The 72,089-nt window shown below is 35.6% G+C and overlaps 4 protein-coding genes and 1 long non-coding RNA gene across 8 annotated transcripts in view; 4 read left to right on the plus strand and 1 right to left on the minus strand.

Moving 5' to 3' along the window:
• Positions 1–27,613: 27,613 nt before the first annotated feature.
• LOC110921460 (superoxide dismutase [Fe] 3, chloroplastic) lies at positions 27,614–33,660 on the plus strand. 2 transcript variants are annotated; one of them, XM_022165785.2, is made up of 10 exons: positions 27,614–27,790; positions 27,931–28,055; positions 29,640–29,729; positions 29,826–29,915; positions 30,045–30,236; positions 31,791–31,962; positions 32,204–32,277; positions 32,370–32,396; positions 33,255–33,278; positions 33,406–33,660. In XM_022165785.2, the coding sequence occupies exons 2-10, from the start codon at positions 27,972–27,974 to the stop codon at positions 33,529–33,531; spliced, it is 879 nt and encodes a 292-aa protein (XP_022021477.1). In that variant the 5' UTR covers positions 27,614–27,790; positions 27,931–27,971; the 3' UTR covers positions 33,532–33,660. The 2 variants fall into 2 exon arrangements, with proteins under 2 accessions (XP_022021477.1, XP_035842653.1); XM_035986760.1 differs by having other exon boundaries at positions 30,045–30,224.
• A 1,182-nt stretch (positions 33,661–34,842) lies between these two features.
• Positions 34,843–39,031, plus strand: LOC110921504 (replication factor C subunit 3). Of its 2 annotated transcripts, XM_022165841.2 has the most exons (10): positions 34,843–35,137; positions 35,925–36,141; positions 36,340–36,419; positions 36,497–36,656; positions 36,733–36,814; positions 37,570–37,699; positions 37,803–37,866; positions 37,951–38,019; positions 38,677–38,808; positions 38,863–39,004. In XM_022165841.2, exons 1-9 carry the CDS (start codon positions 34,957–34,959, stop codon positions 38,774–38,776), a joined length of 1,083 nt encoding a protein of 360 aa, XP_022021533.1. In that variant the 5' UTR covers positions 34,843–34,956; the 3' UTR covers positions 38,777–38,808; positions 38,863–39,004. The 2 variants fall into 2 exon arrangements, with proteins under 2 accessions (XP_022021533.1, XP_022021532.1); XM_022165840.2 differs by having other exon boundaries at positions 38,677–39,031.
• Positions 39,032–42,334: 3,303 nt separating this feature from the next.
• LOC110920800 (transcription factor SRM1) lies at positions 42,335–45,018 on the plus strand. Of its 2 annotated transcripts, none has more exons than XM_022164997.2 (4): positions 42,335–42,727; positions 43,057–43,543; positions 43,629–44,082; positions 44,719–45,018. In XM_022164997.2, exons 2-3 carry the CDS (start codon positions 43,179–43,181, stop codon positions 44,071–44,073), a joined length of 810 nt encoding a protein of 269 aa, XP_022020689.1. In that variant the 5' UTR covers positions 42,335–42,727; positions 43,057–43,178; the 3' UTR covers positions 44,074–44,082; positions 44,719–45,018. The 2 variants fall into 2 exon arrangements, with proteins under 2 accessions (XP_022020689.1, XP_022020690.1); XM_022164998.2 differs by having other exon boundaries at positions 43,629–43,870.
• A 3,022-nt stretch (positions 45,019–48,040) lies between these two features.
• Positions 48,041–50,423, minus strand: LOC110926167. The gene is made up of 3 exons (XR_002585018.2): positions 50,297–50,423; positions 49,539–49,626; positions 48,041–48,080 (listed from the first exon to the last, which is right to left on the minus strand). It is a non-coding gene; the product is annotated as an uncharacterized LOC110926167 (long non-coding RNA).
• Positions 50,424–69,863: 19,440 nt separating this feature from the next.
• Positions 69,864–72,089, plus strand: part of LOC110921098 (transmembrane protein 53) — a 4,995-nt gene continuing 2,769 nt past the window's right edge. The window contains exons 1-3 of the mRNA XM_022165368.2: positions 69,864–70,003; positions 71,370–71,486; positions 71,654–72,089. The exon at positions 71,654–72,089 is cut by the window's right edge and continues 313 nt beyond it. Coding sequence (XP_022021060.1) covers positions 71,681–72,089 — 409 coding nt within the window. The 5' untranslated portion in view covers positions 69,864–70,003; positions 71,370–71,486; positions 71,654–71,680. The remainder of the gene's footprint in view (positions 70,004–71,369; positions 71,487–71,653) is intronic.

Here is a 72,089-nt window from a genome sequence, read left to right on the forward strand (position 1 = left end):
TGGCATCATTTTACGAAATGGCCACGACCTTGACACGCGGGTGTAGGTGTACACCCGACAATATGTCCATATTTATTAAGTATAACCATTGGTTTTCCCGCCGCGGTTTTATACTATGTGGTGCGTCAATTAACATTAAACCCGACACGAACCGGGCGACTGAACGCATAACGAACATGTAATTCTTTTACAAGATTAAACTTGATTAATTATCCCCAAGTTATAAAGAGTTTGTGCCATATGCATTCAAATTAATTTTTAAAATGTTTTCAAAATGAGTCAGTTAAATTGTATTTACCAGTGTAAACTGACGTATTTTCCCCAAAAATATTAAGTGCAGGTTCTACACGTAATAGGCTGACTACTCCTTAAGCATCGTTAGAGTCTCGCAAGCTTGGGATGCCATTCATCTGTTGAACAATTTTCCTTTTTATATTGATCCGCCTGTGGATCTATTTCAACTACTATGTGATACTTGGATATTACAGTATGCTTGGTTGAAATAAATCTATTTTATTGCTTCCGCTGTGCATTATAATTTGTGTTGTTTGACTATAATGATATCAACTACGTCACGTTACTCCCCCACCGGTGACACGTGGAAATTAGGGGTGTGACATCCAGCTTATTCCGTATTAGCTATTAAACCTGCGTTTAGTCTTTTGAAAATACGTCATTTTCACTGGTAAATACAATTAACCGACACATTTTGAAAATCTTTTCAAAATCATTTTATGCCATTTGGTATATCATTTTATAAATAATTTGGGACAAAGTGATATCTCTTGTTACCAGTTTTACATGCTTGTCAATGCATATGGGGCCCAAAACTAAACTCCGATAAATGATTAACCGACACACAACATTTTCAATAAAAATATAATATAACATTAGCGTCTGACATGTGTATACCTACACCCCGCGCTTAGGTCGTGGCCACTTGCAATTAAGTGAGCCAAGGATATCCAGGACACGATCGCATTAACCCCCAATGTTTAAGTTATCATGCAAAACGGATTAAAAAGAGTATTTAAATTTTAAGCATTATTCGCCCATGATTTAATACCCGACCAAGCGGCTAATGTCGTATCCCAAGCCCGTATAGGAGAAATAGGCTAAGAGTATTTACCTGAGTTAATCTTTACAAATCAAAGATGTTTTAAGCACAGTCGTTAATCAAAACAACTAATACAAGCGCAATTTACTCGAGGCTCCTAGTCTGGAATGGATGGAATTATGATCCGCTAGAACGTTAACGGATCTTATTCAAGTCATAGGACCTGGACCGTTTAACTTAAATAAAAGATGCAATTCACTAGATTAAGCGGAGACCGGGTAGAATGTGGTTTAAGCCCTCACGAGTGTAATGGCTCGTATAATACGGGTCAAATAACCAAACATTCTGATTAGAACTGATTTGGAAATGTTTTGACCTGATTCGGTTAACTTATATAAACTATACTATACAAGTTAACCGTACGCGCATTGGCGGCATCGGGTGATCGGATGGGTCTATGGTAAGTCCCATATGCCGAAACATGTTTATTATGTTACCATATCAGTCTACAATTATATGTTCATTATGTTTCAAAATCAATTTATGCGCAAAAATGGCATTTTAGGTAATATTAGGCATATTGTAAGAACTTTGCATAAGACTCGACAAATGATATAATCAGAAGGTATAACCCTTAGGGGTTATTCCTTACAATAATGCGATCATACTACAACTTCAAATCAGTGGCTAAACTGTCACGGCCCCCGACCCGGTTTGACCCGTTTCAGGAGCCGCGGGACAGAAATCCCGTGGTATTTAATTTAGGCGACAGCGGAAGACTTTTTAAAACAGGATCTTTTAATAATTGAAACTGCCCGTTTCATAATTTAGGGATAAATTCCCGTAAATTACAATAATGTGATTTCTCAGGGAAATCTTTATTTTTCAAAACATGTTTCTTTTATTTATTTACATTGAGCCACTTTTCTAAGCTGAGAGTGCTCCATGGCACTTTTCCTTGCTCACAACAGATCACCTGAAACATGTTTGAAAAAGGTTTTGTCAGCGGGGAAATACTGAGTGAATCATTCAGTTTATTAAAACGACACACTTGTTATAATTTACAGTATTAAGGGGAATTACAATGTTTCTGATATCAAACCAACTACCCACAGTACTTGTCACTCGACTACCCATTGGCTATCTCGTTGTCCAAATGGTGTCTGTGACTGTGGTCAGATCACCCCTTGGCTAACTCGTTGTCCAAGTGTGACGGGAAATAAGTAATGTATACAAAACCCCACATACCGGCTGTAATTTGGTGATTACATAGACTTAATCCCTGTAATTATAACTTAAAATAGTTTGGAGTTTTGTAAAGCATATTTGGTAAAAAGAGAATGACTCACTTTGCAGATTTTACGAGCAGAGTTTAAGCCTTACGGATTTGCCTGTGATTAACCTAATTTAAATAAAATGCACACACAAACGGGTTAGTAACTAATTCAGCAGTTACGTCAACTCACGAGATTAAACCCTCACAACAATTAATAAGTGCAATACTTAATAATTCAATGGATTCACAACGAATGACAGAGCATAGTCCGAATTCGAACAACACTCAAACATTCAAGTCGAAATCACAATGTATAACAAAGTATCAGCTCAATTTGAGCAGCACTCAGACAATCGTTGGATAGTATAATCGATCGGATGTTGAATCGTAATAGCGATCGAGTTATTACCCTGATTGCGGCAGCACCTCGTGATTCGTGTGTGTGTTGGGGACTGTTTTGAGTATAACTCGACGTACACAGAAGGTATAAACGTCGTTCTAAAGGCAGAAGGCAAGTCCCAAGGTCGGCTATTTATACTAATTTTTGGGACTCCCTTACGGACCGTATGCCTGATCCCTTACGGTCCGTAAGCTAAGCAGTCTAATTATAGGCTGCCTAGGCTCGGGACTAGCTTGCATGAATCAACTATTTTGGCCAACCAGCTTTAAACGTATAATTTAGATAATTATTCAACTAGGGTTTGTCCCCCTTGAGTTTTAGGGGCCCTGATCCTGATTCCGATTGTTCTGAAAATTTTAGGGCTAATGCAGAATTACTTGGGTGTCTCAATTAGGATTTTCTTTTTGACTAATTATTGTCCTAATTGTTTATTTTAGTGACAGTTGTTACATCCTCCCCACCTTGAGAAAAATCTCGTCCTCGAGATTTACTGAAATAGATGAGGGTACTTTCGCTTCATCTCTGATTCCAGTTCCCAAGTGTACTCTGGTCCTCTCCTGGATTCCCATTTGACTTTCACTATCACTAGTCGTTTGTGTTTGAGAAACTTAATCTTCCGGTCTTCTATTTGTAAGGGTTTCTCTACGAATTTCAGCTTTTCATTTACCTCTATATCTTGAAGAGGTACTACCAGGGATTCGTCTGATAGACATTTCTTGAGATTGGATACATGAAACACATCATGTACTCCAGCTAATTCTTCTGGTAGTTGTAAATGATAAGCTACTGGTCCTATTCGTTGGATCACGGGGAATGGTCCAACATATCTTGGACTCAGTTTTCCTTTCTTACCAAATCGTACTACTCCTTTCCAAGGAGATACTTTTAATAGTACTTTGTCTCCGACTTGGAATTCTAACGGCTTGCGGCGATTGTCTGCATAGCTCTTCTGACGATCTCTAGCAGTCTTTAGTCTTTCCTTGATTTGTGATATCTTGTCAGTAGTTTCTTGCACAATCTATGGACCTGATAATTGACTTTCTCCTATTTCTGCCCAACATACGGGAGTTCTGCACTTGCGTCCATACAGTGCTTCAAATGGAGCAGCTTCGATGCTTGAATGATAACTATTGTTATAGGAGAATTCAATTAATGGTAAATGGCTATCCCAATTACCACCAAAATCAATTACACATGCTCGGAGCATGTCTTCTAGGGTTTGTATCGTCCTTTCACTTTGTCCGTCTGTTTGAGGATGATATGCAGTACTTAAATTGAGTCGAGTTCCCATTGCCTCCTGGAAACTTGTCCAGAAACGGGAAGTGAAACGACTATCTCTGTCCGATACAATGGAGAGTGGGACTCCATGTAAGGATACTACTTCATTTACATACAACTTGGCTAACCTTTCCATGCTAAAAGTTTCCTTCATTGGTAGAAAATGAGCTGATTTGGTTAATCGATCCACAATTACCCAAATAGCATCATTACCTTTTCTGGTTTTGGGTAACTTAGTAACAAAGTCCATTGTTATGAGTTCCCATTTCCATACAGGCATTTCTAACTGTTGTAGTAGTCCTGAAGGTTTTTGATGTTCTGCCTTAACTTGCGAACAGGTAAGACACTTGGTTACATATTCAGCTATGTCCTTTTTCATTCCTATCCACCAGAAATTATTTCTTAAATCTTGGTACATCTTATTGTTTCCTGGATGTACAGTATACCTAGATTTATGTGCTTCTTCTAGAATTTTATTTCTTGATTCTCCCTGCTTAGGTACCCAAATTCGTTTCTTGTGGAATCTCCAAATTCCATCCTTTCCTTGTTCTAGTTCCTTTAAGTAACCTTTCATTCCTTCGGCATCGTCCTTGATTGCCGTTCCTTGAACTTTCTTTAATTGTTCCATTAAATCTAATTGTAGATTTAACCGAAGAGCACGAACTCGTTTTTGCTTTTCATGATACTTACGACTTAAGGCATCTGCTACTATGTTCGCTTTTCCTTCGTGATATTGAATATCACAGTCGTAATCACTTAGGATTTCCATCCACCTTCTTTGCCTCATGTTTAACTCTTTTTGCCCAAATATATACCTTAAACTTTTATGATCTGTATAGATAGTAAATTTACTTCCGTACAGATAATGTCTCCAGATCTTAAGGGCAAAAATTATGGCTCCTAACTCTAGGTCATGAGTTGTATAATTTTCCTCGTGCTTTTTCAACTGTCTAGAGGCATACGCAATTACCTTTTTGCGTTGCATCAACACACATCCATATCCTAATTTTGAAGCATCACAGTATACTTCAAAATCTTCGGTTCCTTCGGGTAAAGCTAAGATTGGAGCGTTCGTCAATTTGTGCTTTAGAATCCTAAAAGCTTCCTCTTGTCTAGTTCCCCATTCGAACTTAACTGCCTTACAGGTTAGCTTAGTCAAAGGTACAGCTATCTTAGAGAAATCTTTAATAAATCGTCTATAATATCCAGCTAATCCTAGAAAACTTCTAACTTCCATAGCCGTTCGTGGAACCTTCCAATTGGTGACTGCTTCTATTTTAGCAGGATCTACGTGAATTCCTTCGTGATTCACCATATGACCTAAAAGTTGTACTTCCTGCAGCCAGAATTCACACTTCGAGAATTTGGCATAAAGCTTTTCCTTTCTTAACAAGGTTAAGAGTGCATGCAGGTGTTCACAATGTTCTTCCTGACTTTTTGTAACATTCCCAAAATTTTATTTATATAAATATATAAATACTTATGTTATTAAAAGAATGCGTCATGGGTAAATTGACCAAGGAAAATATGAGGTATTTTGGGCAAGCGTAGGAACCATTTAATAATTAAATTATAAAAATACATTATATTTGAACCTACTCTGTTTTTAATAAAACTTGGTTCAAAATGTAGATAAGATTATTCTCATTCTAATGGTATATTCATCATTTTATAAAATGTCATATTTTAAAAGTTATAAGGGTCAAATAAGTGAAGCAGCTGAAATAATAATAATAATAATAATAATAATAATAATAATAATAATAATAATAATAATAATAATAATATAAAACTCTACAATTGAACTATAGGATGAAAAAAAGTGGACGTGTGATTGTGATGATCATAAAAGTAAAAAAGAATAAATAAAATAGTAATGATAATCAACAATTCCTTAGCCTACAATGAACTACAATTGAATTGTGGTATACGTGGAAGTCCTGCAATGATGTAAATTACTTAGCCTACAAGTAGAAAGATAGTATAAATAGAGGTTGTGTTTCAACCTTCACTATTGTTCAGAATTTCCTTCATCTCTCGATCACCCCTCTTTGTCTCTTTTATATATATATTCTATTTTCTCAGGTATTATACCTATTATACTCCAAAGAACTACCCCGATTTAAGTGTTTTAACCCTTGATCACTGATACCCTGTCCGACTGACGTAGGGCCCCGTAACGTATGTTAAGGCTCTGCCTAAATTCGTTGGGGTTCTGTCTCGTGACGTAGGGATAAAGTGAAATTGGGTTACTATACTTAATATGAGTGCACTATATATTTTATTAAATAACCCAGGAGTGATACCCAAAATATAACAACCCTCCTAAAACACCCCTGACACCCCTACACTTCCTAAAATACATCCCATATGTGAAAACCGAGCTGAAATACAATATAGCATTAACAATAAGTGAAAAACAAGAAAATATAAGTTTAGGCGGGCCGCGTAAAGATCCTCGATTAGTTGACGCGGGCCGCGAGAGGTTCAAAAGGTGGCGCAGCCCGGTGCGGCCACGTGGCCCAACACCCGGCAAACCTAGTCAATGACTCAGCACAGCTACGCGGGCCGCGTAAGCTTTGTGCTTATACTACGCGGGCCGCGAGAGACCCCGATTCAGGCACTATATAAAGGAGGCATCGGCTGTCCATTTCAATTCGTTCACAATTCATTCTCACTCTCAAAATTCTAAATTAGAATTATTATACTCGGGTATTATACCCTAATTAGCGAAACTCTGCCTCGTTGTAAGTATCATAACCCCTGGATACGTATTAGATACTCTGCCCGATTGATCTAGGGTTCCGTAACGGCTGTCGTGGTTCTGCCCGACGTAGTCGTTGGAATGCCGTCTCGGGGAGAGTATTACTAATGTTAAAATGGGTTATTATACTAACGCGTGTGCATTGTTATTTAATTAGACTATAACCAGGGAATCACAAAGGAAAGCCCTATAATAGCAATGTGAGTGATTCTTCTTTTTATATACTCATTTTTGTGAGTTAATCCTCTTTTTATATGCTCATTTTTGTGAGTTGATCCACTTTTTGTTAACTGTTTTTACAAAACCTTAAATACCTTTTCATGCGAATGACAGTTATTGAGTATTTGTAAGAATACAATTATCGTGGGTATGTTGGGGTTTTGTATACAAAATTGGTTACAACCTGGTTAAGGAGTAACATTTCCACAAGTCGGGTGTCGACAGTACCAACGGGTGATAATTGATATAACTTGGAAACAAATGTAATTGCGGGATCGCCCTCAATACTGTTCACTGTGAAATTGTTTTTATATAAACTTGATTAAACTGGGATTCACTCACCAGTATTTCCTGCTGATAAAATGTTTTAAACACGTGTTTCAGGTAACTTAGTATGAAGCCAATAAAAGCCAGCTGGAGAGCACTGAAGGCTTGGAAAAGTGGCAATAAAGTTACCTAAAATAAAATAGATGTTTTTATTAAATAAAATAGGATTTACTCCTATGAAAATGTGTGTACTGCAAACTTGGGTTTTATCCCATGTGTTTAATATAATGAAAATATGGTGGTTTTACTCTGATAAAATATTTCCTAACTACGGTCCTGATGAAAAAAAATTCCGCTGCCAAATTGATAAACACCGATACCACCGAAACTGGCTCACGGCCGCCTGTTCCTGAGGGATCGGGGGTTGTGACAGAAGGTGGTATCAGAGCTGTGCCACTGGTTCAAGCCAAAGAAGTGTTCTGCTGACACTTAAGTTTTAAATTCTGTGTTAGGAAATTAATATAGCAATTTATGTGTTATTCTGTGTAGATAAATCTTAATATTTATATTATGGTTTTTATGTTTTGAGTTCAGAGTATGAGTAACCAATATAACTTGACGTACCCATAGGCTACCTCGGCAGATGCATTATACTACACTCTTATACAATTAGTAACTTAAGGTATCACCTTGAGTGAGATCTCTTTTTAAATAAATGAATGTATCGTAATGTATATACATATATATATGTGTGTGTATACTACTATGTGTATATCAACCTTACTAGGAAATATTAATACACGTTCATTTTGTAAAAATATTCATAGATCATGGGTATAAATTTTGGATATTAAATCTAAAATCATAATTTATGGTAAATTTACATAAGAAATTGAATAATATTATGTATCCACCTTAAATAAATAAAAGTATGTTATTTTAGTTGATTCATAGACTTCATGATCTATACCATGATCTATCCTTATGAATGGTGGTATAGATTATGGTAAATTCCTGAATTGACCTTAAATCCAAAAATCGTGTTAATATACAATATTAATTGTATGTAAAATAATATACACATTGTAGTATAGTATACTTCTAATAAACATACGTTATAGTACACCATTAAAAAAAATGGGTCTGATGGTTTGTACAATCGGTATAAAAGAGAGTTAATAGTTAATGTTTTTTTTTTTTAGTAAAAATAAGGGAACCTCATTTCAACCAAATCCCTCAGGGTACTCAGCAGATACTGAGAAGGGGATTTTTATTCGTAAGGCACAGTCTGAGAAACTATTTACCACTAAAAAGAGAAGTAGGATTACTAGAAAAAAAAAGTCAAGAGAAAATAAAGAAAATAAAGAAGTCACAACCAAAGGAAGTAATAAATAATAAGGAAACAAATGCACAAACTCAGGAAACAGGCAATAACCTACCATGGGAAGATAAACAATGGGTAAATCTCCATATGTTAGCCACTACAGAAGTAAATATTAATTTATAGTTGAACCGCAAAACCAGTACCAGCACCCATGCCACCTATGAGCCAGAAATTTTAAAAGAAATTTTGCCAATTAAATAAACAACCTAGTAAAAGAAAAAGATAGAATAAAACCATACATAAAAGTATGTTGAACATAATACTCCTATAACCTAGATAGACTAAAATAAGTTATGAATGCATAATTCCTAGTATATTTTGAACCCCAGTTGTAGTTGCAATAAATATACATATATATATATATATATATATAAGTCGCAATGTTCGCCGTTTTTAATCAATCTATTTTTATGATGGTACCCAAATATTTATACTAGAAATTTTTCTGTGATAATTAATACCACCTACTCAAATAACATTATAATATACATCAAACTAAGTTAGTTGTTAACAAAGCAATCATGTTCATGACTTTCTTTTGGAACCAATCATTTACTTTGGTTTAAAATACATATTGAAATATATGGTATAAAGTTTTAAAACTTTGTGGTTTTAATAATATTGTTTCAAATTAATTTTTAAAACCAAAGCTATTAAATTAACCGAAAGGATTTAAAAAAAAAATTAAGAGATTGCTTTAGTGGATCAAGCCAAAGCCAGTTTTGAAACCTAGGTGTATTAATTTTCCACTTTATTTTATTCCTTCTGGTTTGTAACCAGTTGACCATAAGACTTTATACTTTCATAATTTTATGTTGGGATTATTTGTAAAGGTTTCTATTAAAATACTTAGCGATAAAATAAATGGTTAAATGAATATGAGGGATATTCATGATTAAATAAAATCATTTAAATTTTTTGAGATTTGGGTTGGTTGGACTACGTAGAAATGCCTAACTAAACATTAAAAGCATTTCTACAAATCTTTAAGGTATGTCCAGAATAGGTCTTATACATGGAAATAATTGATATAAGATTAACCCGTCATATTAGTTGTATGATTGTGTATCCTAAATTATAAAGAAAAATATTCAAGTCAGCCGGTTGATATATAATAGTTAATTAGTAAATGAGTTGAGTTGATAAATTGGATGTTAAACTTACCTTAAGTGGTCTCGAAGTTCTCATACTTTAAAAAGATTATAATGAAAATAAAAGAGATGAGATTGAATTGTGATTGGTTAAATAATGGAGATGGAGATTCTCATAAAATAACTGTAGTAATAAAATACCAGTGATGTAACCGTGACACAAATAAATTTTATAAAGTCGGTTACATGAATCTATAAAAGATCTATTTAATTAAATACTTGAAAAGAAAAATATAGATCTCGAATATATACATACTTTGATAGGATGGGATGAAATACGCTACACAAGGTTTAAAAAAAAAGTTATGTGTTTTAAGTATATACTATATATTAATATTTAATATATATCCGTTACATCGCTATAACTAAAGTTTTCAATTATAGAAAGTAATTTATATATAGTATATATATATATATATATATATCTCTGGGTAACCCATAAATACTATGTCATGAGTCACATATGCACATAGTTTTCTAAATAATACTTTTCAATCTTAAAAGTATATTATAATGGATTCTTATAAAGGAAAAAGTAGGAATGTGATAATTGGAATAGATGGTTACTTGAGAAGAAATTATTAAGGTAATATAAATAGTGAGTCTTGTACAGTTTAACCCATTACTTAAGAATGAAATTGTTTTTATGAGTCCAGAAAATTTATATTTTGAGTAATTTATTTCCCTAAACTTTTACTTCCAAAATATTATATTTGACAGAAATTTATTTCAATATACTACTTTTATAAGAGGATAAAATAAAGTCATGGAAATAAGCTTAATGATTGGTACCATCAGATGTATAGCTATTATTTTATATATGTGTATATATTTCATAAATTTAATATTAACTAGAGATTTGAAATTTTATACATATATATGCATATACCCAGTAGAATTTCTTGATGGTATACTCAACATAATATCTTCTGTAAGATAAACATAAGAGAAAATATCATTGGTGATTCTTATGAAAATATGAAGTCATATAAGAATAAATCCTGAAACATATTATGTTTTAAAATACTATATGTCTCAATAAAATATTCCGTGCATCGGAATCTCATAATATATAAGCATGAATAGAGTTAGCTGGAAGCATACTTATTACGTTGAACCTAGCTATAATATCAATGGAGACAATGATATAATTGAAACTCCATTCTCCAACCAAAAAGAAAACTACAACCATAATAATATCTATGCTTAAATTGAAGAGTTACGATATTGATATTCACTGGTAACAACCAGGACAATATTTAGACTTGAATCTAAGAAAAATGCCTTAGTATAAAGCTTTGAGATAAGCTAATTACTTGCGTGAATAAAGTGTGATGGTTATTGGTATCCCGTGAGGATGATGACTAGAACAGTGCTTGTATGATAAATAAGCAATAACACTTGGCCACTGTTATTTCTTGTTTATTGATACTACTCGGTTCTAGAATATGATCCATCATGAGAATACTAATTTCCTTGTTCCTTGATACAAGTCATGATAAATGATGTACTTCTGAAATCATTATTTGAGAAAATTTTATTTATGGGAAATACAATGATAACTACCTCTCCGGCAAGTCTGGATATGATGTGGTATACACTCCAGCTTGTCCGGGTGAGATGAGGGTACCTCTCCGGCGAAACCGGGTGAGATGGGGTATATGTTATGACAATAAAATTCCCTAAATAGTACCATGAATTGATGTCTGACCTGTCTTTGGAAATATGAATCTGTTAAATACATTGACCTTATGAATGGTGTGTATATTACAGTATGTGAAATATGTGATTATATAGATATGTATATCTATGAGGAAATCCAAAGACCATAATGATTGACAATTAGGAATAAATCACGAGCAGGTATGTCAATGATAATTTTAGACTTATCATTTAGGAATCTCTCGTATACGTCTATAATTCCGATATCATACACTATTTCGTTTGATCATCAATCTCGAAACTCGTGCGACAAGATGAACGACGGGAACCCTATAGGTTGGGACGCCATGGAAAGTATAAGATTTCTCTTTGCGATTATTAATGCATTAAGAAGCCTGTAACCAAAAGTTGTGCTAAGACACAAAACATCTAAAAACTTATAAAGAATCGTTTTACGTTTATTAAGAGCTCTTGAGAAGATAAGAGTAACCACGACTAGATATACTTACAAGAACTCTCTTCCCCTGTGATTCTATTAAGATTTACCATTCGGAACCCTTAAATTTATTTGAAATGACAGGAATACATACCTAACTAATAAATCTTTAGTTGTACCTCTTCAAAGTTATGGAGGTAAATGAAGAATTTAAATCCATTAAAAGATCATACAAATTAAAGGTAAGAATCTCAAAGCATAGAAAATAGTCCGGTCAAAGTAAATTGGAATTCAAAATAAAGACCAGAATTATACCTACAAACTAGACTAACCAAAAATATTCATATTTTAGAAAATCTCGAGGACGAGATTTAAAACAAGGTGGGGAGAATGTAACATTCCCAAAATTTTATTTATATAAATATATAAATACTTATGTTATTAAAAGATTGCGTCATGGGTAAATTGACCAAGGAAAATATGAGGTATTTTGGGCAAGCGTAGGAACCATTTAATAATTAAATTATAAAAATACATTATATTTGAACCTACTCTGTTTTTAATAAAACTTGGTTCAAAATATAGATAAGATTATTCTCATTCTAATGGTATATTCATCATTTTATAAAATGTCATATTTTAAAAGTTATAAGGGTCAAATAAGTGAAGCAGCTGAAATAATAATAATAATAATAATAATAATAATAATAATAATAATAATAATATAAAACTCTACAATTGAACTATAGGATGAAAAAAAGTGGACGTGTGATTGTGATGATCATAAAAGTAAAAAAGAATAAATAAAATAGTAATGATAGTCAACAATTCCTTAGCCTACAATGAACTACAATTGAATTGTGGTATACGTGGAAGTCCTGCAATGATGTAAACTAGTTGTTTACCATGCGCGCGCGTTGCGGCGCGCTAAACCAAATCGTTCTATAAGAATGACAAAACATGTCAAATAATAAAAAGTAGCTCGAACTAAAACGTAACGTATTTTCGGTACCGGTTCGGCACCGGTGTTCACCGATTTTTACCCTCAAATACCGGTGTTGTACCAGTACCAACCGGTACCGAACCGTACCGTACCAGGTATATTCGGTACCGGTACATACTTTTGGGGATTTCGGTAACGGTATTTTCGGTACCGGTTGGTACCGAGCTCATAAAATCCTGTAACAACGTAGCAATACAAGTAATTGCACAGTTTAGATTACCTTTTATACACACAGTAAGTAAACTGACTGACATCATTCTTCAAACGATTCGAGATAAACGATGCGTAACCAGTCATATCCGGCATCGTGGAATGCATTAAAAAGGGAGCAATTGGACGATTGGATGCTGGGCTAGGTGTTTCTTGGAATGCCCACGGATTGTTCGGGTCAAAACCTCGATTATGAGGATTCATTTTTTCGTATTGTGGTTGGATGAGAATTTTTTTTAAAAATAAGATAGAGATCATTATAGAAGAGGTGGAGTAGTTGTGGTAAAAAAAAATGAATAGAAGTGTGAGTATTTATAGTGAATAGATATTTTTTTAAAACACATAGCCGTTGGCCAACGGCTAGCCGAAACGGCTACTTGTCTTGGCCAATGAGATCCCACCATGTCATCTTGATAGCCCCGCCCAACGCCCGGGCTGAAACCCCCGCCCAAGAGGCCACGCCGAAACCCAAGCCCACCCGGGGTGGTGATTTGGGCGTTTGTACCCAACCCACGCCACAACCCCCGCCCCATACCCCATATTCTAATATTTCCTAGATCTTTTTTTTAACACATAGCCGTTGGCCAACGGCTAGCCCAAACGGCTACTTGTCTTGGCCAATGAGATCCCGCCATGTCATTTTGATAGCCCCGCCCAACGCCCGGGCTGAAACCCCCGCCCAAGAGGCCACGCCGAAACCCAAGCCCACCCGGGGTGGTGATTTGGGCGTTTGTACCCAACCCACGCCACAACCCCCGCCCCATACCCCATATTCTAATATTTCTTAGATCTTTTTTTTAACACATAGCCGTTGGCCAACGGCTAGCCCAAACGGCTACTTGTCTTGGCCAATGAGATCCCGCCATGTCATCTTGATAGCCCCGCCCAACGCCCGGGCTGAAACCCCCGCCCAAGGGGCCACGTCGAAACCCAAGCCCACCCGGGGTGGTGACTTGGGCATTTGTACCCAACCCACGCCACAACCCCCGCCCCATACCCCATATTATAATATTTCCTAGAACTTTTTTTTAACACATAGCCGTTGGCCAACGGCTAGCCCAAACGGCTACTTGTTTTGGCCAATGAGATTCCGCCATGTCATCTTGATAGCCCCGCCCATCGCCCTGGCTGAAACCCCTGCCCAAGAGGCCACGCCGAAACCTAAGCCCACCCGAGATGGTGACTTGAACGTTTGTACTCAACCCACGTCACAACCCCGCCCCATACCCCATATTCTTATATTTCGTAGATCACTATTGATTTAGTTTGTTTTAATTAATTGAAATCACTATTTATTTAATTAATATATATTGAATTTACTGTTCATTCAGTTTGTTTTCTATTAGTATATAATTACTTAGCCTACAAGTAGAAAGATAGTATAAATAGAGGTTGTGTTTCAACCTTCACTATTGTTCAGAATTTCCTTCATCTCTCGATCACCCCTCTTTGTCTCTTTTATATATATATTCTATTTTCTCAGGTATTATACCTATTATACTCCAAAGAACTACCCCGATTTAAGTGTTTTAACCCTTGATCACTGATACCCTGTCCGACTGACGTAGGGCCCTGTAACGTATGTTAAGGCTCTGCCTAAATTCGTTGGGGTTCTGTCTCGTGACGTAGGGATAAAGTGAAATTGGGTTACTATACTTAATATGAGTGCACTATATATTTTATTAAATAACCCAGGAGTGATACCCAAAATATAACAACCCTCCTAAAACACCCCTGATACCCCTACACTTCCTAAAATACATCCCATATGTGAAAACCGAGCTGAAATACAATATAGCATTAACAATAAGTGAAAAACAAGAAAATATAAGTTTAGGCGGGCCGCGTAAAGATCCTCGATTAGTTGACGCGGGCCGCAAGAGGTTCAAAAGGTGGCGCAGCCCGGTGCGGCCACGTGGCCCAACACCCGGCAAACCTAGTCAATGACTCAGCACAGCTACGCGGGCCGCGTAAGCTTTGTGCTTATACTACGCGGGCCGCGAGAGACCCCGATTCAGGCACTATATAAAGGAGGCATCGGCTGTCCATTTCAATTCGTTCACAATTCATTCTCACTCTCAAAATTCTAAATTAGAATTATTATACTCGGGTATTATACCCTAATTAGCGAAACTCTGCCTCGTTGTAAGTATCATAACCCCTGGATACGTATTAGATACTCTGCCCGATTGATCTAGGGTTTCGTAACGGCTGTCGTGGTTCTGCCCGACGTAGTCGTTGGAATGCCGTCTCGGGGAGAGTATTACTAATGTTAAAATGGGTTATTATACTAACGCGTGTGCATTGTTATTTAATTAGACTATAACCAGGGAATCACAAAGGAAAGCCCTATAATAGCAATGTGAGTGATCCTTCTTTTTATATACTCATTTTTGTGAGTTAATCCTCTTTTTATATGCTCATTTTTGTGAGTTGATCCACTTTTTGTTAACTGTTTTTACAAAACCTTAAATACCTTTTCATGCGAATGACAGTTATTGAGTATTTGTAAGAATACAATTATCGTGGGTATGTTGGGGTTTTGTATACAAAATTGGTTACAACCTGGTTAAGGAGTAACATTTCCACAAGTCGGGTGTCGACAGTACCAACGGGTGATAATTGATATAACTTGGAAACAAATGTAATTGCGGGATCGCCCTCAATACTGTTCACTGTGAAATTGTTTTTATATAAACTTGATTAAACTGGGATTCACTCACCAGTATTTCCTGCTGATAAAATGTTTTAAACACGTGTTTCAGGTAACTTAGTATGAAGCCAATAAAAGCCAGCTGGAGAGCACTGAAGGCTTGGAAAAGTGGCAATAAAGTTACCTAAAATAAAATAGATGTTTTTATTAAATAAAATAGGATTTACTCCTATGAAAATGTGTGTACTGCAAACTTGGGTTTTATCCCATGTGTTTAATATAATGAAAATATGGTGGTTTTACTCTGATAAAATATTTCCTAACTACGGTCCTGATGAAAAAAATTCCGCTGCCAAATTGATAAACACCGATACCACCGAAACTGGCTCACGGCCGCCCGTTCCTGAGGGATCGGGGGTTGTGACACTTTTGGAATAAATGAGTATATCGTCAATGAACACGATTACAAATTTATCCAAGTATGGTTTACAGATCCTATTCATCATGTCCATAAATGCGGCTGGAGCATTTGTTAATCCGAAGGGCATGACTGTAAACTCATAATGACCATACTTAGTTCTAAAAGCAGTTTTAGGTATGTCCTCCTCTTGCACTTTCAGCTGGTGATATCCAGATCTTAAGTCTATCTTAGAGAAATACCTAGCTCCTTGCAATTGATCAAAAAGATCATCAATCCTAGGTAGTGGGTATCGATTCTTAATTGTAACCTTATTCAATTCCCTATAATCGATACACATTCTCATCAACTCATCTTTCTTTTTCACAAACAACACTGGTGCACCCCAAGGGGATGAACTAGGTTGTATAAATCCTTTGCTTAGTAATTAATCTAATTGCTTTTTCAATTCTAGCATTTCAGTAGGTGCTAATCGATAAGGTGCCTTAGCTATTGGTGTAGTACCTAGAATTAGATGAATTCTAAACTCTACTTCCCTATCTGGTGGTAACCCAAGTAATTCTTCTGGAAAGACATCTGGGTATTCTGAAACTATAGGAATGTCCTGGAGTTCCTTACTTTTAGTGTTAATGATTACAGAAATCATATACACCATTTCTTGTTTCCTTGAATAACTAGCCAATTTCATTACTGAAATGAATTTTAATGGCTTCCGAGGTCTATCTCCTGTAATTAAGATTACTTCTCCTGTGGGGGTACGGATTTCTACGGAATTCTTATCACACAGGATTCGAGCATGGTTGGCGATTAACCAATCCATTCCTAATACTACATCGAATCCGGCTAAATTCATAGGTAACAGGTTTGCAGAAAACTTATGGCCTAATAGTTCTATCTTTCCTTCTTGCAATACCTTATCTATGTTGACAGAATTTCCATCTGCCGTTTCGACTGTAAAAATCTGCCTAAGGGTAGTTAAAGGTAGGTTAAGAGCTTGGCAGAATGAAGTATTAATGAAACTTTGGTTTGCACCAGAGTCAAATAATACTTTTGCATAGACGTTATGCACTAAGAACGTACCCGCTATCACGTCTAGAATGAGTTCGGCTTCTTGAGTGGTCAGTTGGAATACGCGAGCATTTTTCTTGGTTGTCCCTTCAGCTTGTTTGCCTTTATTATCTGCGGTTTTGACTAGCTTAGGGCAGTCAGGTTTGATATGCCCCGTTTCTCCGCAGTTATAGCAAATTCTGGTTTTTTTCCTACAATCCTCCTCACGATGTCCTCTTGCCTTGCAAAAGTTGCAAACTATATTGCATTGCCCATAGTGTTTCTTATTGCAATTTCTGCAGACAGGAGGTGATGAGGATTGCCCTGTTCCTCTTCTTTTGAAGCGGTTATCATTACCCATACGAAATCCTTGGGTAATCTTTTGAGCCAATTCTTTCTTTCGATCTTCTTCTCTTGTGCGCACCAGTTCATCGGTTAAGGTGTTAGCTAACTCTACAGCATCGTCAATAGTGCGTGGTCTCGGAGCTTTAACGATGTTGCGGATTTCTCCGATTAATCCCCAAATATAACGGGAAATGAGTACCGGTTCTGGCGAAGCCAAGTTAGGTACTACTCTCGCATATTCGAAGAATGTCGAAGTATATCCCCGACAGTCGACGCCTATCATACGATGACTCAGGAACTTGTTTGCCATTTGTTCCTTTTCGTATTCGGGACAGGATTTTCTTTCTACAAGATTCTTAAATTCTTCCCAGTTCATTGCAAAGGCCATTCTTCTTCCTTTTGCTTGTAGCACTGTGTTCCACCATTCTAACGCCCCTTCTTTGAACAGGTTTGACGCATACATCACTTGATCTTCTTCAGCACATTTACTTATTGTAATTACTGCTTCGGTTTTCTCTAACCATCGCAGTGTTGCAGTTGCCCCTTCATTACCTGCAAATTATGCTGGTTTACAGACAAGAAATTCCTTGTAAGTGCAACCAGGCGTTGCAGCTTTCATTTTCTTAGGGAGTGGGCCCTGTTGCGGATTGTTATCATGATTATCATGATTGCCGCCTCCATTTACACTATGGCTAAAATTATCTTCCTGAGTACGTTTACTAGGAATGATTTGCTGGGATTCAACAGGTTTCCTAGCAGCAGCCATGATTTCTGGAATAGCATTGGCTATCCCTTGAGTGATGATATTTTCAATATCTTGTCTAGTCATGTATTGGTTTTCCTGACTTTGCTCAGACTGATTCTCTTCATTAACTGGTTCATTACTAGCGTTTTCCATCTGATAATTGGTATAAGTGTAATTTATTAGTATCTAATTAGTGGTAACAAAATCAGCACAGATAACACATAGATTATTACAACATACAAATATAACCAAAATTGTCGATGCCTCGACTTCTGTTTTGTTTTATATATTATACCTGCTTCAATACCTTTTATCTTACATTGTTTTATTGCCCATTTTACAGAGTTAGTTTTACTGTATTAGTTATAATACAAACAGACTTTTCCAAACCCTCCCCACTATTCTTGGATTACTGGCAGTTCAGTAGTGATGTTCCCTTTCGTCATACTTCCAGGAAATCTGCTCCCCAATTTCCCTGATCCTATTCCCAGTGCCTATCAGTTCTTCACCAAACTGATGAAGCTCGGCCAGGTTTTCATAGCTCATTGGCGGATTGGGGACAGGTTCTGGATCAAACTGTGGGAGAAAACTATAGGGACTATTGACTATATTCTGGAATTGCCAGTCATTGGTCCACCATTCTTCCATTTGGCCTAATGGTCGTGTGTGTACTAGTGGGTCTGGAATAACTGGTTCTAGGTTTATTGGGAATTGGGCTGTAGCAGGATAAGAGAAGAGATTATTGTTGACAGGCTCTATGACGTTACAATTGGCCAGTAGACGGTCTATTTCGTCCTGGAATGTGATCTCCTCCGGCTGTTTAGAGCTTTCTCCGATCTCTATTCCCTTTTGCTTTAGGTCTATCCCTATTTCTGTCCCTACTGGTTTGGAACTTTCTCCAGTTTCTATTTCCTTTCCCTTGCTCACACTTACAGGATTTTCTATTTTAGGGAGTCTTCTAGGTTTCCTTCTGCGCACTTTTCGCCACCCTACATATCTTCTTCTCTTTTTAGGTTTTGCTTTTTCCAGTGGTGGAGCTTGGAATTCCAGAGGTTCCTCTATGTCAGCAATGTAACCAGTGAAGTTGTGGGAGACTTCAATTGGCACAGGATAGAGGTTGAGGTTCTGAAACGCCTCGGATAGCTCACTCATGCTGTGCAGCATATATGCAAAATGCACAAAAATGCTAAGTTAAAACTTTGGAACAAAGTTTAACAAATAATAATTTTTATTGCACACCAATTTGTACAACATAATAGCAAACAGAACACACTCAGATTTATTTATTTATTTACTGAGAAGTACCTATTTCTAGATTTAGAGTTTAAATATTTGCATTTTCTACTACGGTAGCGAGCAGATACAGATTTGCCCATTTTTCATCTAGGTTATTTTCCCCTGGTGGATTATTGCTAATTTCCTGAATCTCTGGGTTAAACCTCACTCTCTTGGTTTGGGGTTTCTTTTTCTCTTGACCTTTCCTAATAATCAAATTCCTTTTCTCCGGGGTAAGCGGGTTTTCATAATTTGCCTTACGGACAAAGATTCCTTCCTCTAACTTGGTGGGAGAATTGGAGGAAGAGGTTCCTTGTTCCTTTGGTGTACTATCTAATTTGCGGTAGATAGCAGAAATCTATTGTTTACCCATACTGTAATTTCAACAATTAATAAGTTAATGCACATATATTCACAGAATGACAAATAAAATTTTTCCTAATTGTAATAGGCTTAAATCAATTAGAACAGTGAGCTTAATTAGTAAGCTTAAAATAGTGGCTCTGATACCACCTTATTTCTGTCACGGCCCCCGACCCGGTTTGACCCGTTTCAGGAGCCGCGAGACAGAAATCCCGTGGTATTTAATTTAGGCGACAGCGGAAGACTTTTTAAAACAGGATCTTTTAATAATTGAAACTGCCCGTTTCATAATTTAGGGATAAATTCCCGTAAATTACAATAATGTGATTTCTCAGGGAAATCTTTATTTTTCAAAACATGCTTCTTTTATTTATTTACATTGAGCCACTTTTCTAAGCTGAGAGTGCTCCACGGCACTTTTCCTTGCTCACAACAGATCACCTGAAACATGTTTGAAAAAGGTTTTGTCAGCGGGGAAATACTGAGTGAATCATTCAGTTTATTAAAACGACACACTTGTTATAATTTACAGTATTAAGGGGAATTACAATGTTTCTGATATCAAACCAACTACCCACAGTACTTGTCACTCGACTACCCATTGGCTATCTCGTTGTCCAAATGGTGTCTGTGACTGTGGTCAGATCACCCCTTGGCTAACTCGTTGTCCAAGTGTGACGGGAAATAAGTAATGTATACAAAACCCCACATACCGGCTGTAATTTGGTGATTACATAGACTTAATCCCTGTAATTATAACTTAAAATAGTTTGGAGTTTTGTAAAGCATATTTGGTAAAAAGAGAATGACTCACTTTGCAGATTTTACGAGCAGAGTTTAAGCCTTACGGATTTACCTGTGATTAACCTAATTTAAATAAAATGCACACACAAACGGGTTAGTAATTAATTCAGCAGTTACGTCAACTCACGAGATTAAACCCTCACAACAATTAATAAGTGCAATACTTAATAATTCAATGGATTCACAACGAATGACAGAGCATAGTCCGAATTCGAACAGCACTCAAACATTCAAGTCGAAATCACAATGAATAACAAAGTATCAGCTCAATTTGAGCAGCACTCAGACAATCGTTGGATAGTATAATCGATCGGATGTTGAATCGTAATAGCGATCGAGTTATTACCCTGATTGCGGCAGCACCTCGTGATTCGTGTGTGTGTTGGGGACTGTTTTGAGTATAACTCGACGTACACAGAAGGTATAAACGTCGTTCTAAAGGCAGAAGGCAAGTCCCAAGGTCGGCTATTTATACTAATTTTTGGGACTCCCTTACGGACCGTATGCCTGATCCCTTACGGTCCGTAAGCTAAGCAGTCTAATTATAGGCTGCCTAGGCTCGGGACTAGCTTGCATGAATCAACTATTTTGGCCAACCAGCTTTAAGCAACGTATAATTTAGATAATTATTCAACTAGGGTTTGTCCCCCTTGAGTTTTAGGGGCCCTGATCCTGATTCCGATTGTTCTGAAAATTTTAGGGCTAATGCAGAATTACTTGGGTGTCTCAATTAGGATTTTCTTTTTGACTAATTATTGTCCTAATTATTGGTTTTAGTGACATTTGTTACATAAACTATCTTAAATGGGTCAGAATCGAAAGTCAAAGCAGAAGTCAAACGATTTGACTTTCGATTGTGAACCGAGCTCTAAGTAGGAAATGACGCGTTGGACATGATCTAACATGTCCAAATAAGTTATTTAAACTGATATAGTGTCAAAAATTAAGATTTCAATACTTAGATGTTAATTACGAAAATCTGCGCTTTTTACTTTTATTTAATAAAATTTTGACCCGTCATTTGACCAACTTAATGTAATATTCAGAAGGTGCCCTTATAGGGGATTAACACCTACATTATTACGATCACGTAGCCATGTTTGATTCGAACTTTGGCTTGACCGAAATGGTCATAACAGTCAAAGAAAAAGTCAATTTGTTTGACTTTCGATGAAATAAGACTGAGGAAGAACACTTACAAGTGTTCAAGGGAAGATTAGACTTCATTTGAAGATTAGACTTCAAGTAGGAGTCCTCTTTCAAGCAGAAGCAACTCCAAAGTAAGAGAGAAAGAATTACGAAAGGTGCAAGTTCAAATGGTGAACTTGATCACCTATTTATAGTTGAATTCAAGCCCCCAAATGATGTCTAAGTGTGTCCAGGAGTGTTATGGTGAAGATTAGTGGCGGGACACATGTCCTAGGGAGGCTTGAAGGTGGCAAGAATCAACCAAAATTGCAGAGAGCAACTGCAGCAGCTGCCAACTTGCAAAACTGCTGCCAGCGATGTCCTTGCGACCGCAAGGGGTAAGGTCTTGTGGTCCGTAAGGACCTTCTGGTGCCCATTGTTTTGAATTTCCTTGCGGACCGTAAGGGACCCCTCGACTTCCAAACTTCCACATATTTATGTATCTGGTCCCTCTCGTCCAACTTACCGGGATTATTTGAGAGTTAAATGGACATGTGTTGCCATATTATTCGTCAAGAATTTATGAGGTGTTTCAGTAATGGGACGTTTATTTCATTTAAAAGTTTATGTCAACATTGTTAAATAATATAATTTATTATGAGACCATACATGTAACATACGGGTACTTAAACTAATAATAATACGTTTAATCATACATATTTAACCTTAGTAAATGTGACTAATTTTCTTATATATACATTATTATATAAAAAAAAACTATAGAATAATATAGTGAAAAAGAAACTATATTCACTTTAGTGGAATTGGTTCCGGTACAAACCATATTTATCATACAAACCGTAAGAACAGGTCATAGCACTTAAAAAAAGTTAAATTAGCACATACTAAAACAATACATACAAAAAAGTAGCACTTTTGAATTATATTAGCACATGAAAAATAATCAAGATAATTGATTTTAACACATATGTGAAAAATGATATCAGCATTTTTCTTTATCAGCACATTAAAAACAAAAGAAAGATCCAAATAAAGAATTAATTGCTTATTAGCGTAATTATAAGGAATTCAAGATGATTGATTAATATTATTTAGGTTATCATTTTAGCATTTCTCTATAATTGGTTGGATGCCAATGACACTTTTTAAATGGTTCTTACAGTTTGTACACAAAATATGGTTTGTATTTGATCCTACTCCTCACTTTAGTTGAGAAAGTCCGTGAAAACCCAATCTAACAATCAAATTTTATTTTTGACATATGTAACATGGGGTCAAGTTATTCTACAAAGGCTTCTAATTGTAAAAATGATTTATAGAGTGACAAGTGTCCAATAACATAAAACTAAACTCACTACATCACCACCAAAAACCTAAACACCCACCCCCACCCCACCCCACCACCACCCAAAACCTAACCCCCCCACCCAAAAACCTAACCCCCCCCCCCCCCCCCCCACCCCGGCAAAAAAAAAAAAAAAAAAAAAAAAAACTATACCTCACTAAAAGAAACCCCAAAAAACCTAACCCCCCACCCCCCAAAAACCTAAAAACCTAACTCCCCCCCCCCCCCCTCCAATTAAGGGTTTTTTTTTTTTTTGTAGTTGGTTTTTTTAGGTTATTGGACACTTGTCACTCTATAAATCCTTCTTACACTTCTTACAATTAGAATCGTTTGTATTTGATCCTAATCCATGTAACATGTATTAACATAGTTATTACAAAGGAATAAAAATATTGTAGGTAATTGTTACATGGGTAACAAAATGTTATTGTTGGCTTGACATTAAATGTGACTAAATTTCTCGTATATACATTATTATTTATAAAAAAAAAAAAACTATACCATAATATAGTGAAAAGGAAACTATATTCATTTTAGTTAGAGAAAACCCGTAAAAATTCAATTATTTATAAAAAAACTATACCATGATTTAGTGAAAATGAAACTATATTCACTTTAGTTGAGAAAACCCGTAAAAATCCAATGTAACAATCAAGTTTTTTTTAACATATGTAAAATATATTATTATAGTTATTACAAAGGAATAAAAAAATGTAGGTAATTGTTACATATAGGTAACAAAATGTTATTGTTGTCTTGACAATATTTAAAGAACGGCATTTTGTTATACATTTGTTTCAAATGCCTACAAATTTCTTTATAACAATAACATATATATTATGTAAATAAAAGAAATTGATTGTTTGATAGGATTTTTACATATTTTCTATTACTTTTTTATTATGCTTCCATATATGTCTATGTGTATATATAACATTTAAATATTTAATATCGGCCATAAATCCAAATCCACAATCATGACGGCTTCACTCCAACAAAGTAAAATACTTCAACTAACGGATGATCTTATCAATTGAAGAGGAAAATAAGAGAGGTAGCTTTGGTACTAGTTGACTTTAAAACTTTGACTTGATGATTCAGCTTTGACTTCCACACTTGATGATTCAACTTTTTCCATACAACAAGACGTCATTTTGGAACCGGGTGGTTTAATTTGTTGGCAAAACAAGGTGGAAGTTGGAAGTTAGTTAGGGATATAGGTTCATATCGATCAAAGCCATTAAGAATTTACAAAACAAAATTACATACTCTTTTAAAGCATACATTACGAGGGTGGGCTCTGAGAATTCGTGTACGCTGTTCGAGCTCGAAAAAACGTGTCCTTACGCCTTAACGAAATTGGGTATTGGGCTCACTAAATGTCTAAACCTAATGCCAATGGGCTAATATTATGGGGGTGTTTGGCCTAGCTTTTTTATCTAAGCTTATAGCTTTTTAAGCTTATTTTTACAAAATAAGCACTAATGGGTGTTTGGTTTAGCTTTTTAAGCTTATGCTTATTAGCTTATATAAGCTAATTTCAAGAAGCTTATGGGAAGATGGTTTTTTAGCTTATTTGAATAAGCTTATTTGAACAAGATGGTTTTTTACTCATTTGCCCTCAAATGGTGGATTAACTCACTTGAATCTGATACACTCTCATAATACAAAATAAATTAACAACTAAAGATTTAATTATTAATTTGTAGAATATAAGCTAATCCAAACACTTAAAAATAGCTTATCAAATGAAAGAAAATAAGCATAAGCTACTTTAAAATATAAGCATAAGCCAAAAAAATAAAAGCTAGGCCAAACACCCCCTATGTATGTATTTGAAACTAGTAAAATTATTCGCTATACGAAGCGAAGTTTTGGTTGTTATCGGTTCGGTAAAGTATCGACACTCAATATAGCAACCGGAAGAAATATGCTCAAGAGGATATCGACATGTGTTTTACATAGATCGAAAATTATAAAAATAAAGTATCGGTTCGGTAAACTTTCGCCTGTTTTGGGTATGTTTGGCGTTGCCGTTGATGCGAGGACCAAAAAATTGAAAAATTCGGCAAGCACATATTCGAACTAGTCACTGCAGATATGGAGCGCAATGAACTTTATATTTTCCAAAAGAAAGGAAATTAGTGGTGTCATATGGCATCCACTGATTGGCTCCACCGTTTTCAACAACCAATTAGAGTACACTACTGTACATGTTGTTGGTAATTAATATAGATATAAGACGTTTCAAAGTATATGGTGTTCATGTACAGGGGCGGATCTACACCCATGGAGGAGGTTCCCAGGAACCCGTTCGGTTTGTAATATATAATGTAAAGTCCTAAAGAAAATACTGAAGGAACCTTTAAATATTTTGTAGAGGAACCTGTTAATAAATCTCTGTTCTGGCACAATGGTAAAGTACGTTGTATATGTTGTTGAGTTTCCGAGTTCGGCTCCCTTTAGGGAGCTTTTTAACCTTTTTTTCCCCTTGAAACATTACCCCGCTTACAAAGGTCTGATTACAATTGGTTATTGGGTTGTTTGGATAAAGTTCCTTGGTTTGGTAAATATAATTGCCGTAACACCTTTTGGAAATGGTTCAACAGTTTCCAAGAAAAGCGAATTTAAAAAAAGATGGTCCTTCAACTGATTTATTGAACTTCAGATTGTTAGCAGATTTCATTAAAGCCTAAAACACATAATCCAAAAGTAAGAACTGAAGTGTCGAAGTTAACCAAATAACATACAAGAAGATCACAAAAAGGAGAAAAAGTCAAAGATGAATTAACACTACAGATTTTATTACAACGATATTATGTGTTTTTTTAAGTGGCTCCTCAACATCTTAATTCATGATTGATTGTCAAAGATCACAAAAAGAAGAAAAAGTCAAAGATGAATTAACACTAAAGATGAATTAACACTACAGATGAATTAAGTGGCTCCTCAACACCTTAATTCATTCATCATTTAAGTCACAAGTCATCATTCCTTTCCACCACTTGACGTCTAGCCCATCTTATTTATATTTAGTGTTTTTTTTTTTTTTTAAATTTAGCATGACGATGTTCTTTTTTCATTAATGTATTGTATTGTATTGTATTTGTGTTATGTGATGAACCTTATCCTGCTGATCATCGAAACGTTTTGCAACGGAATTATCATGAATCATTGGTTTCATGATTGATTGTTATTTGATCAAAATTTGCAGTAACGAAATGAGGACAATTTGGAAGTTAGAAATTGTCTTGGTGCCGGTTATGATTCCCGCCCAGACACATATATATATGTGTTCATATATGACAGTTATAAGCGGTTGAATTTGGAGGGAATAACCACCCTCTGAACCGGTGTCATCCAACCATCACAACCACTCAAATATCTCGGTTATACATACATATAAGTATAAGTCAAATAAACTAAGTTACATATATATATATAACTATACGAATATAATTATGTTTATATGTTCTAATATATCCATGGTTGCAAAAGTCGCTAGGCGCTCCCTAGTCGGATTCGGGAGTACTCGGGAAGTACTCGGCTTAGGCGGAGATTACTCGGGGAGTAATTGGCCTGGGAGAAGAGTACTCGTGCCTCGGCAGCCTACCTTGTAGCGAGTACTCGGGGAGTACTCGGAGCCTAGGCGGGACTTTTACAACCATGAATATATCCGACCCGAACCATCGATCCGACCCGGATTTTTTTATGTTCGGACATATGAAATTGGAACACTTAAAAAAGTGAACCCCTTGAAAAAAAAATCTTGGATCCGCCACTGTTCATGTATACCCAAAATAGTTGTTTTTAGTATTAGTTAGATAAAAGACAAGTGGATACGTAGATGTATTGACACAAGAGTTTTGTGTACAATTTTCCATATTTTAGTTATAAGTCTAGACTTAATCAAGTTATTTTCCCATTAATAATGACTTAAGCTAATGTGATCTATGACACTAACACAATATTCATGTATTTATATTGTTATTCGGTATAAATACATGTATACATTAATATAAATATTTAGAGTTCAGATTAAGAAAATAATATCAAAATCCACATATGAAGTAACCACATATCTGTATTCTAATGATTATTAAGGGGGTCGCCAGTTGTTCGTGACAAAATGTCATGCATGAGCCAGGGTTTTATCACAGTTAGCCTTCGGGCAGTGAGTTTCCCTTGGAACCGGTGACGGGTTTGGTCACCAACGCTATCTGTGATCGCGGGGGTGGATGACGACATGACGTTTTGCATATGGGTGTACCGGGTTGTCGGTTTTGTCCGACGTTAAAAAAACATGTAAAACATTAAAAAAAATTAATAATAGAACTTTGTTTTCTTCCATTAAAACGATGATTGTTGTGGGTCGGATAAGATTCACCATCGAACCGTGCCCTAACTCAAGAGAACCACCATCTACTCGAAAGGTGACCATAGTACGAGGAAAGCCAACATACCGATAAGGATCAAGAACATCAACGTCTCTCAACCTTGTACTATCGATACAGAGCAGAACAGAGAAACCCCATTAAGGTTTGGACCTTGAATTTTGTCATAAAATATTAACACGCCAACTGTTTGTGAAAATGCCTCAAAGAGATAAAGTGGTAATATTGTTGTATTAGTCTTTATAGAACAGGCGAGATGAGTTTTTAATACCCATTTGAATGCAGGTGTCTTTTTTTGAGGTGCCAGAAAGGGGTGTTTAGTAGATATGAGTTGGTCCAGTAGTAACTATCTTTGCTTGTCAAGCTCAAGCTCTGTTACACAGTTTAGCAGGTGCAAGTTGCCTTGTGAGGTGAGGTTTTAGTGTTCATGGAATTGCTTGTTTGTTATTTGAATGTTCCTTATCTCTTGAAGTTGTTGTAGAAGTATGTCTTTAATCCAATTTGGAATCATTTTCTAAAGGACTGAAGTTTTCCTTTGTGTTTGATGTTACTGAATGAGGAACTAAGCAGTTAATGCGGTAAAAAAACTGATATCGGTCAAGGACCGATATTTGAGATATCGGTTCTCGCGGTGGGATATCAGTAATTTTAATATCATGCTGAGTTTATTTTATATATATATATATATATAGCAATTTGACACTAACAGTTCAGTATATTTTCTTACCATTAAGAAATTAACCTTTTGCAACTTGCAAAACACTACAACTGTAGTAAGTAGGAACTGATTAAGACTTAAAACACTAACATTTAACACTAACAATTAGCAATTAAGACTTAAAATTCCAATAGGGGTTAATAAGAAGAAAGACGAATGACTAAAAAGAAAGGTACTGATCTCGGGAAAATCGATGATATATCGGTCAATATCGCTGATAAGATCGGTACCGATATTCTGACCGATATTTTGCACCGATATCTCACCAAAGGACCGATAACCAATATATCACCGATATATAGGTGATATATCGCGATATTAACTCATAGATGAGGAATAAACTCATTTTGCAAGAAATAAACAAATTCTAGGAAGTGTTGAACATAGATATCTAGGTATTTGAGTTTCATATCAAGTTATTTCTCACAATCCCAATGCTTTTAGGTGGTGTTTGGTAAGCTTATTGTAGCCTTTTAGAGAAGCTCCATCCTAAAACTTAAATGATATTAATAACTTTTATTATAATGCATTAAACGAGTTAGCTCCTTTAATAAGCTATAACCCAAACACCCCCTTAATAAGATGGCATCTATTAGTGTGTTTCTTAACAGTGTTCATCTCCATCATGCAGTCATGATAGAGATTTGGCTAGTTTTTGGAAATGTACACTCCTGTATAGTTTCTGAAAATGCTTATTATACTGAATGTCTGAATTCAAGTTTCGTTTGAGCAATGTTTGAGGAGCAATATCATCTGTAGTTACTAATTAGGATCTTGGTTTTAAAAAGCGAGAGGCGCACAAAAGCGACGAGGTCTAAAAATGAGGCGCGAAGCGCAAAGCGCAAAAGCGGTGGGCTTTTTGTACCCGAGGCGCAAGAAGATTATATAAATTTTTATATATATCCCATAGGTTTTTAGCATCCCTTATCCAAAATATAGGTATAGCTAAGGTTTATATATGATTTGATCTACATGTACAAGCCAAAAAACCTATTGTCCAACACTTTCATGCATAAAAACAACATAAAAACACCCAAAATACATAAGGAGCGCGCCTCAGACCTCAAAAAACCCAAAAAAAATGCGCTTTTCTTGCGCTTTTTGGAAAAAGTGCGCCTCAGGTACCCTGAGGCGCTGATACCTGCGCCTTAGTGCGCCTCGCGCCTAGGCGCCCCTCAGGCACGCTTTTTAAAACCCAGATTAGGATGCCATTTTGGTTACCTGGTCATGTATACCGGTTATTGTAATAACATTTAATGATCGTTTGACATGGCAGTCTGAAGGGCAACGCGGGAAATGTCAAGATCTAAATAGGGCAACAAACATTTCTGCTTACAACAGCTTGAAACCTCCGTCTTTTAAACTCGTAAGTTTATGTAATATCACCAAATACTTTGTTTAGTTATTCTGATCAACTTTACTTAATGTATTCTATCAGTCTTATCGGTTTATGACATGTCAGGATAAGGGTCAAAGAAGGAACGATCACGTCTTGAAAAAGCCAAGAAACATTTCTGCTTACTACAGCTTGAAACCTCCACCTTATAAATTTGTAAGCCTCGTTACCATCTTCCTATTTGAGTACTGCCACATGCTGAATCAAGCGAATGGGAAAAAAACAAGTATTATCATTTTAGCTGTTGAACAGATATTGATTTTGTCTTCTGTTTTTTTTTTTCAGGATGCCCTAGAGCCGTATATGAGCAAAAGAACGCTTGAGGTCCACTGGGGAGAACATCACCGTGGTTATGTGGAAAGTTTGAACAAATATTTAGGAAAGGATGATATATTATACGGATACACATTGGATGAATTGATCAGAGTCACATATAACAACGGAAACCCTCTGCCAGAATATAACGTTGCTGCTCAGGTTTGAACAATTCATTAGTTACCAGTCTTTGAAACCTAGAATTAGCATGAGATCATTGCAGAATGAGCCACTGGTTCATATTAGATGATAGTGATAAATATCAAGAAACCATTCCTGCTTTTAGTCTACCAAGAAATCAAGATTTGACGTGCATTTTAGTGGATTTCATAGTATAAGGGTGGAGTACTTTGTAAAAAATATAATAAGTTAATCTAACTTAAATATATATAATTAGTATCATAATATTGGTATCTTAATTTTAAAAAGCGATAGGCGCACAAAAGCGACGAGGTCTAAAATTGAGGCGCGAAGCGTAAAGCGCAGAAGCGGTGGGCTTTTCGTACCCGAGGCGCAAGGTGTTTATATAATTTTTTTATATATCCCATACATATCCCGTAAGTTTTTAGCTTCTTTTAACCAAAATATGATATAAATAAGGCTTTTATATCATTTTATTTACATGTACAAGTCAAAAAACCCAAGGTACAACATTTTTCTGCAGAAAAACGCCTCAGATACATGAGGCGCGCGCCTCAGGCCAAGAAGCCCCCCAAAAAACCCAAAAATCTGCGCCTTTTGGGCGCTTCTTGTAATTACACAAGGCGCTGAGCGAAAAAGGACCAGAGCTGCGCCTTAGTGCGCTCGCCCTCAGGCGCGCTTTTTAAAACCAAGATTGGTATTTTCTTTATATTTATTCATAACACAAATACACAATTATTCATAACACAATCCGTTAGAGTTTAATTATTAAAACATTAATAACCAAACCCAGTAAATCCCACAAATAGCAAAACTATCTATCTCTAAAATTATACTAAACAAAATTCATTGAGAAAAGAATTAGTGAATGGAAAAGAGTATACCACTATCTTATACACTTGAGAGTATTATCTCATTAAAACTATGACAATAAGGCTGGAGGGTGTGGGATAAATCCCCTAGGGGCTTTATCACGCCACGTCAGCTCCACGTCAGCCAGGGGGCTTTATCACGCCTTCTCTTAACTTGCAGGGTGTGGGATAAAGCCCCCCTATTAAACAAAATAAAAAAAAAAAAAAGATTTCATTGGTTGAAAAGAGGTGGGCCCCACCTGCACCCCCCCTCCTTCCGTTAACACAATGGCGAGAGACCCATGGCGCCCCCTGTTAATTTGCTCGGTATGGGCGGTGGCGCCCCGGGGGCGCTATAGGTGGTGAGGTGACAGGGGTGGCGCCCTCCATAGCCTCCGGCCTAAGAGATCCCAACACAAAGGCTATTTGAAAAAATCTTAAATCAACTAGTCAAGATTTTGAAAAAAAAATTAGTGATAATTTGATTTATGTCGTTTAATTGCCTATTCTAAAATCATAGTTTTCGATTTTTTAATAGAATTAATAACCTTAAAATTGGTTCCACGTGAATCTATATATAACCTGAATTTAATAACTTTATTTTTATCTTATATGAAAAGGCCCAATTTAAGTTATGATTCCTTGTTCTTTAGAGATCAAAAAGATGTTTTTTTTTTCTTTTTTTTTTTTTAATAAAATTCATATCGATATTGTACGTTTTCAGGTCTGGAATCATGATTTCTTCTGGGAATCCATGCAACCAGGAGGTGGTAATTTACCGATATTGGGTCTACTTGAGCAGATTGAAAAGGATTTTGGTTCCTTTTCAAATTTTAGAGAAGAGTTTATTGAAACCGCACTCACACTATTTGGCTCTGGATGGGTTTGGCTTGTTTGTATGTCTCCTGTCACTTGCTTGATTCTTTCATCATATATTTTTTTTATAAAATCTAGGAAATATTATATCTTTTGATGAATTCCATATAGTTTTCAAAATCAGGAAAAATATGTTTATGTAATTGAGAAGAAATGTGATTTTGTTATTGTAATGGATTGTGCATATTCATATTATCTGATTTTTGTGTGGTGTGGCTCGGTTACATTTGTTGATTTCTGTGTATTTTTTTTTTGTTTCAGTAAAGCGGAATGAAAAACGACTTGCAATAGCTACAACGACAAATGCTGTAACCCCACTCGTTTGGGATGATATTGTAAGCAAGCTTCTCGTATTGTTACTATTCTTATTATGTGAATATCTTTTTTTTCCTTTTACCAATGCGTTATTCTCTTTCTGCTTTCACAGCCTCTTCTTAGTTTGGATATGTGGGAGGTATTACTCTCTCTCTCTCTCTCTCGATGAAATTACTATTTTATTCAAATATCTAAAACGATCCTTAAATGATGGCAAAGGAGATTAACTGTATATATCAATATCAATTTCAAGAGTGTTCTAATTAGGTCACTCATAATTTTTTTTTTTGTTCTAATTGGGTCATTCAAGTTTCATTTGATGTTTCAATCCTAGATATTTTACCTAAATAGAAGGTCATCCATCCTACATGGCATTTATATAGGTTTTTTATTTAAAAAAATTGTTGACATGGCACATAAATGCCAAATGGATTAGAAAAAAATGCGAAATAGGTTTAAAATATTTTTTTTAATTGTAGAAAAGTTAAAAAAATGCGAAAAAAATTAAAAAATGTGAATTTTTTTTCAAAAAATCTAAAAAGTTATAAATGAAGATAAACAACTAACGATAAAATTTCAACGATTTGTAATATTTGATCCTTTTGGGTTTTGATTTTGTTTTGATTTATTATATTTCTTTTTTTATTCCATGTCATCATGTTTTTTTTTAAAAGTTAAATAAATGCCATGTAGGACTATGACCTTCTATTCAGGTAAAATCTCTAGCATTAGAACACCAAAATAAAGTAGACTGATCTAATTGGAACAATAAATTTTATCAGTGACCTAATTGGAACACTCCTAAAACTTCATTACTATTTTGTGGCATATTCCCTATTTTTTAACGAATCTAAACAAACAAGTATTCTTTCATTTCAGTTGTTTTGAAATATTGTAATTTACTTTGAGATGTCTTAGTTTCTGGCATTCTTTTTTGGGTGGACTGTGTGTATTGGATTGATTATTCATTCTCATTTTCCTTTATTTTGTTTTGCAGCATTCTTATTATCTGGATTACAAGGTATTATTTATATCAAACGCTCTTCTATAGTTCTATTCGCAGCCAATTGCTTAATATCTGTTTTACACATCTAGTTTCGTATTTAACTTGACCATATTTTTCTGTTCTCTCTCTTTTTTTTCAACAGAACGACAAAGCGCGGTATGTTAATGTCTTCATGGATCATCTTGTGTCATGGAATGCGGCATTGGCTCGAATGGCACGTGCACAATCCTTTGTAAATTTAGGAGAACCGAAGATTCCGGTTGCCTAATAATTATGTCTCTTGTTTAGATAGCAAGTTTTGCAGGTAGTAATGCAACCATTATTTGGAAAAATGTATGCTTAAGCATTTAACTTTTGTGGCTGTTGAAAATTTCAGTTGCTTTTGTAGTTCTGCAAACTCTCCACTTCACTAATGACCAGGGACTAGATATCCGATCATTCAAATCAACAGAACAAACACAATCACCAAAAACATTTGATTTTACAATCACATACCCTTCATTTTCACTAATCCTTACATAATCCAAAAGCATTGGGGATAATAACAAAGTCATTATTATTTCTAAAGTCTGTTCCTTCTAAATAACTAGAATTGATTCCCCGCGTTGCGGGGTCAGTTTTTTTAATGTGACTTGAGCGTACTGAATGTTTTTGCAATTGCTTATCAATCATAACGTAAATAACTTGAATTTATACCGGCTCGCATATAAAAATAAACACATAAAACTCGAATGAGTCAAAATAACATTTTACAAAATGTTTAGAAAGTTGAATAAGTCTAAGATGTCAATGTTAAAAGTTAAAACTTAAAAGGGTAATTTTCTAAAGCAAAAAATAAAAATAAAAGAAGGTCAAATTCACTGTAGCTAAGTGGTCAACCTTTTATATATATAATAATATTATATCATGGTAGTGTTTAATATTCTATTCTATTCTATAATATTACAATCACAAGATCTACAGTAGTAGCTGCCAATTTTTTTTTGTCTTTTTTCTTACTTTTCTTTTGTGTGCATTTACCTTTCAACTTTACTTTATACATTGATACTTATAACCCCTTAACTTTTTAAACACTCAGTAATCGAGTTGTACGTACGTATTTTTATGTGTGTCGGTATAAATCCAAGTTGATTTACGTTTCAACGTAAGGTTTTTTTTGGGAAATCAATCATGTCAAATATAATACGTTTTCATTATACGGTATAAATTCAAGTTATTTTACGTTTCAACGCTGCCGCAACGTGTCGTACTATTCTTTAACTTAATAAAACATTATATTCTTATGTGCTTATTTTTATGTAAATGTCAGTATAAATTCAAATTTGTTTACGTTTCAACGTAAGTTTCTTCCTAAATGTAAGTCAGCTCAAATATAATACATTTTTCTCCTTATTTTTATGTATATTTTCATTTGGTCTACGTTTTATTGTAAACTTTGTTCGGAAACATATCGAGTCAAATATAATACATTTTCATTAAATGGTATAAATTTGAGTATTCACATTTAGACGTCGCCGCAACAATCGGGGAAAATTACTAGTTTATTACAACACTATACATCTTATCTTATAATTATGTAAAACCTAATTTATAACCTTAGAAGCATCTTCTGGCGCCATCAAGTCATCTCAACTCCCGCCCAAACCATCATCATTCACCATAGAACCCAAAATCTTCATTCTTGATAGCAACAATGGCGGAAGTGATCTCGCTAATGGACATAGACGACGACAACACATCTCTAAAACCTAACAACAACAAGGGCAAAGCCGTAGCCGCGCCGCCGGCTCACACCAAAGCCACGCCATGGGTCGAGAAGTTCCGCCCTCAATCTCTAGCCGATGTCGCCGCACATCGTGACATAATCGATACCAGTATGGTTTATTTGGTTAAAGTTTTAATTTTGTTGAATGGGTTATGGGTTGCTCGTGTTTTCTCGTTGGGGCATTTTGTCGAACAGTTGATAGGCTTGCTACTAATGGTTTGTTTGTGTTAAAGTGTTGATTTTGTTTGTGTTTTCTCATTGGGGTATTTTGTCAAGAAATTGATAGGCTTACTACTGATGGTTTTTTAGTTTAAGTTTCGAAATTGTTGAATGGGTTATTTGTAATTTGTGTTTTCTTACTGGGGCATTTTGTCGAACAGTTGATGGGCTTGCTAGCGATGGTTTTTTTTTAGGTTAAGTTTGAAATTGTTGAATGGCTTGTGGGTGATTTGTGTTTTCTCATTGGGGCATTTCGTCAAACAGTTGATAGGCTTGCTACTGATGGTTTTTTTAGGTTAAAGTTTTGAAATTGTTGAATGAATTATGGGTAATTTGTGTTTTCTCATTGCGGCATTTTGTCAAACAGTTGATAGGCTTGCTACTGGTGGTTTTTTTTGGTTAAAGTTTTGATTTTGTTCAATAGGTTATGGGTAATTTGTGTTTTCTCACTGGGGCATTTTGTCAAACAGTTGATAGGCTTGTTACTGATGGTTCTTTTTGGTTAAAGTTTTGAAATTGTTGAACGAATTATATGTAATTTGTGTTTTCTCATTAGGGTATTTTGTTGAACGATTGATAGGTTTGCTACTGATGGTTTTGTTTTGGTTAAAGTTTTGAAATTGTTGAACGGGTTATGGGTAATTTGTGTTTTTTCATTGGGGCATTTTGTCAAACAGTTGATAGGCTTACGAGTGAGAACAAAATGCCGCATTTGTTGCTGTATGGACCACCGGGAACTGGAAAGACTTCGACTATTTTGGCTGTGGCTAGGAAGCTTTTTGGATCCCAGATGCATAATATGGTTTTGGAGCTTAATGCGTCTGATGAACGTGGGATTGATGTGGTTAGACAGCAGATTCAGGATTTTGCTAGTACTCAGAGTTTTTCTTTTGGGTAAATCTTCTTGTTTGACAAGTGTTTTCAGTAAAATAACATTGCCTCAACAATGATCAGCTTTTAACCAGTAATCTTTGAAAATGTTCTTCAGCAGTTCGTTTCGTTGACAGTTTGATCATTCTGTACGATTAATATCTTTTAAAGTTTCAGGGTTTTAGTCGGTTGGTTATTCCTTTATGTTTGTTTTTTTGTTAGTGCAAAAGCCTCGGTGAAGCTGGTTCTCTTGGATGAGGCAGACGCAATGACTAAGGATGCACAATTTGCTCTTCGTCGAGGTAACCTATAATGTCAAAAGTAAATTGGTTGTACTTTTATGTGTTGAGCGCTCACTTTTGTAACTTTTCCAATGCAGTGATTGAGAGATACACAAAAAGCACGAGGTTTGCGCTTATCTGTAACAACGTGAACAAGATAATTCCAGCACTACAGTCAAGATGCACTAGGTTTCGGTTTGCTCCTCTGGATGCGGTTAATGTCACAGAGCGACTTAAATATGTTATTAATGCTGAAGGGTAAGACTTTCGTAATGGTATGACATGTTTTTAAGAAACCCTCAGTTTTAACGTGTATTAATAAATTGTTAATTAGGCTTGATGTGACTGAAGATGGGTTAGCAGCTCTTGTACGGCTTAGCAACGGTGATATGAGGAAGGCGTTGAACATTTTGCAGGTCATTTTATTTCTTGTCACTGTTTGTATTAGTCTACAGTTTCCTCAATTCTTAATTTAGGCCTGTAAACGAACTGAACGAACATGAACATAGGCATGTTGGTGTTTGTTCATTTAACTTTAACCGAACACAAACACGAACATGAACATATAATCGAACACATTTTTTTGTTCGTGTTCGTTCATTAAGAAATCGGGCATGTTCGTGTTTGTTTATGTTCGTTCGTTTAAAGCCTAAACGAACAGTTCACGAACATAAACGAACACAAACGAACATAAAAAAATTAACTTAACATATTTGAATAAACATAAATTAACATGATTGAAGAAACAAGTCTAATATATTACATTTCATCCGAAAACACATCTAGATAAGGGTTCATAGATATACTAATTAATTATATTTATATAAGTAGTTAGAAAACCTAATATTTATATAAATGCAACTATTTTTGTATTTATTAACATTTAAACGAACGTTCACGAACATAAATGAACGAACACAAGGTGTGTTCATGTTCGTTCATTTAATTAAACGAACAATATTTTTTTGTTCGTGTTCGTTTGGTTATTAAATAAACGAACATAAACGAACTTCCCGCCGAACAAGTTCATAAACAGTTCATGAACGTTCGGTTCATTTACAGGCCTAATTCTTATCGTATAACGATTTAATTTCTCATTTTGTGTTTTAGTTGCTAATACAAATTTACAGTAAAAAGAACGCTAATAGCTCAGTTGTGTTGAATAATGCAGTCAACACATATGGCGTCTCAGCAGATAACCGAAGAAGCTGTCTACCTTTGCACTGGAAATCCATTGCCTAAAGATATTGAGCAGATATCTTACTGGCTACTGAATGAGCCATTTTCAGACAGCTTTCGAAGTATCCATTTTATATTATCATTATTATTATAATATAATTAAATGTGTAGCGTACATCTTACCTTTTGTATTTACATCTTTGGCTGGTGCTTGACCTTTTGTAGAAATATCTGATATAAAGGCAACAAAAGGATTGGCTTTAGTGGACATTGTAAGAGAAGTAACTATGTAAGTCTCTTATTTCTGTTTAGTGCTTAATAATAAGCTACTACTATTTCGAAGCTTATCTTGCAAGAACGCTTTTGTTTCCAGGTTTGTTTTTAGAATCAAGATGCCTTCAGATGTTAGAGTCCACCTCATCAACGACTTGGCCGATATCGAGTATGTACTTTTTTTCTTTTACTTTACTAGAGGTGACAATCTTGACCTATTTAGTTTTATTTATTTAGGTTGCAATTTATCGCATATGGGTCAAATTATTAAAAAAAAAGGTTTGCTAAAGGGGAAACGTGTCAAACATGTTGAAAGTTGTCCCAAAGTCTATTATAATAGTTTTGTTTTTCTAATCATAGTTAATTCATTAGTTACTTATAGAATTATGTTAAAAATAGGCAAAAGCATTTGTTAATCTAGATCTATTAAAGTTTTGGGATTATTTTAGATATACTCCTCCAAACCTCAGTATCATATATAACCTTCTCTAATAGTTAAAATATCATATATACTCATTCTGATTTATTTTCTTAAAAACAAATTAAAATATGATCATTCTATCTATTTTCGACATACTTTATATAAATTTTTTCATAATACAAAGAGTGTATTGATATTTTAAAATTTGTTTGGCATATATGATATCAAAAAAGTTCGAAGGGGCGCATATAAAATTTTCCCCAACTTTTTTGCGTCAGTTCTTTTTGTTTCTGTTAATTTTGAGAATAAAATCCGTAAACTAGTTGCGAGTATGTTAAGGATGAAATTGATACGACGTATTTGTTGCTGGATTTCATTTTTTGCGATTGTTATTTGGTTGTGCAGGTACAGGTTGACTTTCGGGTGCAATGACAAGTTGCAACTGGGCTCGGTGATTTCAACTTTTACACGAGCCAGATCTGCAATTGTTGCCGCTGCAAAGTAGAAAAAAATGTTTTAACTGATAATCAGCATCTTCAAGTTTTAAATAGTATGACGGTCAAATCTTTCTCCAAGTATGTCTTCTACATCGAACTTGTAGGGATTCAAACCTTTCTAGCATGACCATCATTTGTGCTTATATGCATTTTAGTTGTGTTTTCGAGGATTGTAACTAGTTTTTGGCAAATTTAATGGTTTATCATGGAAAGTTGTGTTTTACCTTTTGCATGTATTAGAATTGTTGGATGATACAATGTGATGCAATCTTTTGGTACCGTGGGTATCGACAACTTGGTCCCTCTAGCTTATGGGATTTACGTTAAGTGCCCAACTTGATGATCAAACACGGGTGTCTATCTTCGGGCACGCTGTTGATACATCGTTTAGCTTTACAAGGGGGTTAGTACAATGAGTTGCGTAACAAAGTAATCAACATTTTACAACGCTGAATTTGTATGCAAGCATATATGAAATCAGTAACCGTTATAACCGCTTTGGTCCTTGTATTATTTATTAAATAAACTGACTAATAAGATTTATTTTTAAAAAATATGGTTTTGATAGCTGTTTGTTTAATTGTCTATATGCACATGTATACATTTTTATTGTTTAGGAGAAAAAGAAGATGAAATGAAAGAAAGAGTGAGGTCACAGTAATGAATCATTTCTTCTCTCTACAGTTTTACCTTGTTTTTATCGAAGTGATTAACATAGTGTAGTTTTTTTTTAAGGAATGCTTCTAGTGCATAAATTGTAAAGTTTTTAAATGAATTAAAATAATCATCCACGTGCTATTATCTTATTTTATAAACATATAAATAATAATCAATCTACTTGCTATTATCTTAGGGTGAACGGAGTGGATCGGTAAACACAGCGGCAAAGCGCTTTACCGAGTGGTAACATCGCCGCCGTCTGTGTTTACCGCTAGGCAAACATGGATGATCGGTGAACCTTTACCGAATCGGGGAGAGGGAGGGAAGGGGAGAGAGAGATGAGTGTGTGGTGGGTCCATGTCTTCTCAACCAATCACACATTTTTTTTAAATAGTTTACCTAAACCCCATTAGGTAAACCATCGCCAACATTTTTGAGCATTAGGTAAACAATTTAGGTGAATTGACATGACACTGTCTGATTGGGTGAATGGAGAGTTTACCTATTCCAAATAGGTAACCACTCCCTTCACCCTTATTTTAAATAGGTAACCACTCCCTTCACCCTTATTTTAAAAACATTTAAATAATGCGCAATCTATTAAACAAATATGTATAAATATATATTTTTATAGAATTGTATGTTTTCATCCGCTAAACAATTACTTTAAAACCAAAAAAGTAACTCTTAACCATGTTGAGGATTGAGTTTGGAAATGACTTATTAACTTATTAGCTTTTTAAAAAATACAATAAGTCATTTTCAAATGTCAGAATTTGAGGCTTTTTTAATTGACTTATTCGCTCCAATAAGTTAATAAGTCATTTCCAAAATCAATCCCAAACACCTAAACTTTTTTTTCACGTTTGTTTTAACTCACTGTTGTATCTATTAACATATAAGCACATTTCTAAAAAGAGTAAAGTGCAATTTGTCTCCCTGAGGTTTGGTCCAAATTTCCCAATCCCTCCCTCTCTTTCCGTTTTTGCCCTTTGTGTAACACCTCGATAATTATGGGTCGAATCCTAGCATGATACGTGTCTAGAAACCTTCCATATAATTCACAATGTTGAAAGGAAGGGTTAAAAATTATAAAAAATATTATAAATTTAAAGTTGAGGGGCTAAAACTGCCTTAAAGGCAAAATTATGATCTGCTGAAGGTCCTTACAGACCGTATCAGCATATACTTGCGGTCCGCAAGGGTGATTTGAAAACAATGTACGCCTGAGGTCCCTTACGGACCGTAAGGCATACCCCTTACGGTCCGCAAAGGGTCCCCGGACAACAAAACTTGAGTTGGCAGCAACCTTCATCAAATTTTGACACCTACCTTCAAACATATCGAACCAAAACCCTACTTTATTTCTATTTTAATGTAAACTCTTAGGGATTTTGCTAAAACAGTTATCGATTACGGTTTCCTCCTAATTTCGAGACAAAATTCCTAAAAGTAGGGGAGACTATCACATCCGCCAAAAATCGGATCTTAGAAAAAAAACTGTTTTGAAAATCGGATCCGAACCATTTGTGAACCGATTCGAATCGTTATAAATAAAATATATTATATTTGACTCTACTCCGATTAATTCTTTAACTGGAAATGGCTTCCAAAGTTGGTAACAGACCAATACTTGATGTTTGACTTTGGTTATTGACTTTTCACTTTCTGTTGACAAATAGAGTTTCCGAGTGTTTAGAAAGTGTGTGACTGGTGGCCGGAGTAACGGTGATGAAGCGTTTAGGTTTTAGGGCTTTAGAGAGAGAGAGGGCTTTTTAGAGAAGGACTAGAGTGAAAGTGATGGTGTTTATGTCTGTGTGTGTTTATTTACAAATATAAGCATAAATTGCATTTTTCGTCTTTTATACCAGTACAATTACTAAGTTACCCTCATGTGCAAGTCACATGACTGGATTTAACTAAAAATTTTAACTAGGTTGGAGTCAAAGGACCAAAGATGTAATGAGTTTGTCAAATAAAAGGCTGTGACTGTAATTATTGAAGTTAAAGACTATCCATTGCAATTCGATACAAACATAAAAGACGAAAAGTGTAATTTACCCTAAAAAAGCCAAGTCAGATGCCACACCAACTGACACGTCATCGAAAAGCTAAATTAGATGTCACGCCAGTAGGGGTGTTCAAAAAACTCGTGGCTCGCAGCTCGCTCGAAACTCGTTTGAAAAAAACTCGAAGAAAGCTCGGCTCGAAATTGGCTCGGTTGTAAACGAGCCAGCTCGGCTCGGCTCGCCGGCTCGGTTTATAAACGAGCCGAGCTCGAGCTTGGCCAGGCTCGGCTCATGAGCTGGCTCGATAAGGTTTACATTCTTCATTTTTTTTGTCCCACATCGCTTAGAAAACAAAAACTTAGGGAGTATCTCCCTTATAAAAGAAGGTAAAGATAATAGAGAAAGTGAATTAACTATTTTTACTTGCATATTTAGCCATATAGTTAAATTAAATGACAATTATGGCCCTTAGGCTATGAAGAAATTCATTTTAAGCGCTTTTAAAGTAATAAATTTTGCGGTTCTTTGTTAGTCGAGCTAGATCGAGCCGAGCCGAGCTAGCTCGAATTCTAATCGAGCCGAGCTCGAGCCTCAAATCTCAGCTCGATTTGAAATTCGAGCTCGAGCCGAGCCAGCTCAAATCGAGTTCGAGCCGAGCTCGAGCTGGGTCTAGCTCGGCTCGACTCGGCTCGTTTACAGCCCTACACGCCAGCAGCCATGTCATAAAAAAATGTCACGCTAGATCTTATGTCTCCACACAAGTGTACATCAGAAAAAAAAAAAAATTAACTGAGTAACGTTCAATTAAGTTTGGGAATGATATTAAAAAATAAGTTAGAAAGTCAAAAGTGGTGTTCTGTAAATTAAAAATTGAGAATACCATCGACAAATCGATGAAAGTTTGGGATTATTTAAATCTACTATCCCAATTTGTATCTATTGAGTTGATTAGTAGTATTGTAGAAAGTAATCAAAGTTATGGTATTCAAGCATTCCACGAACACCAACTATATTCGATAGTGAGTTCAAACCCAAATCAATCATGGAAGCTGACGGAATCTTGTCTTGTTTCCACAATATTAGCAACGATCCAGTCAACCCGTCGTATATTCATTTCCTCCACAACAATGGCAAACACCAGACCATAACTTCACTTCACTTCACTTGTATCTATGTAGGGGCCCCTTTCTCTCTCTCATCATCAATCATCTCCCTTACCGACACTAATTTCAACCAATTCTAGGGTTTATTTCATTCATACATCAATTTCCTGTTCGATTAACCTCTACGGTATGTTGTTCTTCTTCCTATTCTATTACTAGCTATTTGATGGAACAGTTTAATCATCACTTTTGACCTAATTTCAAGTTCGTTAATGATTAATCCACAAGTTCTGGAGATTTGTTTGTTTGAATATGATATTTTATATTATGTAGTAACATGATGAAGTTCAAAACCCTAGATTACGAGTGATGTGAACTTACCAATGGTGTAGTTGCACTATTTATTGTTGTAATTATATCTTTTTATTAAAGTCATGTGTTTCTCATATTTGGACCGACTATTATTTGCTTTTTTATGATATTTACTCCAAGTGTCATCAATGTTTTTGTTGTCAGGAGTAAATCACCATAAAGCTTCTTTAAGATGATCATCTTTTTGCATAGTATTTGAAGTGGATATTGAAATAGTTCAGCATCCGGATTTCTTTTTTTGGTACGGATTCTGCGAGTGTTAGGTGATGGCAGATGAAGTAGTCGGAGACTCGAAATGGACTAGAGGGCAGGATAGGGCGTTTGAGGATGCGCTGGTTGCGTATTATAAAGAGGATTCTGAGGATTGTTGGGAGAAGATTGCGACCGATGTTGCAGGGAAGTCGGTGGAAGAAGTTAAACATCATTATGAGTTGTTAGTTGATGACCTGGACCGTATTGAGTCGGGGATCGTACCTTTGCCTAGTTATAGTACGTCTTCTGATGACTCAGCAAGCCATGGAGGTGATGATGGAACTAGTAAAAAAGGTGGTGAATCTGTTCATGGAGGTAAGTCGTCAAAAGCAGATCAAGAACGGCGGAAAGGTGTTGCTTGGTCAGAAGATGAACATAGGTTAGTTTATTAATTATATTTTATAAAACTCTGTTTTGTGGCATGGGTTATTATTGTTTGTTAATTTTTTAAATAATTAAAACAGGTTATTCCTTCTCGGTTTGGAAAAATACGGTAAAGGCGATTGGCGAAGTATATCCAGGAACTTTGTTGTGACAAGAACGCCAACTCAAGTTGCAAGTCACGCTCAGAAGTATTTCATTCGTTTAAATTCAATGAACAGAGACAGAAGGCGATCAAGCATTCACGACATAACAAGTGTCAACAACGGTGACACATCAGCACCTCAAGCTGCAATCACGGGTCAAACAAGCACTTCTCCTGCAGGTAATTCAGGCAACCAAAATCTTCAAGTCAGCTTCGTTGGAGGAACAACCGTAGGGCAACCAGTAGGACTACCACTAGTTTCAGCAGTAGGTACACCTGTAATTCTTCCACCACCAGCACACATTGCATATGGTATCAGAGCACCAGGCCAAGTGGTCCCCGGTGCCCCGATGAACATGGGTCCCACATCATCCCGTAGGTGAACTTGCAAGGTTAGGAAGACAACACAGGCGTACTGTTCTTTTAAATTTTTTTCTTGGTCATGACTAAATCAGGGATAATAATAATAACTGGTTATATATTGTGGTCATGGAGAATAGAATCTGATCACAACATTCTCGTCGGTTTTCTTTATAATTTTTAATAATAATTTCCGTACTTGTAGACTTCTTCCATTTGTAGTTCGGTGTAGCAAACATTTTGGGGATTTGGTCGTATTATTAGAGACATAGGCTCCAGGGCGTTTCTGCATAGTGGATGTTAAATTAGAAACTATATTCACTGTATATTGAGTAAAGTACACGGATGGTCCCTGTGGTTTACCAAAATTTTGGATTTGGTCTCTAGCTTTCCAAAAGTACAGTCCCTGTGGTTTGCACTTTGTAACGCATTTAGTCCCCAATCAACAAATCTAAAGGTTAAAACATGTCCAAGTTAGGGACTAAGTGTGTTACAAAGTGCAAACCACGGGGACCATCCATGTACTTTTGGAAAAGGTTGGGGACTAAATGCGTTACAAAGTGCAAACCACAGGGACCACCAAATCCAAAATTTTCGTAAACCACAGTGACCATCCGTGTAGTTATGATGCTCTAAATGAATGTGCCTGAAATGTGAAATTTGTGCAGGATAATCCCTAGTGGATGATGCAAAACGTTGCTGCTTTTACATTGTTCTAAAAGCGCGCTTGTGCACATTTGAAGCTGGAATCCTGTGAACCCGCGTGCAGATGAGTGTATGCACTGGTGTGTGATTCTGTAAACAGTTTATGCATGTACTATGACTGAGATCGATAATTGTTCTCACTTGTACAAAGCATTATGCTGACATCATATGTTTATTTACATGAAATTAGGATCTAATTAAGTCTATTTAGGTCCATAATGTTGTTTCCACTTGCATTAAAATAATTTTCTGTGTTTTCTCTCTTTACGTAACCAGGTCCTCCATTGCTAGTCTAAATTTGGCAAATTTGAATGGTGTTTTTTGGATCCTAAATCTAACATAACTGGTGAATCTGTATATTACTTGATGTTTAGATTGCTCAACGATTAGTTCGAGTGGTAAATTCTGTATCTTGACCCACTCTAGTAGGCATAATGTTTGAAGTCACAGGAAGTTAAGGTAAATGACTAAACTTGGCGAATTTGAATGATGTTTTTTTGGATCCTGAATCTGAGTTAAGTGGTGCATCCTCAAAATTTTACTAAGCTAGTAAATTATATTGATTAAACATTTGCCCACAACCTAATTTCGGTTGCTTTAATCTGGTCCTGAGAAAAATATAAATCAAGATGATTGACATCCGAACTTATAATATGATAACAAGAAAACTTAAACAAGAGGTGGTGGTAAGTAAATGGGTTTTAACTCATGTGAAATCTTGGAAATCATAATACAAGAAGAAACCCTAAACAAGATTTTGGTTTATTCGTATATAGATTTCAAAACAACAAAAAATAGATATAAAAAATAAACAAAAAAAAATATAGAAAATGATTGGGAGAGAAGAAGGGACGATGGTGGAGTGACAAGGCACAACGATGGTCACGGCAATAATAACTTGAGTTAGGGATGATAAAAGAACCTGAAATTGATAGAAAAACTCGAAACATTGGGATATATAACATGACAGTTATCTAGGTATGAGATTGACTTTAAAACTTTTTCACACGTTTGGAAAGAGTAGTACTAGGCGAAACTTGTGCGATTGCCTGAACCCGTTTACCCAAACCAGATCTGAATAAATTAATGTATTTTATAGTCTTAAAAATATAATTAATAATATATTAAACTTGTTAGAAATTTAAATTTCTAAATTATACAATGAATATAAGTGTAGTTAGATATTCTATATTTAAGTTAGTTTTTTTTATGTGAGTTTAAGATTGGATCTCAAGAAATGGACATCACAATGGATAACGTTTTTTTACCACATTATACCATAAACGGATATACCTAATGCCTATGAACATGATTGATAATAGTAATGGGTTCCCGGCGTGTATGAGACCAAATATGAGACGCGATTTTACAATTGATATGAAAACACGATTGTCAATTCCTGTCTCATATTAGCCCCATGACCATCTCTATCTTGAGTATTCGACAACAACAAGGATAGTGACGAGGTTGTGTAGTGGTAGACGAGAGCAAGTGAGGGGTTTATTACATGTTTATATACTTTTTATCAGTGTTGTAAGAACTGTTAGGCGCTAGTCGGGCAGTGAGGTACTAACTAGCGATTAATCAGGATTAATAGGGATTAGGGATTAATCGGAATTTGTCGGATTGAGATTTTTCTATATAGTTTTTTTTAAAGTAGAAACGTTTTAACCTCTCATTGACCCATTTTTATAAGTAATTGGAAGGAATTTATAAGGTTTGGTCGAAATTTGACCGACGTTTGGCCAAAATTTCGCTAGAATAGGACCGCCTAGCAATTAACCGGCCATTAATCGGTGAACCTCCAATTAGTGATTAATCGGTGACTAATCGGAGACTAGTCAGGATTTTTACAACCATGCTTTTTATTGTTATTGCCCCGCTTGCGGTGTGCACATATAATGTATATATGTGTGGATGCTCAGGGGGCAAAAATGAAATTGCACTAACTTTAACATTATTTACTACTATCGTGAATATAACGTTAAAAACGAGGAACGGTTAATCATGCATCATGTGGTGGTGTTGATAGCCGAAAGACATGGGGGTACATGCACCAATCAGTCTGTCCCGATTGCTGATTGATATATGCCTTAGGTCCAAGACTTGATACAAAACTACTATCAAGCAGGGGATCTCACTAAAAGCTGCCTTTTTTTTTTCCTACGGGGTAGATGTAAGGCTGTCTGTATCTTACTCTTATCAGATTCTACCTTAACTTTGCTAATGGTGAGATTTACTGAGTATGATGATTATGATACTTTTTATTGTTATTAAACAGGGAACACCAAAAGCTTTTATTTTCATATAAACAAAAATAAATCATAATTTTATTTTGGGAAAATGGCTTGTAATAATCACACCTAGATGTCATTGGCCATTGGCAGTCCCACCTTTAAATATTCCCCATGCCAGTCCAATCTTTCACCTATTTTTTCCTTCACCGGTCCCCCGTTAAAAAAATTTAACGGAGTTAGGTTTTTTTCAGAATTACAAACAGATGTTTTAGGGTTTTTGATTAGAACGACGATACGAGTCGATTGACGTAAAACTTATTTGGAAATGATACTCCAAACGACTTGATTTTTGTTAATTGGAAGTTTAAACACCCGAATTGAAGCACTGTTTTCTTCATTTGGAGCACCGTTTCGAAGTAAGCTTTACATAAATCGACTCGTATTTTCGTTCTGATAAAAAAGCCCTAAAACATCTGTTTGTAATTCGGAAAAAAATTAACTCCGTTAAGTTTTTTTACGAGGGACCGGTGGAGGAAAAATAGGTGAAATGTTGGACTCACAGAGGGAATATTCAAAGGTGAGACTGCCAATGACCAATGACATCTAGGTGAGATTATTACAGGCGAATTCCCCTTTTATTTTTACCAATTGAATCGATAATAGACACTATTTTAAATATAGAATTCGAAAGGAGATATATTATAAAGCTCTTTAAATATAAAAGTGCATCACTATTATAAATTACTAGGTTAGTTCCCCGTGTATTACACGGGTTGAACAATTTAAACTATATAATAAATATATTTCTTGTAAATGCAAAACAAAGACGAAGATATTTATTGTAACACCCGTTCTTATAAATCAAGGTTTAACGTATATTTTGCGAAAATAATCATGTAATTTAAGATTACATATATACATCGGAAATACGGGTTTGTTAAAAAAACTTTTACAATTTAAGTGATAAACATAATGTGATTTAATCCGCCGTTTAGAATAACGACAAAACAACGTTGCGGAAGCTTTGTTTAATGTTTGTTCGGTTCTTGCTCGATGCTCGATCTTCATCCGGGACTCTCGACATTCACCTGTGATCAAAACCAACTTAAAGGTCAGTTTTGATAATTAATTAACTAATACAACGGGGAAATTAGGAAAATCCAACATGGATATCTTAAACCCAAAACAAAGCTCATTTCTGACCTCCACCGTAACTTACGGTGGCACCGTAAGTTACGGTGGCCTCTGTGTTTCAATTATTCAACCGTACAACAGTAGGCATTTACCGTAACCAAATTATGTCCACCGTTACTTACGGAGGCACCGTAAGTTACGGTGGCACCGTAAGTTACGGTGGCCCCTGCATTCCATCTTTCTATTTTGCCGTTTTTGACACGAAAACTTTCGTGTCTTTCAATCTGCTCGTCCGTTTAACCTACCGTTTCTTCCTACGTGTTTGCAATTTGATTCTCCATCATATGGAGTTAAAATCTAACATCCGGTTTAACAAAATTTCAGACTTTTAAGTCTTTGGCTTATTACCCTTTTTGCCAACTTTTGACCCGTTCGTGATTTCATCATCAAACTTGTGTATTTGACCTTTATATCTCATATACTTCTTCAACTTAATGTTATCTACCATACTAGATTATAATCCCCGGTTTATTACACAAATTAAACCCGTTTTCATTTGTATGCTTATTTTGACCCGTTAAGGGTATTTATGCACTAAGGTCCCATAACATCCCTTTTATACTTATCTTAAGGATTTAATCTACCAAATCACTTATTTCCAACAACCTTTAAAGGTCGTTTGCCCGGTTTACCCAACAAGGGCATTTTAGTCAACTTTAGCCCCTCATTTACGACGAAGGGCATTTGCTACTTAATTGACCCCAAAAATGTATGTTTAACCACAATCGTATTTATACGTACCTGGCTCGAGTCAACCGAGTGACCCGTTTCAACACCTTGCTTCTATTACCGGTATTCTATGGCGACGCAATTATCCCAATTACTGTTCGCTCCTGTAACACATGACTTGACCACCACATTAGTTGATTTTGTCAAATGACGTTATTCCCACCATTTGACCCGTTCGGTCTATATCACCCAACATTTTCATATGTAACAAAACATGGTTTTTAATTACCAATCACACATCCGAACCATTTCGGGTTTTCTCACTAGATCCCTTTCTTTCTAAAGTAAATTTCCTATATTTTTAACCCATTCGGCTTATGCTATGGGTGTCCTTTGAAACTTATTTTACTTTAGTCAATACTTGACTAAATTTCCATTTTTACCCATTTTCCATTACTAGTTACGCTATAAGGTAACTTTAAGAAAACTCTTAAACTACTAACCAATTCATGACTAGTTTACCATTTTGCCTCTTTCACCAATAATCATGGTTTAAAACGTTTCTATTCGTTCCAACCCAATTCGTTTCGTGTTGGAACCCATACTTCGAACCAAATCCTTTGTTGTATTTATCGCCTATAAAATAAACACGTATACTACAAGTAGGTGTAAGTTTTACTTACCTTGCATCCGAAACATGCTTTTACTTCTTATTCGCTTCGTTTGACCCGCTTCCTTTCCAAGCCTCCACCTAGCTTGTCACGCGTCAAACTATCATCATAATTCGTAAGACGGTTAGTTTAGTCATTATCACATACGACTATTCCACCTTACAAACTCTATGTCGGAACTACTATCCGACTTCAATATTGGTTTATTTGACTTTCGATAGTCAACTAACTTCAATCATATTACACGCACAATAAGTTCAATCAACATCACGTTTAGAACCCATATTATTTCGTATTACACGTAGTTAGTCGAGTTAGCCAATTACGCGTTTCTTTCATAATTTCATTATGTCAACATTCATTCAGGCATTTTAACAAACACCTAATGTGCATAATATTACTTATTTACTAACTAATTCATAACTAGTTATCTTTACCAAGATTTACACCACAATTCAAACCTCTATGTTTAGTGTTCATGAACTACACATCCTATTTTCAGAAATCAGTTTCTAAGCACCAATTTACACTAGATTAGCATCCTACATCCTAGTGTTTATCATTTTCTCATAAAACCCATGAATCACCTTCAATGTGTTCATGAAATTTTTCAGAATTTAGCCATGATTTCACATGTTTTTGTCTAGGTTTTACTCCTAGACACCATATCAACCCTATTCTACCCAAATAGCTAACATGCAACATAAATTTTCAGATTTCCCAATTTCATGAGAAATTCAAACAGATAATTAACACCAAATTTTACATACCTTGTAACCCCCTTGTGATGAGGATCACGAATCTATGTTCAGATTTTGATTTGGGACAAGAATTGACCTTCAATCTGGTTGTTTTTGTGAATGTTTAGGGTTTAGATGGAGCCTGGGGGTCACCCCTGATGTTGGTCGATTTCCACAAAACACAGACAATTGTGTTTTGTGTTTTATTTTGTTATTTCTATACAATAGTTTTCATTTAGACACATATGGTCCCTCATTTTCGCTCTTAATTCTTTTGAACTCCTAACTACTCATAAGTGACTAACTAACTTAGTTAGTGTCATTCCTAGTTAGTTTAGTAGGTTCGGGAAGTCGTAACCCGTTTACTTTAAGTCCCATGAAATCGGGCCTTTTATCTATCCTATTTTCTTGAAAGCTCTTATTCGCTATAAATAAATATTAGGATTATTCACTTAAATTCCTAATATTTGTCGGTTTACTTTTACGATTTAACGGTACTTTCCCCATCTTTAGTTATTAACTGGGTTTAATTACCAAACCCGATTTCGGGGTGTTACAAGTCTACCCCCTTAAAGAGGTTTCGTCCTCGAAACCTTTTATGATATAACTCATTGAGTTTAAACTCAATGTATTTTGAGCCGAGAAATCCTTTAAACATTACTTATACTCTTAACCAATTGTTAGTATTACCAGAAAAGTATGGTAACATCTTTTTGGCTATTATTTGTCTACGTATCTCTTACGACATAGTGCAATTCGAAATAACGTAATCTCGTTATTTCCACTAGTTTAGTTACTTAGCGCTATTCATCACTTTCATATACTATCGAATTCTTTATGGATCCGTTACTTTGACCCATTTAAAGGTCTTTAGTGAGATCATTCACTTTTAACATCAACTTCTTTTGTTTTCAAATTCATTTATTCGGTTCAGTTATACCGAATCCACCGCTTACAAACAACCAAAATTACTTTAATGACCTTAACCGGTCTCACTAACTAGACTTGTTAGTCCAGTTACTTTTACCGTTCGTTTAGTGATAATCTGATTCCATTTCACATTGCATTTCTTGACCGTGATCGTGTCACGTCATGTTTAATTTATATCAACCTTTTATTTTCGAAAATACCACTTTTCGACCCATAATTTATTCTTTTCCGTTCTCATTTCACGCGGGGAATCATAGCTAGTTCCCTTGCTTTACACTATTGACCCGTAGGTTCTTTCACTTAGCCTCATAGGCTATTTCTTTAAATTTTCCACCTTTTTAAGGTGAGACATTAACAACTCGTTTCCTTCTCTTTATGACTCGAGGGTCTTGTAGGTCCCGTAGACCTTAACACTGTGTTTAATCCCGTAGGTTATGATGATCCCGTAGATCATCTTTTATTCTTGTCTATATTCAAATGTATTTATATACATATATAGCTTCAAAGCATCTCTTATTATGTTTGGAATCGTTTATTTTCGCTCTTGAACTTCAATTGACCTTGACCTTAGTCTAAGGCTTCATTTGTCCATTTCCGGACTAATCCTCCGACTCTATGACTTCTGACGTTATTTACGCCTCAGTTTGTTCTACACTTACCGTCTCCCGGTTCATACTTATACTTGTATACAACCCATTACCCGGGTTCTTTTATCTTAACGTTCTTAACGCCCATAACCCTTTACATAGGTTAGTTAACATCTCACACTTTTACTTATTCAACCCGCGCCTACTTACATTAGCAAGCATCATCATTTATTTAATTCGCTTAACTTGTTCATGTGAAATTTCATCACTGGCGAACGTCAAATTTCGTTCTTTGTTCAACCCGTTCGACTTTTAACTAGTCGAACGTAATTTTCATCAAAATTTATGGTTGCGAAAATTCTTGTCATCTTTTTAGTCATGACTCATATTCCGAGTCTTTTGACTTTCTATTTTGCGTTCCTGTTTCTCATTCTACGCATGTGTTTAAATCCTTACCCACCACCCGGGTGTTTTACCGAAGTCGTTATTATTGCAACCCTTACGGTATGCATTATGACTTCGTTTCGCTTTTATATTCCTACTTCGTTCTCAAATTTGGTGTTTTACAAAATCGGCCCGTTAAAAGTCTTATTTGCATTCTTCGGGTTCGAGTGTAAGTACACTACCTCCCAAAGCATATCTTGATCATTTTACATGTTTATATCCTTCGGGTTCGAGTGTAAGTACACCCCCTCCCAATACATGTCTACATCACTTTACATGTTTGCATTTTCCGGGTTCGAGTGTAAGTACACCCCCTCCCAATACATGTCTACATCACTTTACATGTTTGCATTTTCCGGGTTCGAGTGTAAGTACACCCCCTCCCAATACATGTCTACATCATTTACATGTTTGCATTTTCCGGATTCGAGTGTAAGTACACCCCCTCCCAATATGTATTCTGATTTTCTTACGTGTTTCTTTGTCCCTTCACTCGGGCTCATTATCTTAATGTAATACGCTTCCGTCACTCGGCTGTGCGTTTACATTGTGATCAAATATTTTGCTTATCTGATTCATTTGGGTACTTTTTTTTTTATTTGTCCCACTCACCCCATCCTTACTACATCGGGTGTGAATGTGTCCGCTATAAGAAGTTCATGGTATCATATGCCACTACTTACTTGGCCAGAGTAAGCGATTAACACATGACACGCATGACCTTTTTATAGTTTTCACATCACGCCCTATGTAAGTAATACCTCTGTTTATTTATCTTGGAAACAATATCCTGGATAGGTATTCTATTCAGGTTTGCCCAAGTTTTCAATCTACATCTGAAACTATCAGTTTCTACTTATTGATTGCATGTTTATATTCATGCAATAATTTAAACGTGCACCTGGTAAATGCTTGCCCTAACGGGCTTTCTTTGCCATTAGCCTTGTGCGCGACCATCACGCGATTTGGGTCCTTGATGAGCATGCTCTTCTTGTCATATCTCGGACCGTTCTATCATCATATCCACAATTCGTTCGACTCTCGTCGTCTTCAAACACGAGTGTCCTTCAATTAAAATATTCACAAAAGTTAGTAACATCAACCTCTAAAAATCGCACGTATTATAATACAAGGCTTTTCAACTATACGCATCAACGCGCGTATTTTCGTCAACTATATCAATCATTTAATTTGGGGTAACGTGTATTACATGATAACCCTATGTGTTGTCTACAACACTTTAATACGCTAGACCTTTAGCATACTTGCACTTACCGGATTTGCGATCAAGCCTCGAACCGAACACTATTCTTTGTCAAGAGCATAAGGTATAAGTCCAAGCATGGTTCCTCCCCACCATACTCGAATCTCTTAAACCAAGGCTCTGATACCAACTTGTAACACCCGTTCTTATAAATCAAGGTTTAACGTATATTTTGTGAAAATAATCATGTAATTTAAGATTACATATACATCGGAAATACGGGTTTGTTAAAAAAACTTTTACAATTTAAGTGATAAACATAATGTGATTTAATCCGCCGTTTAGAATAATGACAAAACAACGTTGCGGAAGCTTTGTTTAATGTGTGTTCGGTTCTTGCTCGATGCTCGATCCTCATCCGGGACTCTCGACATTCACCTGTGATCAAAACCAACTTAAAGGTCAGTTTTGATAATTAATTAACTATTACAACGAGGAAATTAGGAAAATCCAATATGGATATCTTAAACCCAAAACAAAGCTCATTTCTGACCTCCACCGTAACTTACGGTGGCACCGTAAGTTATAGTGGCCTCTGTGTTTCAATTATTCAACCGTACAACAGTAGGCATTTACCGTAACCAAATTATGTCCACCGTAACTTACGGTGGCACCGTAAGTTACGGTGGCCCCTGCATTCCATCTTTCTATTTTGCCGTTTTTGACACGAAAACTTTCGTGTCTTTCAATCTGCTCGTCCGTTTAACCTACCGTTTCTTCCTACGTGTTTGCAATTTGATTCTCCATCATATGGAGTTAAAATCTAACATCCGGTTTAACAAAATTTCAGACTTTTAAGTCTTTGGCTTATTACCCTTTTTGCCAACTTTTGACCCGTTCGTGATTTCATCATCAAACTTGTGTATTTGACCTTTATATCTCATATACTTCTTCAACTTAATGTTATCTACCATACTAGATTATAATCCCCGGTTTATTACACAAATTAAACCCGTTTTCGTTTGTATGCTTATTTTGACCCGTTAAGGGTATTTATGCACTAAGGTCCCATAACATCCCTTTTATACTTATCTTAAGGATTTAATCTACCAAATCACTTATTTCCAACAACCTTTAAAGGTCGTTTGCCCGGTTTACCCAACAAGGGCATTTTAGTCAACTTTAGCCCCTCATTTACGACGAAGGGCATTTGCTACTTAATTGACCCCAAAAATGTATGTTTAACCACAATCGTATTTATACGTACCTGGCTCGAGTCAACCGAGTGACCCGTTTCAACACCTTGCTTCTATTACCGATATTCTATGGCGACGCAATTATCCCAATTACTATTCGCTCCTGTAACACATGACTTGACCACCACATTAGTTGATTTTGTCAAATGACGTTATTCCCACCATTTGACCCGTTCGGTCTATATCACCCAACATTTTCGTATGTAACAAAAACATGGTTTTTAATTACCAATCACACATCCGAACCATTTCGGGTTTTCTCACTAGATCCCTTTCTTTCTAAAGTAAATTTCCTATATTTTTAACCCATTCGGCTTATGCTTTGGGTGTCCTTTGAAACTTATTTTACTTTAGTAAATACTTGACTAAATTTCCATTTTTACCCATTTTCCATTACTAGTTACGCTATAAGGTAACTTTAAGAAAACTCTTAAACTATTAATCAATTCATGACTAGTTTACCATTTTGCCTCTTTCACCAATAATCATGGTTTAAAACGTTTCTATTCGTTCCAACCCAATTCGTTTCGTGTTGGAACCCATAATTCGAACCAAATCCTTTGTTGTATTTATCGCCTATAAAATAAACACGTATACTACAAGTAGGTGTAAGTTTTACTTACCTTGCATCCGAAACATGCTTTTACTTCTTATTCGCTTCGTTTGACCCGCTTCCTTTCCAAGCCTCCACCTAGCTTGTCACGCGTCAAACTATCATCGTAATTCATAAGATGGTTAGTTTAGTCATTATCACATACGACTATTCCACCTTACAAACTCTATGTCGGAACTACTATCCGACTTCAATATTGGTTTATTTGACTTTCGATAGTCAACTAACTTCAATCATATTACACGCACAATAAGTTCAATCAACATCACATTTAGAACCCATATTATTTCGTATTACACGTAGTTAGTCGAGTTAGCCAATTACGCGTTTCTTTCATAATTTCATTATGTCAACATTCATTCGGGCATTTTAACAAATACCTAATGTGCATAATTGTAACACCTCGAAATTTTGTGTCCAATAATGTGTTAACACGTGTCATGAGTTTACACGTGGCATTAAATAATAAATAAAGGACTAAAGTTGACAAACCTTGAAAGTAGGTAAATTCGAGGGTTAAAAATGTCAACAAAGGGTAAATATAATGTACATTAACCCTACATGGTGCTCACACCTTCAAACGAATAAATCATGGAACATACGAAGCTAAATGTGAGAGATTACAAACTACAGGGGCTAAATGTGTCAACATGTTTAAATTATACCTCTGAATGACCTTTTGACAAACCCGAAGCTTTTTAACGGTTAATCATGCTCACTAGAATACACAGTTTAAATTTCGTAAAGTTTCGTTAACGTATGAGAAAGTTATGATCGAATTCGTGTGCGAAGGGTTAAAGCGTAAACGTTGAATGTTAGGACTTTTCGGGTAACAACGAAGTTAACCGGGGACCTAACAAAGTGGGTATATGTTTTAAAGCCTTTATAGATCAATTATAAGGGTTCATAATGCAAGAAACAAGTGCCTAATCGAATTTTGAAGAGCCAAGGATCAAGTCGCAAAATCTAAAAATATTGATTTTGTGCAGAAGGGGCCTAGCGGCTAGCGTGACGCGACGGGGGCCTAGCGTCACGCGAGGGGTGCCCAGCTTCGAAATTTTTGGGTTTTGCCTGCTGAAGTGCAATCTGATCAATCTTATCCGATTTTCCACATTTCTCTTGACCCCTAGGCACCCCCTAAGCTCTAGTAACAAGTGTTGATCAGTTGTGGAGAGTTGTAGACCCAAGTGTCAACTTCTTATGGTAGAAATTTCACTATAAAAGGAGTATGAACTTGCAAACATTCTCACACCAATTCCTTCAGCATTCTGATCATTTCTGGAGCTCCAACCTGCTTCCAAGTGATCCCTAATCAAGCTTAGGACTTCAGTAAGTGTTCTAATCCTTTCTAAATTGAGTTTAGCTTAGTTATTTAGCTAAAAGTCAAACCGTCGTAATTACGGTTTGACTTCCAAATTTTATTGGATACGTCGCCAAGCGAAGAAGCCGTAATAGGAGTTCTCCACACCCGGAGCCCTGAGATGCTGAGCTTCGTACCGCGGCTAGAATGAAACGAGCATCCAAGGAAAAAGCATTCAGAGATAGAATGAAGAAGAAACTCCTTTTTGTTGAAGATCGTTTCCTTAATAGTCCTTATAAGGACATAATTATCTTACAGTCCCTCCGAGGACATATTATTCCTTTCAAGTCCCGCTTAGGGCAACTCTGTATTTTTATTTTCATATAATGGATTATATAATGGATTGACTAAATTTAAAATTTTCATCCTAAACATGAAAAATGAAATAAATGAAAAATAACATTTCTTTTATAAGATCTACCATTATAATAAAATGGCAAAATCTAAAAAGGGCAAGACCTAACCTCGTGTCATATTAAGACCCGGCCAAGATGGCAGTTCCTCAAATTAGATTCAGATCCTTATTAACATTTCTTTTATAAGATCTACCATTATAATAAAATGGCAAAATCTGAAAAGGACAAGACCTAGCCACGTGTCATTTTAAGACCGGACCAAGATGGTAGTTCCATAATTAGATTCAGATCCATATTAACACCTCAATTTAAAATTGTTCTGCGATAATTATAAATTAAGAATCTTAAGTGTGAAACCTAGCCTTCGGGTCAATTATAAGACCGGGCCAAGATGGTAAGACCTGTTAAAAAGATTCAAATCATTAATTAAGAATCTTAAGTGTGAAACCTAGCCTTCGGGTCAATTATAAGACCGGGCCAAGATGGTAAGACCTGTTAAAAAGATTCAAATCATTAACTAAGAATCTTAAGAGTGAAACCTAGCCTTCGGGTCAATTATAAGACCGGGCCAAGATGGTAAGACCTGTTTAAAAGATTCAAATCTCTGTTAACATCTTAAAACATGTTAACACTCCTGGCAGATGTGATTCATTTAAAATCACACACGTTATTATATAAAGATCTTTTTAAAAGATTCCTAACCCAGTTTAATGATCTCTGAATCCTGGGTTTACATCATCAATTAAGATGATCATATTTTAACCATACGTGGTAACATAATGCCTACGGGCCCTGCTCATTTCCATATGAGCCAAAAGACAGTGGCAGCGATGACTCCCTGTCAGATAAAGGTAATGAACTAGGTTCAAACCTCAAATGCTTTGATTCTCTGAAATCATAGCTTAAAAATTATAATTGTCCTTGTGACTAGGCCTATTGTGCCAATATACTTTCATGCTTTGATTCTCTAAAATCATAAGCTTATAATTTATAAATGTCCATGTGACCAGGCCTTAGATGCCACTAATAAAACTGTTAATGTTTTATAATTAGGATAAATTATAATAGAAGTCCTAAATAAATGTTAGCAATAAATTAACCGAATATGGCCTCTGTTTACCATGGTTAATGAATTACCCTAAGGGGCAATTCCATAATAAACATCCCTTAGAAGGGAAGTACCTACGGGCTATAGATAATGTCCTCTGAGACTAAAGACAGAGGTAGCCTACAACTCCCTGTCAAGAAAAGGTAATGAACTTTGATTCAAACCTTAATGCCTCGATTCTCCGAAATCATGGCTTATAAATTAAACTTGTCTACGCGACTAGGCCATTTGTGCTATTATTAACTTATAAATTAGGATTTATGATAAAAATCCCGAATAAAATAAATATCCTTCCTTCCCTGCCAGTATGCAGTTTAAAAGGGAATCTTAAAGGTGAAACCTAGCCTATGCGGCCAAGATGGTGAAACCTACGCAAGGGATTTAGATCCTTGTTAACACTTAAGAACGTATTAGCACTCTTGACAAATGTGATTAGAGAAAATCACAACAGTCATCCTTATATTGGATTCTTTCAATTCCCTTATCTAACCTAGTGATTTAGGAATCATGACTTATATCATCTAATAGGATGAACCTATTATAAACATCCATTAGTGACGTTTCGCCTATGGGCCATATTATATTGTCCATGTGTGACAAAGACATGGTGATCTTTACGATTCCCTGTCCCAGGTAGTGAGCTATGCTCAAGCCTAATAGTCTATATGATCAATGCAATCATGACAAAGATCGTCAATATGATGATTAAAGATTTTAACATCCTTAATGAGGTTTTGCCTAAGGGCTATATTATATTGTCCAATTGAGACAAGGCAATTGTAATCTTTTGTGATTCTTAGCCCAAGGGGGTGAGCTATACTCAAATCCCATAGTCTATACTATCATTTCGATCCTGACTAGTATCATCAGTATGATGATCATAATATTAACATCCCTCGTGATAAAATGCCTACGGGCTATACCTTATTCTAGTGTCCGTAAGACAAAGATAGTAGTGATCCTTATGATCCCCTGTTCAAAATGGTGTGATTATACCCAAACCTAATAGTCAATATGATCGATGTGATCATGACTAATATCATTAGATACGATGGTTATATATAAACATCCATTAGTGATGTTTATTGGCTTACTTTTCTGCCAAATGAATCGTCTTTCAAGACGATGACAGTTGTGGTCTATGACTCCCTGTCCAAAGGTGAAGAACCACGTTCAAACCTTGAAGCCCTAATCTAATAAGGTTGCGGCTAATCAATTAAGGTCCTTGATGATAGACCATCGAGTTATGTTTTAAAGTCATTCATGACAAGCCTATGTGCTATAATTTGTCATTCGTGACAAGCTAACATATTAAATGTTAACATTCCTGGTGACATGCCTTTGTGCCAGATTTGATAAATGTCCTTATGACAAGGCCGTTTGTGCCATATCTAAATGACCTTTGCGACAAGGCCTTCGTGCCGTATAATCATTTATGTCCTTCATGACTGGGCTTTATGCCATATCTTTCTACGTCCATCGAGACAGGCTTTTATGCCATATATGTATATATATAATAAAAGTCTTGTAAGACTAGCCTTTGAGCTATTTATAATCGTCCTTGTGACAAGGACAGTTGTGACATTATTGTCCCCTGTTAAGCAGGTATTGGACTTGCTCCAAACCTTAAATGCCATTGATAGTCCTTTTATGACCTAAGCTAAATGTAATAGATATACATTCAGATAGCATTCATTAAGAATGTTCAGAACAGAATAGCCCATACGGTTTATTAATGTCGTGGCTAATCTAAGGCAGGTCATCAGAATGATGACTAATAATTGTTAAACCTTGGTGATTGGTACCAAGTTTCGAGTATGGAAAATTCGGATGAGGTAGACGACAGTCGCAATACTATTAATACGACGAAAGTTAATAAAACTACAAACATAAACCTCAATATTAATGGAGTTAATCTCCAGGCTGTGGTTGACGCAGCAGTTGGAAGGACCATAGAAAGATCATGAAACAATCCAAAGAGCCGAATGCTCCTCGCTCTGAATTTCATTCAAAACCATGTTCAATTGCTCATGAGAAGAGTTTTGTTCACACTTCGTATATGAAGGATGAACCAAAGGAGGAAGATAACTCCCAGAAATCTAAGAAAGAGAGCAAGTACAGGCTTAATAAAAAGCAACGAAAGTTCAGTAAGAGCCTTTATGTAAGAATTGCTATAAAAGACACTAGGAACAGTGTCGCTTTGAACAAAGACCAAAGCAGTGTGACATCTGCTAAGGAAACTGGTCATCATTCCCATGAAAGTAGGGACATAAAGACTGCAGTCTATTCCGGCTGTGGTGAGCAAGGCCGCATCAGAACTAGATTCCATAAAGCTGTCAAAGAAGGTACAGCTAAGCCTGGAAAGGCTAAAGGAAGAAATGCCTAAACTCATCTGATGAATGCCCAGAGGCAGTTCACGATGTCATCAAGTACATCCCTTATCATTTACCAGTGATAATTTATGCTAAGTGTCCTGATTTAATTCAGGAAATACTAAATCTTCATAAACCATAAGCTTAGCAAACTTTTATATTATCCGCAAGGTATAATTTACCAAGGAAACCATAGTAACCGATTCTTCTAGTATCGGCAAGGAATCCTTCCAAAAAAAAAACCTAAGAGTACCCTTTCTTCGCATAGAGTACGACAACATATGTTATTTTAACTATTTTCTCATTGTTTTTTTTTTCTATCGCCTGCGAATGCCAAACTATGTTTGATAAAAGTACCATATGAGGATTGGCGTATCCTAGTGTGTCCCATAGATTACTTCCATGCCTGATCAGTATAGAGGTTTAATACATGGAACCCCTAAGATATCCCAATGGTCACATTGTACTAAAGACGACGAGTAGTATTCAAAGAAGATATCCAGAATGGAATTGTTCAAGTAAATATTCCCGATTAAGGAATTCATGGACTTATAACATAAATGTGTCACTTATTTGACACGAGCAATGGTGGATGAACTAGAGCCTGAGATATGGAAAAATCTCTGTAACCTCCTTACATCTTGATTATCTTCTCATAAGTTTTCCCTGCTTACCTCCTGGAAGGCAGGTATAATTAAGATTAGCATCCCGCTGTGGGCTGGAGTATTGTGAAAACTCCATATTGATTATGGAAAAATCGAAACCTTGATTAAGTAGGTTTTAAGACATAGGCTCATATAGCCTGACTCAATCTTCTGAGGGTTTTATATTATTAAATAAGAAAGACGGTTCATATTGCTTATATATTAATTGCCGCAACCCTAATTAGGCAACGATTAAGAATTTCCATCAGCTACCCAGGATCTAAAGGCAAATTATTGGTGGATAAGCTTGAAAAAGTTTGTAGACATCTATGTAGCTAAATGCTTGACATGTGCGCAAGTCAAAGCCGAGCATAAAAAGCCGTCAGGCTTGCTACAACAGCCTGAACTTCCTACGTGGAAGTGGGAAATGGTAACCATGGATCTTATCACCAAGTTACCTAAGACAAGGAAAGGAAATGATACAATATGGGTTATAGTCGATAGACTGACTAAGTCAGCACATTTCTTACCCATCAAGGAGACTTATAGCTCCGATATGTTAGCCCAGTTATATGTTGATAAGATTGTAGCCTTGCATGGCATACCTGTGGCTATTATCTCTGATCGAGATACTAGATACACGTCACAATTTTTGGAAGAGTTTCCAACAATCTTTGGGTACACGGTTGAATTTTAGTACGGCTTATCATCCTCAGACTGACGGACAGAGTGAGCGTACTATTCAAACGTTGGAAGACATGCTACGAGCATGTGCGATCGATTTGGGTGGTAGTTGGGATAAGAACCTACCGTTAATCGAATTCTCCTACAACAATAGCTACCATACCAGCATTAAGGCTGCGCCTTTTGAGGCATTATACGGTAGAAAGTGTAGATCGCCCGTGTGTTGGGCGGAAGTTGGAGATGTCCAATTATCAAGACCAGAGATAGTCTTTGAGACGATGGACAAGATTGTCCAGATTCGTGACCGTCTCAAAGCTGCCCGCGATAGGCAGAAGAGTTACGCAGATCCAAAGCGTAAGGATTTTCACTTCGAAGTAGGTGACAAAGTCCTGCTTGAAGTGTCACCATGGAAGGGAGTGATGCGATTTGGCAAGAAAGGCAATCTAAGCCCGATATACATAGGACCTTTCGAGGTTATCGAACGTGTCGGATCAGTTGCCTATAAGTTAAACTTACCTGAAGAGCTCAATGGAATTCACAATGTGTTCCACATCTGCAATCTGAAAAAGTGCTTCGCTGACGAATCACTGGTAATACCCCATACAGATGTGCATATAGATGAGAGCTTAAAATTTGTGGAAAAACCTTTGTCGATTGAAGATCGACAGGTAAAGAAGCTTCGGAGGAAGCAAGTACCTATTGTTAAGGTCAAATGGGATGCCCGTAGAAGTCCCGAATTCACGTAGGAGGTTGAATCCACGATGAAAGAAAAATAACCTTATTTGTTTCAGTAAATCTCGGGTCGAGATTTATTTTAAGGGGGTGAGGATGTAACACCTCAAAATTTTGTGTCCAATAATGTGTTAACACGTGTCATGAGTTTACACGTGGCATTAAATAATAAATAAAGGACTAAAGTTGACAAACCTTGAAAGTAGGTAAATTCGAGGGTTAAAAATGTCAACAAAGGGTAAATATAATGTACATTAACCCTACATGGTGCTCACACCTTCAAACGAATAAATCATGGATCATACGAAGCTAAATGTGAGAGATTACAAACTACAGGGGCTAAATGTGTCAACATGTTTAAATTATACCTCTGAATGACCTTTTGACAAACCCGAAGCTTTGTAACGGTTAATCATGCTCACTAGAATACACGGTTTAAATTTCGTAAAGTTTCGTTAACGTATGAGAAAGTTATGATCGAATTCGTGTGCGAAGGGTTAAAGCGTAAACGTTGAATGTTAGGACTTTTCGGGTAACAACGAAGTTAACCGGGGACCTAACAAAGTGGGTATATGTTTTAAAGCCTTTATAGATCAATTATAAGGGTTCATAATGCAAGAAACAAGTGCCTAATCGAATTTTGAAGAGCCAAGGATCAAGTCGCAAAATCTAAAAATATTGATTTTGTGCAGAAGGGGCCTAGCGGCTAGCGTGACGCGACGGGGGCCTAGCGTCACGCGAGGGGTGCCCAGCTTCGAAATTTTTGGGTTTTGCCTGCTGAAGTGCAATCTGATCAATCTTATCCGATTTTCCACATTTCTCTTGACCCCTAGACACCCCCTAAGCTCTAGTAACAAGTGTTGATCAGTTGTGGAGAGTTGTAGACCCAAGTGTCAACTTCTTATGGTAGAAATTTCACTATAAAAGGAGTATGAACTTGCAAACATTCTCACACCAATTCCTTCAGCATTCTGATCATTTCTGGAGCTCCAACCTGCTTCCAAGTGATCCCTAATCAAGCTTAGGACTTCAGTAAGTGTTCTAATCCTTTCTAAATTGAGTTTAGCTTAGTTATGTAGCTAAAAGTCAAACCGTCGTAATTACGGTTTGACTTCGAGATTAGTCAACAATGGCTCAGTCATATCTCGAATTAAAAGTAGTTATAAGTTGGTATTTATGTGGGTAATAAAACCTCAAAAGGGTTTCCCCTGATCATCACTCTAACCAGGTCAAAAGTCGGGTCAAACCTTTACTTAAAAAGTCAACAGGAAGTCTAAAATGCCATTTATGCATAATTAACATTGTAGATCATATACAACCTGTTGGATCATTGTTATAACTTAGTAATAAGTGTAAGAGCATGTCTAAACATGTTCAACCCGACAATTTCCTGTTTAGACCCGGTTCGGAACCGAAAGTCACATAGTTTGACTTTCACTTTGACTTTCAGTTCTGACCCGTTTAGGCATGTTTTAGAAATGCCTCAGAGCTTTAATTGGATTAGGTTACATGTTAGAACAACCCTCTGTGATTATACACCTTGGTTCATTAGTTATCCAATTAATATGCATGTTTCCGTTAATTGCTCATATGTTGACCGTTATGCCCTTATTACCTTAAAACGTGATTTTTGGAAATGTAAAAGAGTAGAAACTTAAATTAATGATATATAAACTCGTATGCAAAGTTTGACATCAGTTTGAATTGTAGATTAAGAGTTATGCTCATTATCGCTAAATGAATGCTTTATGTTAATAAAATGGCGTAATTAGCATATAGCCTACTTAAACATACTTTTTGATATCAAATCTTTTACCCACTGATGTAATATATTATTTTGGGATTTTTAAAGATTTTTAATTAATTTTAGGCTGAGCATAACTCATACTCGTAGGCTTAATTCGGTAAATGTCGGTTTTACCCTTACGGGCCATAAAATGAGTTTTACGTATCTAAACGAGTCCAAACCTTTTGCTACTGATCACATATGATAAATAAATTATTTTAAGTCTTCTGGAAATATAAAAATATCAGATTTAAGTATCGAACCCGGAAATGGCCTTTAATCGCCTTAATTAGCGTTTTTAACGCATAGTATGTTTTAAAATCATATTGGACATACCCGGGTTGATACCTACTGATATAAGAGGCAAATTATTATATTTTAACAGTAAGAAAAGGTTGATAAACTCGGACTTCAATTTTGAGCTTTTCCGGCTTATGTGAAATTACCAAAATACCCCTACGGGGCATAGTTGGTTAAAAATGATAAATTTCACATACATGCTTTAACCTACTGATATAACTTAGCAAATTGAGTATATTTTCTGATTACATCAGACCTGTAACTTAGGTGAATACTTAAACTCTTTTATAACCTTTTAAATGACTAAACTACCCCTACGGGGCATAGTTTGTGTTTAAATACGTTTCGGGCATAATGAATGATATCTTACTGATGTCACAACCTATTGAAGCATATTAACTTAGGAAACCTGCAAATGGCTCATATGAATACCCGTTACGCTTATTACGCGTTCGATTCGGTTTGTGTAACTAGTTTACATAAACTAGCCTAAACGGGTCAACCCTTATCGGTTTTGTCTCAAAATCCAGAGTGTGTATGAAGTACCCACATTAAGCAAGTTTCCGAACTTGTCGGGTCTAAATCACATTCTATCCGGTCTTCGCTTAATAGTGCGTACGAACCGTATCATTAAAACTAACAGGTCTAAGCTAAGGCTTAATTAAAGACCCGTTAGAAATCTAATAGGTTATTATAAAACCTTCGTTCCAGATTAGGAGGACCAGTAAAAGCTACTTGCAATTTGCTTATTGTGATATATACTTTGCTCAGGTAAATACTTTTAACTTATTTTCCGTTATACGGGCTTGGGTTACGGTATATAGCATACCGCTTGATCGGGCATCAAATTCTCCACCGTTGAGTGGGTAATTGAATAAATTTGATCGGCTCGTTTAAACAGTCTTGTTACTTAAAGCCTTTGGGGGGTTAATGACCATGTCCCGGATATCCTTGGCAGCATTTTACGAAATGGCCACGACCTTGACATTCGGGTGTAGGCGTACACCCGGCATTATGTCCATAATTATAAAGGTATAGTCGTTGGTTACCCGCCACGGTTATATGCTATGTGGTGTGTCTATTAATCTTTAACCCGAACAAGATCCGGGCTACTGAACGCACAAGAAACATGTAATACGTTCACAAGATTATAATATTAAATAATTCTCCCAAGTTAAAAAGATTAATTTTGCCTCTGTGCATTTTAATCAAATGATAAAAGATATTTTGTGCCACGTGCATCCAAACCAATTTTCAATCATTTTTCAAAATGAGTCGGTTAATTGTATTTACCAGTGTAAACTGACGTATTTTCCAAAAAGGCTAAATGCAGGTACTATACGTAATCGGCTGGATATTTCTCCTTAGCATCAATAGAAGTCTCGCAAGCTTAAGATGCCTAACGTCTGTTGAACTATTGTTGCCATTTTATATTCGATCCTAGTGTGGATAAACTTCCGAATATTGTGACATTTGATATTACAATAATAAATTCGGTTGTATTATATTTTCTCAATTGCTTCCGCTGTGCATATTAATATTGTGTTGTTTGACTATTACGTTACCAACCATGACGTCACGATACTCCCCCACCGGGCCCACCGGTGATACGTGGAAATCCGGGGTGTGACAATAATATTACTTATTTACTAACTAATTCATAACTAGTTATCTTTACCAAGATTTACACCACAATTCAAACCTCTATGTTTAGTGTTCATGAACTACACATCCTATTTTCAGAAATCAGTTTCTAAGCACCAATTTACACTAGATTAGCATCCTACATCCTAGTGTTTATCATTTTCTCATAAAACCCATGAATCACCTTCAATGTGTTCATGAAATTTTTCAGAATTTAGCCATGATTTCACATGTTTTTGTCTAGGTTTTACTCCTAGACACCATATCAACCCTATTCTACCCAAATAGCTAACATGCAACATAAATTTTCAGATTTCCCAATTTCATGAGAAATTCAAACAGAGAATTAACACCAAATTTTACATACCTTGTAACCCTCTTGTGATGAGGATCACGAATCTATGTTCAGATTTTGATTTGTGACAAGAATTGACCTTCAATCTGGTTGTTTTTGTGAATGTTTAGGGTTTAGATGGAGCCTGGGGGTCGCCCCTGATGTTGGTCGATTTCCACAAAACACAGACAATTGTGTTTTGTGTTTTATTTTGTTATTTCTATACAATAGTTTTCATTTAGACACATATGGTCCCTCATTTTCACTCTTAATTCTTTTGAACTCCTAACTACTCATAAGTGACTAACTAACTTAGTTAGTGTCATTCCTAGTTAGTTTAGTAGGTTCGGGAAGTCGTAACCCGTTTACTTTAAGTCCCGTGAAATCGGGCCTTTTATCTATCCTATTTTTTTGAAAGCTCTTATTCGCTATAAATAAATATTAGGATTATTCACTTAAATTCCTAATATTTGTCGGTTTACTTTTACGATTTAACGGTACTTTCCCCATCTTTAGTTATTATCTGGGTTTAATTACCAAACCCGATTTCGGGGTGTTACATTTATATGCTAGATTGACATAAATGAGTTCATATAAATGTAATGTTATATGATTAATAATAACAAAAATAACGTTTTAAAAAATATATGCATTGCATGGTTAAATAATAATTGAATAAAGTATAATGTAATTTGTTAACATATGTAATTGTCAAGATATGTATTTAAGAAAATGAACATTCACGTGGCAATTATAAATTTAGTTAAGTTTATTTTTTAAACATTTACCACCTATTTATTTTAATACTATAAGTAACAATTAAGGTAAAAAAGCCCTAAAAACATTTTCTAATACCATTAATATTATACGGTAAATTTGCTTCAAGTTAAATGAAGGCCACAAGAGGTCAAGGCCCAATAACTGATTATTCGAATATCTTGAAGTCATCATCTTCCTCCTCCTTCATGTGCATAACCAGAATCGATATAGAGTCGTTGCAGCTTATGAGAAAATTCTCGTATCGTTTCTTTACTCGGAAATAAAAACAAAAGTGGTTAAACATGGAAAAGTAATAATAATTGTCATTGGGGTGAGTTAAACATACCCTCTTATTACATGTCATACCCTCTTTCTAAAAAAATCATTTTAAAAGTTGTCAAATTTCCCCTTAAAAGATCTTAATTTTTTAATAGATTTTGTTAAAATTAAAATAAAATCTTTGAAAAGATGACACAACTTTGATTATAAAATCAGAATTTTCCTATATGTAAATAATGAATATTACTTGCATAACTTTGTCTATAAAATTAAGATTATTATGTAATGAATATAGAATTATAAATTACACAATTTTCAAAATAAAAAAGAGTTCATATAAACTCATACATGTTAATTGTTATGAGTCCGGTAATAGTTTAATATATATAACTAATAAAACAAAAGTGGTTAAACATGAAAAAATATGTTCGCTTATATTTTTAAATTATATATGTTTATTTTATTATCATTGTAATACTCACAATTGGCATATTAAATTTAATTTAATTTAATCAATCCGAACACATTATTATTATTAATAGTTATAAAGCAAAGATAGGGAATAAAAATATAGAAAGAGTAAAAAATATTAAAGAGATAAAATTCATCCGAAAAATTATAACTTAAAGTTTTAGGATTGGTTGTAACACATGAATTAATTATTTAGATTAACCAATTACAAAACATGATTGTTTTTGTTGGTAAATTAATTATCTTTTATTAGAGAGGGCATGAGAAAGTGACATGTGTCCTCAAACATGTTTCTTTTATTATATAGTATAGATAGATTAACTATGGTATATATCTCTTTGTTCCCAACAAGCAACAAATATTATTCAATCGGTGGTCCATCTTGGTCTAATAGCACCAGGTATTCATCATCGTCAAAGTGATGCAAATTTAAGTTTCACAAAGTGTGCAACAAATGGATTATGGAAGTAAATTTTTAGAGGTGTATTCATTGTACAAAAAATAACATTCAATTAAGTCGAGAGATTTAACTTGGGACCATTGGTGTGAGTTTGACGTATCTTTTGTATGAGTTTGGTGTATTTGGCGAGCTAACGAATTTGTTGGCTTACGATATTGGTAAAAATTTGTTTTGTTGGCCGTTTAAAAAGAATAGTTTATATGATCTAATAAAAAAGTAATTTTGATTAAACTTTTAAGCTGTGTTAAACAAGGACCATGCATTAAAACCAAGATTACCAGTTTCAAACAAGCACGTTTGCACTATTGGTGTGGACTTGACGAGGGGACCTTTTGACTATTCATCATCTTACCTACACCTAGATACGACAATTAAAATAAAAATATTTTCATAAAAATATTTTTAACATAACTACAATTTTCATCATCTAGAGTTGAAAACAAGGATCTATACGGTTCAGTTCAATCAGTTTTAACATGAATTCTGTACCAAATCATTAACGTAACTTTTATAAAAACTAAACTCGTCGGGTAGGTTGACCGGACTGTGCCATATGAGGTTTGAACGAAGAGGGAGGAATCAAGCCCCTTAAATTCTGTCGATTTGAAAAGATATTTTTTTGAACGACCAACTAAATTACCGGATAAGCATCCCTTCAATTGAGCAAATGCATCCCCTCCTCCATAACGGTTGTGTTCCAGAGTTTTATTTTCAAGAGAAGAAAAGAGATTTGGAAGGAAAGAAAAGAGTTATGGTGTTCCAGAGATTTTTTTTATGAGGTGAAAGAAAAAGAGGAAGAGATAGAGATGCGAAAGAATGGAAGAATTTTGTTTCTTTCCAAATTGGAAAGATAAACTTTCTTTCCTTTCTATACTTTCTTTCTTCCCTTTTCTTTTCTTTATTAAACTCAGGAACACAGTAGGATGCATATTCGAGCTATCAAGCCACCAGTTCCGGGGAAAACTTGTCCGTCCGAAGGCCACTGTGGTAAAACCCGGTTCAGTTCGGTTTCGAACTGGCGACTCCAGAGAGGACTAGTTCTAAACTTCATTGTCACCACCAATATCCTTCAAAGTGATGCTAGTAGGAGTTGAATTTGAGACCTCAAAGAGAGAAGACAAGTGACTAACCATTAGACCAAACGGGATAAATGGATATTTTATTATTTTTTTATATATTTTATTATTAATTTAAAACTTCCTAAAAGAGATAAACGAGATAAATGGATATTTTATTATTTTTATTATTAATTTAAAACTTCCTAAAATTGTCAAAAGGACGTCCTGTATCATAAAGAAATTTATTTCTTATTATTCTGATTTCATTGGTCTCAGACGAATTCCGGGAACGGCATCAACTTTGCAGGTTTCCCGTTCCTCTGAAGTTTTTGCCGCCGGAGTTCTTCTTTTCGCACGTAAGTCATCCGAAATTTCTATGAGGTTTTATTTAATTGTTATACATCCTCAATTGCATTCGATTGTTATTTTAGCCGATTTAGGGTTTATCTGAATAGAAAATTCGATATGAAATTCAACCGAATCCTACATTGCAAACCAATCGCTTCCGTTTCACGAAACTCGAACGATGATTACGAGATGAATCTCTCGGTGTTGTACCGTACAACAAGTTACAGCTATTGCTTTTTCCCTTTATTGCTCCTCCCTTTTTGGACCGGTGAAATTTAAAGATTAATAATATTAATTTTGATTTTGAATATTTAGGGAAAAACCTAGAAGTATTATTGGTAGGGATGGGCGGTGGGCCAATAAACGTATATGACATCACATATATTGCATAAGTTTTACTTTACCCTTCATGTTTGAAGAACATGCAATTTAGGCACAAATAGTGATCTTGACTAAGAAAATCACCAAAACAGTCATTAAATTTCACATTTTGCCGAAATAGACATTCACCTAAAACCTAGAGGCTTAGCCCCCAATTTTGACTGTTCTGGAAAACTTTTTGGTCAACTAGACTATAATCCGTTTTAGGGTGTCTAGGGTTTTTTTGGGTGTCGATATTTATGGTTAAGTCTTTTTCTCGTGTTTTTCTTGGTGTTTTTTCTTCGTGTTTTGTTTTGTTATCTTGGTGTATATCATAGTTGTCAATAGCGGTCGCTATAGTAGCTATAGTGAATAGCGTAGCGTATAGGTCGAAGGTCGTTATAGACTTACAGAGTATGTAGTCATAAATAGGGGGATTTCAATTATCTTTTATTTTTAAATATAAATAGCGATTAAATATAGCTATAAACTAGCTGGATTTTAGGCTTTTGTTAAATATACATGTAAAATAGCGTATATACGAGGGTATTTTGACATATAACTTTTTTCTAGTGTATCGCTATCTATAAAAAACGCCCGCTATTTATCGCTATTCTTTATGTAGCATATAGGTACCTTATCGCTATTCACCGTTAACAACTATGATGTATATTTTAGTGGAAAGTTAGTATTGTTTGCCGTTAAAAAAACTAGCCTATTTTTGTAATTTTTCCATTGATTGGGGGTGTAAACTGGAATATTCTAGAAGTATTTGCATCCATCACCGACCCATGCCCTGTCCACCTCATTTATGGCATCTTCTTCCGGGATTCTTTGATGCTGTTGAGGTCAACAATGTTGTGGCTGTAAATTGGCCTTCTAACCCCTAGAATATTTAAAAAAAAAGATACTTATTCCCCTTTTCTTATAACAATATTAGCCTCTTAAAATTATTTACCACTTGGGTTGATAAAAAAAAGTTTGCTTTATTATTTTTTTATATAATCTTTGTAGGTTGGAACAAGCTTGGCTTGGCTGACTGTGTATATATATAATAAGACTTCACGTGGGCTGTCAATACGCACGTTTATTGGCAGCCCAAAGGTAGACTTCAACCAAGACCCGCTACAGGTAACAAGTTAGTTATGTTATGTTATGTTAATGAAGCAGTCAACTTTTCAACAAACACGTTTTTGTTTCAACTTTGAAGTTTTCTGCGCGTTTTTCATCTTGGTTGGTGGGGTCTTTAATTCTTTATCTTATGTATATATCTGCAAAATTGCTTGTTTGTGTTTCAGATATTGTTCATCCCCTGTTCCAAGATTATGGGTTCGTTATCGGGCATTTTTCAAAGACCGGTTGTTGCAGCCTCTGCTGTTGCATTAGCTTCTGTTTCCGCTGATCTTCGTGACAAAATCTGGCCGTCTAAACCGTTGGATACATCTCTTTCATCTGAACAAGCAAGTGGTTGTACATTAGATTTGGTTAATGAAACAAAATGGGCTCGGGTCTCTGATATTAGCGTCTGCAAGTCTTTCGCAACGAGAAGCTCGTTACCTGTTCCGAAATTTAGGTTTCCAATGTTTCATGTAGAAAACAGTTGTCATTCGAACAATATGGCTTTTAAAGTTCCGTGTTTTGAGCATCTTCACGACGTATATTGGTCAGCTGAGTTGGCAAAATCTCCCAGACCATTTGATTATTATTCCAGTGAATGTAACGCTACGTCTACAG

Source organism: Helianthus annuus, chromosome 17, assembly GCF_002127325.2.
Source record: "Helianthus annuus cultivar XRQ/B chromosome 17, HanXRQr2.0-SUNRISE, whole genome shotgun sequence".
Taxonomy (NCBI): domain Eukaryota; kingdom Viridiplantae; phylum Streptophyta; class Magnoliopsida; order Asterales; family Asteraceae; genus Helianthus; species Helianthus annuus.

What these genes read in the sequence shown, in the direction of transcription:
- LOC110921460 (XM_022165785.2), top strand. Translation starts at nt 27,972, where the DNA reads ATGAGTTGGTCCAGTAGTAACTATCTTTGCTTGTCAAGCTCAAGCTCT. An exon ending in TTAGTTTGGATATGTGGGAG is followed by an intron (nt 32,397 to 33,254) that starts GTATTACTCTCT and finishes TTTGTTTTGCAG; the next exon opens with CATTCTTATTATCTGGATTA. An exon ending in CTTATTATCTGGATTACAAG is followed by an intron (nt 33,279 to 33,405) that starts GTATTATTTATA and finishes TTTTTTCAACAG; the next exon opens with AACGACAAAGCGCGGTATGT.
- LOC110921504 (XM_022165840.2), top strand. Translation starts at nt 34,957, where the DNA reads ATGGCGGAAGTGATCTCGCTAATGGACATAGACGACGACAACACATCT. An exon ending in TCGTGACATAATCGATACCA is followed by an intron (nt 35,138 to 35,924) that starts GTATGGTTTATT and finishes TTTGTCAAACAG; the next exon opens with TTGATAGGCTTACGAGTGAG. An exon ending in AACGACTTGGCCGATATCGA is followed by an intron (nt 38,020 to 38,676) that starts GTATGTACTTTT and finishes TTGGTTGTGCAG; the next exon opens with GTACAGGTTGACTTTCGGGT.
- LOC110920800 (XM_022164997.2), top strand. Translation starts at nt 43,179, where the DNA reads ATGGCAGATGAAGTAGTCGGAGACTCGAAATGGACTAGAGGGCAGGAT. An exon ending in TGGTCAGAAGATGAACATAG is followed by an intron (nt 43,544 to 43,628) that starts GTTAGTTTATTA and finishes TAATTAAAACAG; the next exon opens with GTTATTCCTTCTCGGTTTGG.